The sequence below is a fragment of the Helianthus annuus genome, chromosome 13, assembly GCF_002127325.2.
Source record: "Helianthus annuus cultivar XRQ/B chromosome 13, HanXRQr2.0-SUNRISE, whole genome shotgun sequence".
Taxonomy (NCBI): Eukaryota; Viridiplantae; Streptophyta; class Magnoliopsida; order Asterales; family Asteraceae; genus Helianthus; species Helianthus annuus.
Window position 1 is genome coordinate 148,772,878 of NC_035445.2, and position 72,089 is coordinate 148,844,966.

Consider the following 72,089-nt stretch of genomic DNA (forward strand, 5'->3'; position numbering starts at 1 on the left):
TGGTCCGTGTTTGTGAAGTCTTTTCCATATCCACACGACCCGAACGAAAAAAAGTTCAAGAGGCAACACGAGGCCGCAAGAAAAGATGTGGAACGGGCGTTTGGTGTGTTAAAGTCGAAGTGGGGAATACTAAATCGTCCAATGCGTTCGAAAACGGTAAGAAAGATAAGGTCCATCGTGTATACGTGCCTTATTTTACACAACATGATTATAAAAGACGACGGAAGGGCGATAGCACCGGTTCATATTCAAGATCCTCCAGTGGAACCCGTCTTCGATGATACAGCCTATACGGAGCTCATTGACGAAGACACGCATTGGAGGCTAAAACACGATCTCGTTGAGCATCTCGGAAGTTTAGATTTGCCTCACCTTGAAGTTGATTCGGACGAGGAGTAGTTTGTTTTTATATTTTTCTAGGTTGAATGTATTTTTTTTTTCTAGTTCGAATGTTTTTTTTTAATTTAATGAAATGTCTTTTATTTAATTTTTATTTTTATTAATCTTTTTTTAATTTATAAAACATGCATTAGAAAAAAAAAAAAAAAAAAAAACAACTCCCCTAATAGGTGAGTGCCGCCATCAAAAAGGGGTATTAGGGGAGTGTATTAGGGGAGTTGACGTGGCACCATGTGATTGGTTACGTGTAAGATGGGGGACTCACCTATTAGGTGAGCACCCCTTACACCCTTAGTAGGTTTCCAAATGCTTGGAAAAGGCAATTGGCAGGCGTGGATTTGCAAAAAAATATGTGATTACACCAACACCAATTCAAGTTGCAACCGTGCTCAAAAGTATGTCATCAGGCAAAGCAATGTTTCTAGAACAAAGAGACAGTCCAACCTCTTTGATTTCATAGCCGTTGATGTAAGTACTACTTAACAAGGTTGATTTCGGGTTAAAGGGTCAAAAGTAGACTTGTAGTGATAATGAACATGTTACCCATTTAGCTATATCATTTTATTCCACCCATTTTAGATAGAACATAACGGATCGAATCGAGGTTATGTTCTATCTCAAAGAGGTCGAATCAAAGTACATAGTTAAATGGGTAACATGTTAAAGATCACCTCAATGAAACCGGGCTGTTTTGACCTGTTAACACAACACACCCAAAATCGACCTCGATAAGTTAACTGATGTTTACATCATCCGCTACGATATCAAAGAGGCTGAAACGTCTCTTTCTTCCTGAAACCTTGCTTTACCTAATGAAATACTTTTGGGCATCCCTTTTAACTTGAGTTGGTGTTCATGTAATCACATTATTTCTTGCAATTCCATGCTGGCTAATCACCTTTTTCAAGCGTTTGCAACCCTAATAAGAACATCCAGTGTTCTTACTCTTTCCATGGAACACCTGCAAACCAAATACCTGCGTCACGCTTAATATATAAAAATAATGATAGCATGTCTCCTTATCAATTCGTTATCAGAACCATCAGTTCTTGAAATTGCCATTTAAAAACATAGGATAGGATGGAAGAAAAAGTATTGGGTCTGATGTTACGGAGGGGATACGTGAAAATAAAATATGATATGGGTGGGTATACACTGAGTTTTTATAGTTATAATCTTAAATTTAAATAACTTTAATGATCAATAATTATTAAACGAGGGAAGTACGGTAGTTTAAATGTTTGATTTTTAATTTGTGAACAACTTGTTTTCAATCCTATGGCATTTGGGTTTTTAGCCCTTATACTTTAATTAAAGTTACAATTAAATCCTTGTGGTTTGAAGTGAAGTTTAATAAACCATTTTTTAACGGCAAACTAACATGCTCCTATAAACCACCTCTACTTGCACCTTGCTGTCTTGGATAGAAGTACGACATAATATCACTAGACCACTAGGTCATTAGTATGCGTTTGGAATGTGATGGGTGTATATTAGGGTTGGATACTTCGATGTAAGATACTGTTTACAAAATTCGGGTGGCCATCAAAATATTAATATTGTGATGATTGTTTATCGTTGCGAGTTGTGTTCGATTCACTTGGGTATAAGAATTGTGTTTGTACGTTGGTAGGTGTTCTCATGGTTGTATGGGTGTATTTTACATCGTTGTTTTGCTATATGACATAGACTTTGACGTTCCAAGTCATTTGCATGTTAAGAGTATGATTTGACAAACCTTAACTATAAAAATTATTGGGTAAGATGAAAATGAGAATAGGAATAACGGATTTTAATAATCTCAACTATTTGTCATTAGCCAATAACAGTCTCAACAACAAAAGTTACCACGGATGATCCCACCTTTTAACCTATTTTCCACCAACGGACCTTTTCTAACTCAGGTACAACCTAGTTAGTTTTTTTTTGGTGACGTGGACGCTGACGTGACACAAATATTTGTTATTTGATGAGGTACTGCTTATGTGGCACTCTCATCACCACCTCACCTCACATTAGCCACCATCACCCACCACGACCGCCATCAACCATCACTTGTTACCACCCGCCTCACCTCCACCACCATCTCCATCAACCACCACCCACTTCTACCTTACCTCCACCACCACCGTCAGCCACCACCACCTCACCTCCACCACCACCACCACCACCTCACCTCACCTCCACCTCCACCTCCACCACCACCATCAGCCACCACTACCACCACCTCACCTCCACCTCCACCACCACCATCAGCCACCACTACCACCTCACCTCCAATATCACCACCCACAACACCTGCAACTCGACACCATCACCCCCATCTTCAAATACCAAACACCACCATTAAAATATACCAACCGCCCACTTCTCTTGTCTCTTTCTCTATGTTATGGTATCCTGAGGTAGTCGCAGGTCGGTTCGGGTTGGTTTTGGGCTCAAACAAAAACAAAACCTTAAAATTTGGTTTTTCGGATTTTAAAAATCATTAGGTTTTGGTTTTTATAGTCATCGTTTTCACACGATTGGTTCGTTCTTTTTTTTTTTTTTTTTGTCATTGGGCTTGATTGTTTTGTGCGGAAAGATTGACTCTACATAATGCATTAATATTTATGTAAAAAATCATATAATATGGGAGGATTGGAAGAAGTTCGACATCTTTAGATAATCATATATTTGTAATCTGTTATGTCTGTTTTGGCGTGTTGATGTAAATTTGGCTTTAAGTTTCTTATAAATTTGGTGTCTAGCGTCTTACTAGTTCGAATAATACAATTTTTCTGTTGACCCTTTAAAAAAAATCATATAATAAAAAAAATGAGAAACATCATTAGTATCTTCAATTTCCAATATAATAAAAAAATGAAAAAAAAAAGTATCTTCAATCAACCAAGTGTTCTATACGTCTGTGATCACAATTTCCCATAATCAACACCGAACAGCTAAATTTGTTTTTTCTTTATTATTTAGGGGGTTGTGTTAAGGCTACACGGTATGGGGACGTCCCCACACCGTCGCGATCCGACGCCGCATCAAACACCGTGCCGCCCCCGGCACGTCGCGTCCTCTCCGTCCGATTATTGCCGTTGGCGACGTTCCAAAGTTGTGGGCCCTATCCGAATTTGAACGTTGAAAACAAACAAAATTATTTACTTTTTCAACGGCTATTTTATTAATTCCCCCCATTTCACTTCCATTTTTTATAAATACTCACCCCTTTTACTCATTTTTTCACAACTTTTCACCAATTACAATCTCACATCTCTCTCACACTTTATAACCCTCTTCCCTTTTTATAAAAACTCATCTATTTTTTTACCCGCTACCACCCCACCACTCGCTAAAAAATTATCATGGCTTCACCCATTTCTTCAATTTCTTCTATGTCTTCATCGTCTTCGTCTGCGTGGTATTCATCATCGTCCGAAGAGGACGCTATTATGCACAACATGATTATGAACGCGGCTCAGGTGTTCATGGCGTCTGATGAAGGGTCGTCCCAACGGCTAACTAGACGAGCAAAATATAACCGAGACCAAGAAGGTATTTTACTTTTTTTTTCCTTATGTTTTATATAGATTTGAAAATGTATTTTATAATTAATTTCATTTATGTTTCGTTTTAAATTTATAGCCGGCCACGATAAACTAGTAGCCGATTATTTTGCCGACGAACCCGTGTACCCAGCCGAGATTTTTCGACGTCGTTTCCGCATGAGTCGTCCACTGTTTTTACGTATTGCAGGCGACATGGCCCAATCTGATCCGTTTTTTACATTGCGAAACGACGCTAGGGGCAAAGGGGTTTCAGTAATTTACAAAAATGTACGTCGGCCATTCGCCAACCTGCGTACGGTTACGCACCCGATACATTAGACGAGTATATTAGGATGTCTGAAAGAACCGCACGCCGATGTTTGCACAAGTTTTGCCAATGGGTTGTCAAATTGTATAGCAAGCGATACCTGCGGAAACCGAACGCAAACGACGTTCAAAAATTATATCAAGCACACGAACAGAGACATGGTTTCCCAGGAATGCTCGGAGCATTGATTGCATGCACTGGCAGTGGCAGAACTGCCCGGTTGCATGGCAAGGTCAGTATACTAGGGGAGATCAGGGACATCCGACTATCATTCTAGAGGCTGTTGCGTCACATGATCTCTGGATATGGCATGCTTTTTTTGGTCTACCTGGTTCGCTCAATGACCTTAACATCATATACCAGTCACAGATATTTGAGGATGTAGTGGCGGGTACAGGTCCAGACACAAGCTTTACGGTTTCAGGGGTGGAGTACAGGCGAGGTTACTACCTAGCCGATGGGATTTACCCAACGTACTCGACAATCGTTAAAACTATCCCGCACCCGACCGACGACAAAAGAAAAAAGTTTGCGAAGTTTCAAGAGGGTGCAAGAAAAGATATTGAACTGGCTTTTGATGTTCTACAAAAAAAAGGCACATCATTTCACATCCAGCACGTTCGCAAACACCAAGGAGGTTACGACACATTATGTACGCTTGTATCATCCTTCATAACATGATCATTGAAGACGAAGGGAGAGCGATATGCGAGTACGACGAAAACGCGTCTACTGGAAATTCTGTTCCAGTTAGTGAGGAACAACAAGATTTGCACGCCTTCGCTCTACGTAACGAGTACACACATCACAACCTACAAGCGGACTTGGTGGAGTACATTTGGAACAACGCTCCAAACGAACCCGGCCACGACATGGAAGACGAAGACTAGTACCTTATTTTAATATATTAGAATATTTTTAATTTTTCTTTTAACTTTATTTTTTCTAAGTTTATGTTTTTTTTAATTTATTTTTTTTAAGTTTAATTTTTTTTTTAAGTTTATGTAATGTTTTTTAATATTAATAAAAATATTTTGTTACTTTATTTGTTAAATGTTAAAAAAAAGTTGAAGATTAAAAAAAATAAAAAAACATAAAAGTGGTGGAGGACTATGACTGAGACCATCCTCCCATGCCTTCTAGTTTTGGAGGGTGATCCATCCTTGGGAGGACTATGACGTGTCGCCTACGTGGCGGATCATCCTCCAAGGATGGACCATCACCATACCTTGTAGTCTAAATACACCCAAAAGTCAACCTTTAAAAGGGTGGGCATGAGAGAGAAATGTTATAGCAATCATTAATTATTACCTAATTATTTATTACTCAATTATTAGCCTCTATTATTAAATTTTTTTGCTACAAGTCTTATAAAAATTGAAATACAACTTTAAACATGTATTTCTTTTAAAAAGAATTGATTTGAGTTATATAAAGTATAAAACATAAAGTTAAAAAATTATTTTTTGAATATTAAAATACTTTTTTATTAAATCTACTCTGGGAAAAACAGTTAAAAAGTTATTTTAATAATCTGTCAAATTTATATACGGTAATTTGTGTATTTCCTTTCATTTACGTTTTTATATAAATAACAAAATACAGTATAATTTTATCAAACTAATCACATTAGTTATAAGATATCTTCAATACATTGAATGAAACATGTAAAAATATTTGAATAACAATTTTTTTATCGAAACAAAAATGATTATTTAATTGGTAAAAATAAATAAATACTTTCCTACTATAAGATTTTCTTTGTTTTTAATAAAAACAAAGTTGTTGATTTAACTACCACGAAAGAGTTCGTGAGTTCAAATTTAATCTTTATCTCAGGGGTTAATAAAATAAATATAATAACATATTTTTTTTTATCAAATACAACTATAATTATTAAAATCACATGTTATTTGAAGATTTTTAGAAGATTTGTGAACGAAGTGCCACGTTTACTGTTTTAATGTTTGCACGTTTACTTTTTTATTAGAGACTCTTTATTTATTTATTTATAATGAACTTTTTTACTTTCGTGTTTATAATAAAGTGACTTGATTATTTATTTATTAATATTGACATTAACACTAATAATAGTATAACAAAATATAAAAAGTAACAAAAGTATTATAAAATAAAATAACTTAAGAAAACATAATTATGACTTTTGACTTTAGAATAAAATAATGTATTAAAGTACTTAATCATTAGACTGAGGTGTATGAGGCTTGGGTTGGGGCGTGGGTTGGCTGAAAACGCCCAAGCCACCACCCTGATGGAGCTTGGGTTGGCTGAAAACGCCCAAGCGACCCAAACTGGGTGTATTTATCACACCCCTTATTTAGTTTTTTTTTTTTTTTTTTTGAAAAGTAAACTTCATTAACACCAGCCGACCCAAACTGGGCCAACCAAAAGACTACATCATTCAATTACATATTAACAAAAGAAGACCAATCTCCCCATTATATCCCTTTATATCTCGATCTATTCGAAAACCAAAGAAAACCTAAAGACTTAACCTCACTAAGGATCTTGTCAATCTTAATAGGAATGCTATAGAAAATCAAATTATTCCTCGCGCACAACAAACTCCAACACACAATAATGATAATACCGTCAATAGTTTACTTTTTCTTATCCGAAGCTGAGATTTCCTTGTGAATTCCAAGAAGATCTTTGATCGAGAAAGTAAATATATTAGGGATTTTGCACCAAGAGCTCACGTCGTTCCAAACGAAAGACGCGACTGAACAAGCAATGAACAAATGTTCAGTAGATTTCCCGGCTGAGTTGCGCACGTAGAATCACCATGAAGAACATTTCTCTTTCTTAAAGCTTCACCCGTAGGAATCCTATCCATCTCCATTCTCCAAGCGTGGATGTTGCATTTATCAGGAACCCATTTACAACAATCCATAATGAATCTATTACTATTCTCCCTGTCCGAATACAAAAGCTTCTTGACAATTTTAACTGTAAAAACACCGTCCGGATCTGAAGCCCAATTCCACTTATCTTCATCACTGGACATCTGAACCAAATCCAAAGACTGCCGAAGCTGCTGAAAGTTCGCAATGGCAGCCTGATCATTCAGCGGCTACTTCCAGTTCCAGACGAAAAACAAATCTGCATCTTGTCTTTTAATACGGTCCGCTACCTTACACTTTTTATTCGATTCCATCCGAAACAGGTCCGGATAAATCAGTTTAAGTGGCTCATTACTAACCCAAGTGTCAGGCCAAAAAGAAATATCGTTTCCATTACCGACTTCGCCTTTGAGCAATAACTATGTTTAGTGTTTTAACTAAACCACTACCACATCATCATCAAGTCATTGCCACGTAAGCTTTTGAGCAATAAATATGTGTAGTGTTTTAACTAAATAAACAAATGAAAAAAAATATAAATTATAAAAAATAAGAAAGACATGATTGGTCAAAAGGAGCGGACCCCATCTCTCAAGGGCTTGGCGCACGTTAATCCGCTATTAGGTTAGAGAAACCCTCTATTGGTGCACCTCATTAACCGAGTGTAATGGGTTAACGCTCTTAATGGTGAGCTGGCATGGTGGTGTGTAGTGGGGCGCCAACTTACTACACATTAACTAATCCTCCATCAGTCATTAGTGGAGGTTGGGAGGAGGTGAAATGTGGTATCCTGATCGGCGACACCTCGCTGTCGTCTGTACCTTTTGTCCCCTGCACAATGGCACATCGTGAGGATCTCCTGGTACAGTAGCTGGCGAACGCTGATTGGCTACATGTCAATTTCACTTTGTACTATATGTTTCCTTCGTGTTGGCGTAGTGTCGCGCCTGCTGGAATGACTCGTGGCGGAACGATGAGACCAACTAACTGTTTTTTGGACTAAGTGTAGGTATGGTCTTGGGCCTGTGGGCTTTTAGTAATATTAAATTCTTGAAATACTTATCATTAAATACTTTTAATTCGATGATATCATAGCGGATGATGTAAACATCACTTAACTTATCATTGTCGATTTTGGGTGTGTTGTTTTAACGGGTCAAAACAACCTGGTTGCATATGAGGTGATTTTTAACATGTTACCCATTTAACTATATCCTTTGATTCGATCCGTTTGAGATAGAACATAGCCTCGATTCGACCCGTTCTGTTATGTTTAAAACGGATCGAATCAAATGATATAGCTAAATGAGTAACATGTACAATATCACTACAAAGTCTACTTATGCATACAACCGGCCTATTTTGACCCGTTAACCTAAAATCAACCATGATAAGTTGAGTAATACTTACATCATCGGCTACCATATCGAAGAGATTGGACCATCTCTTTATTCTAGAAACATTGCTTTGCCTGGTGAGATACTTTTGGGCATGGCCTTGCAACTTGAGTTGGTGCTCGTGTAATCACATAATTTCTTGTAATTCTCCGCCAGCCAATCACCTTTTCCAAGCTTTTGCAAACCTAGTACGAACATCCTATGATTTTCCTCTATCCAAGGAACACCTGAAAACCAAACACCAGAGTCTAGTTTAAGAAAAAAAAATGATAACATAGTGTGTCTCCTCATCAATTAATCATCAAAACCATTAGTCATTAAGCTAGTTTCTTAGACAATTTCTAGATAAATGGTGCATGAGATTTAACAGTTTCATCATAGGAACCAACAGAAAAGCGAGAACCGCATGGTGGACATGTACCATTTGCTTTAGTGTGATATAGAAGGTGGTTACATCCCACTGTCTCATCAGGGGCGAAGTATAGAGGGGGGGACCCCCGAACTTTTTGCTCAGTAGGGTTATATATGTAGTTTTTGTATAGAAATTTTTTGGTATATACGTTTTAGACCCCCCGGTTTTACCGGGCAATTATAAAAAACAATAATAAATAAAGTAAAACAAATACTTAATAGATGTGTCCTCTTTCTTTTTCTTATCTTGAAATCGTTCCATCATATCGTCGTCTTTTACTTTATCAAAAGTTTATTTTTCGACCTCACAAACCATAGCATTTATTCAAATATTCCATGCCCATTCGATTGCGTAAATCCGTCTTGACATGCTTCAATTTAGAAAAAAAAAATACATTTCAACGGTTGCGATTGCGACCGCTAAAACCAAAGCTAGTTTCACTACCCGATAAACCAAATAACAAGAACTGTGTGTTCCGGTTTCCACCATAAGAGGAGCAATATCACTTATTCACCTATAATATCGTTCTGTGTATTGGGTTAACTTTATTAATTATATTTAGGGACTCCTTTCAATTTATATTATTGTTAATTTGGGCTTATTTTATCATTCGGGCATAATTATTCTACAAATTATCGGGTTGAAAATGTTTGAGCTTATTAAAAAAATGAGATTTTAGTAATATCAAATATCCTATTTTTTGGTTAGAGGTATCCTCATATTTTTTTAGAGGTATCCTTTATATATATATATATATATATATATATATATATATATATATATATATATATATATATATATATATATATAGGGTTAAGTTCATTTGTGAACCTTACCTTATTTGTGAACAAAATGAACACATCTTGGCCCTTAATCTAGTTTAATATTTATAAGGGTAGGATTGTCATTAGACATTTAAGAATTATTTATTAATTAAATTTAATATAGATTTCATTTTGAATAACTAATGGCAGTTACCAAATATATATAACTTCTCCTACAATCTTGCATTCTAAAATTTGAATTCATCTTTTCCAAAAAAAAAAAAAAAAAAAAAAAAAAAAAAAACCACGTAAATCTTTATTTTCAATTGCCTTTCATTGTCTTCTTCCATATTATATGATAAATTAATAAATAATACTATTAAAAAACATATCAATCTATTGCTACACATACATATATGTATATTTCAGTTTGCCTAACCATAGTACACATGTGTACTTTGTCACTTACACTTACACATGTGTATTATTACAATCGTCAAGTTCACAAATTACACCATTTTAAAATCGATAGAAATACACAACATATCACAATGTTTTATGATGAAGTTTGAACAAATACACCTCTCATCGGTTCGTTTTACCCAGCACACTTAACTGTAGAAAGCAACATATTGCATCACCTACATATATGCACAATTCAGTTTGTCCAACTTAAATACACATGTGTATTTCTTGAAAATATGGAGGCGGTTTTTTTTTCCATGATGAATTAAAATTGAATTACGAACTGAACATGATTGGGTGGTTATTTTTTCTGGTAACTGAACATAATTTTTAAGAACAAATAATTACAATACTGCCCTTGAGCAGTTATTTTAAATAAGGTTTTAGGTTTTTATTAATTAAAAAATCCTTTAAAATCTAAGATCATGGTCTCCTCATCCAACGGCTAGGATCTGTTCGTTTTTTTCACAAAATTAACAATGTTCACTCTTGATCCCCACCCTATATATATATATATATATATATATATATATATATATATATAAACCACTATGAATACGGGGTTGAGCCGTAGCCCGTGCTACGGCTCATAATACTATGGTTCCGCCCCTGATCGACTGGTCGTTAGTGTTAAAAAATGTGAGGTGATCCGAGACGAAAAAAGGTTTTTAAAAAGGTGAAGGAAGTTTTGAGAAAAATATGTTATTTAGTTAAAATGTATATAGATGGAAGACAGACTCGGGTAAGTAATGCTCAAAGAGTAACATGTAACAGTATTTTACTTCCCAGTCACCCACGACAACTTTATAAAGTCATTGCCGTTTGTTCAACTTATATATTTAGCCCATGGAAGAAGAAAAAAAACAAATGAACCCGAAAAGGAGAGTCGGAGAGAAGTTAAAAATGTGATAGAAGATGTACATTCGCATCAAGTTGAAATTATAGTATAAAGAATGAGGGGCTGTTTGTTTACCTCTTAACGAGGCTCTTAATGGTTCAGACCACTTACTGGTTCAGCACTTAATGGTTCAGACTGTTTGTTTCACGAGCAGATGTCTGAATGGTTCAGACATTTGCCTCTGAATGGTTAAGATTTATACAGAGTCTGAATGGTTAAGACCTCTAATCTGAATTGGTCAGAAATTTGCCTCTGAACGGTTAGCATTATACAGGCTCTTAATGGTTCAGACCTCTTACTGGTTCAGCACTTAACCATTCAGATGTTGCCAAACAGCCCCTTAATGGTTCAGACTGTTTGTTTTGAGAGCAAATATTTGAATGGTTCAGACATTTGCCTCTGAATGGTTAAGTTTTATACCGAGTCGGAATAGTTAAGACCTGTAATCTGAATTGGTCAAATATTTCTCTGAACGGTTAAACAATATACTGACTCTTAATGGTTCAGACCTCTTCATAGTTCAGCACTTAATGGTTCAGATCTCTTATTGATTCAGCACTTAACCATTCAGAAGTTGTCAAACAACCCTGAGTTTGTGATGATGATAATTATCAAATTCAAACAATATTTCTCAAATAAAGATAATAATGTTAAACATACTCACTTCAAAACTTAACAATTTTAATCATACCCATGACGCCATTAGTAAACTCACAAGTCACAACTATGGTTGTTTAATAGCTCGGTGACTCGAAACTCGCTCCTACCAACTCAAAACTCGCTCCAACATCAGCGCGCTCCTACCAACTCAAAACTCGCTCCAACATCAGCGGAACACGAGCAAAGGTTTGCTCACTCGGTCCTTTATAGGTTTAAGACTCTTGGAACAGGTCAACTTTAAAGGTAGTCCAAAGCAGACTAGTTCAACTTCAACTATTTCCAAACATAAAACTCCAAAAAGAACCCACACAACAGGCTGAAAATTATAGTCATGTATACAGATTAGTTAACCCTACAACATAAATAAAAAATTAAAAAAAAAAACTCCTTAAATTATGTTTTTTACCATCTAAACTGCATGAATAGGACTATGGTTTGAATCCAATCTAGAACTTCTTTGACCCGGATTACTCGCATGGAACGCAGACTGCCCGCTCAATCCTCCAACCACTTTAAGCGAACTCGGTGCACCGTCACCGATCGACTCCCCTAACGTCAACTTCGACATGCCAACAAGATCATCGACATTTATCGGGCTCTTCGAATGAACCGCTGTTGGCTTGATAACCTCGTGAGACTCTGTTTGAAGCGAAGAAGCTTGATCTTGACCGGACCCCGGTCCGGGCCAGTAGGGGATCGCGACCGGTATGAATGAAGACACGTATGCTGGAAACATGACGGGATACATGTATTGTGATGGTTCGAGATTTAGTGGTGCGGGTGTCGGTTCAACCGTGGTTGAGTTTGCGGAATCCATTGACTCGCCTTCTTCTTCTTCTTCTAGCGTTGGTATGGTCAATGGGTTGTTTATGGATGGCGTCTCTGGTTGCGACGGGTTCATATGAGTGTCTTGACCCTACACATATTTAAGAAACAAAAAAGAGACATGAATTAAATGATCAACTCGTGATGGATTTGATAAGCAATACATATATTTTTTTATAATTAGTTACGGGCCAAACACTGTATATACATGTGGCCAGTTCAAAGATTTGGGTTCAGTAATATCTCAAACGGGTTGAACCGAAAGACATAGTTCAAAGAGTAACGCATTTTTAAATCACTACAAGTTTATACACACAATCTTAATGTAACTGGGCCTGTTTTGAGCTGTTAACCCAACATGCCCATCATCGAACATGACCACTAAAGTGATACTTACATCATCAGCTACGATGTCAAAGAGGCTGGACCGTCTCTTTCTTCTAGAAACATTGCATTGTCTAATGAAATACTTTTGGGCATGGCTCGCAACTTGAGTTGGCGTTCTTGTGATGACATAATTTCTAGCAATTCCACGCCAATCGCCTTTTCCAAGCTTTTGCAAACCTAATAAGAACATCCTATGTTCTTCCTCTGTCCAAGGAACACCTGCAAACCAAACACAGACACACGTCCCCCTTAAAAAAAAAAGAATAACGCGTGTTTTCGTCAACTCATCATACAGTTGTAAATGGTGTGTGAGACTAATACTTTTATTACTAGGAACCGAGAATACGTTGTGAACTGCGAAAACCGCATAATACAGTTGTAACTTTTGCTTTTAAGTGTGATACACAAGGCCGTTACATAACTCTCTACCAGAATCTCATAAAATCAACAATGCACTACAAACAAGTGATTTATGCATACTTTAAGTTTCATGGATATGTTTCAAGAACAAAAGAAACAAATAAAATTTAAATGAAAAAAATGTTCCACAAATATATTCATCATCATCATACTCAGTAAATCCCACCAATAGCAAAGCTAAGGTAGGGTTTGAGGAGGGTAAAATGTACACAGCCTTACCTCTACCATGTAGGAATAGAGAGGCTGCTTCCAGTGAGACCCCTGGCTCGACAGTAGTCTTGCATCAAGCCTTGGACACAAGGCACATAACACTCAACAATCGGGACAAAGGCCTATTAGTACATGTACCATTTTGTCTTTCGGCTGTCAACACCACCACATGATGCATGATTAACCGTCCGCCTCTTTTAACGTTATTTTCACAAGATTAGTAAAATAACGTTAAAATTAGTGCAATTTCACTTTTGCTCCCAGGGTCCACACATAAATACATTATATGTGCACACCGCAGTTAAATTAAATGATTAAAATCAAATACAATCATGTTATCCTATAGACATATACTCACATAAAAGTTCATAATATTTTGGATCAGAAATTCAACATCAATTTAAAAACAGAAAATGTAATCAATTTAAATTCGGGAAAGATGATTGATTACATGCAAACAATAATACTAATTAACAATAATTTTGCAAAACAAAATGAATTACCTAAAAAATCATCATACCTCATATCTAGTTCTACAAATTTAATCAATTTGATTACTAAAAATTCTAAAATGTAATCAATTTAAACTCAATTACCCACAACCAATACTACAATTCAAGAAAAACTTTACAAAGATATATAATTTAATAAAACAAAACAAAACAAATTAAATTAACATGTCAAATAAAAATCCAACCTTTTTTCCTTTCACGGCTAGAAGACGACCCGGCAACAAAATCCTCCGACCCGTACCCATCACCGGCGGCGTTATGATCCGGAGTATCTCCCGGCGACTCACCGTCACCACCGCCGCCGCCGGAAAACCCATTTAACAAATTGCTGGTTCCGGATCCGGTGTAGTGGGTCAAGTTCCCCATACTTGCACTCTTACGGATCGACCCATCTGTAATCCGGACCCCGAATAACTTCACGCCCCGATTGGGGCAAGTTCTTGAATTGTGCCCGTTGTTGCTGCAATGAGAGCATCGTCTCATGGTTGGTTGATTAAGTGATTGTGTTAGTGAAATGTTATTGGGATTGATTGGATTGTTTGTTGCGGGTTGAAGATAAAATACCCAATAATTGGTTGTTGAATTGGGTAGTGAAGAATTGGGATTTTGGAAGATTGGATTGGAATGGATTAGGGTTTTGGATTGATGTTGGTGGGGAATTTATTAATAAGATTATATGATCAAATCAAGTGTTTTATAGAGAGAGAGAAATGAAGGAGGGTGGACTAAAGTATAAGTTTTTTTTTTTTTTTTGTTCTTGTATTTTTAGTGATTGACAAATGGAGTCCTTGTATTTACTTGAATGAGATGAATTTCTTCGTTGAAAACTATGACCTAATTTGTATTTATGTTTGCATGTTATGTAGTGTGTGATGTACAATGGGAGTGTATTGTATTTTTTAAGTTAGGGCATGTTTGGTTAAGACCATGGGGTATGGTGGGACTTGGGTTGGGCTTGGGTTGGGGCATTGGTTGACACGTGGAATGGGAGCCCCCCACCACTCAAACCCACGCCCATGGGGTATGGTGGGGCTTGAGTTGGGGGCTTGGGTTGGGGGACATGAGTTTGGTTTGGCCATTGAGAGCCTGCCATGTCACTTACTAGCCCGCCCCAAGCCCGACTTCAAACCCACGCCAATGGGGGCCACGCCCAACCCAAGCCCCCGGGGTGGTGGCTTGGACGTTTTCAGCCAACCCACGCCCCAACCCAAGCCTCATACCCCAGGGCCTAAGCTTTTTGAAACAACTTATTGACTTATTTTGAAAAAGTTAGTATAGAGTGACTTATTGACTTATTGTTTTTTTCCTCTTACATATACCCTCATTGCCAAACATCATTTTAGAACTTATGACTTTTCAAAAAGCCAATAAGTCAATAAGTTGTTTCAAAAAGCTTAGCCAAACATGCCCATAGTTTGAGAGTGTATTGTATTCTTTAAGTTAGTTTGATTCTTCATGTCAATACCAGCTAAGAGCTCTTAAGGTTGATTTGCACTGATGACATAAGGTTAAGAAGCGTGTATAAAACAACGTAAGGTTGAAAAGCATGTATAAAGTAAAAGATGTTCATGAACACATATATATAAAGAGTACGTACTACGTAGCATGATTCACTTTCTAAACACCAAAGCTTTCAAAGGTTGTTAAAGCTTCAAGACACAACTGATGCAATAAACTAGCATTGTGTTCTATAAACGATCATTATGATTATTCTTTTGATTATGTTGTAGGATGTTGGCATTCATGTTTGTGATGAATCTCACTACGACATCATACGCCTGGCTGTAGTGTTGATAATAATTAGGGTGGTGTAATGAAGTTAGCGAATTATTTATCTTTTCAAGTCTCGGATTGTTAAGCCACTTCTATCCCTCAAGATGCACTGTAGTAGGTTGTTTCTTTGAAAACAAAGTTTTTTACTAACTCAACTAAGAGCTCGGACTTTTTCTTTAATAAATAACGTACACTTTCAATGACGTATAAAAAAATATGAGTCCTACTATTTTATGTCACTAGTGCTACATAAAACCTCGCAATTGGCTTAATGATGGATCTCTTGTGGATGTGAGGTCTTGTTTAATGAATCGGAAAATTGTTCGGATTCTTGACAAATATGAAATAAGATAAACCATTTTCAAACTCCTTGAGATAACCTTAGGGGGATTGGGTGAGATGATCAAGTTTGGGATTGAGTTTGGAAATGGCTTATTAGTATTTTGTAAAAGCTAATAAGTCATTTCTAAAAACCAAGATTTAGAGCTTTTTCAAATGATTTATTGACTTATTAGCTCAAATAAGTTAATAAGTCATTCTCAAACTCAACCCTAAACATAATAGACTAGTGAATAAACCATATGGATGTATGTATACGATGGATTAGCACATATAAGCTCTAAGCAAAATGCCATTCCTTTCAAATGACTTGTTATGAAGTCACCTTTCACATCTAGCTTGTTATAAAGTAATCTGTCACATGCATTCTTACTTTTCCTATATGAATGACAATGACACATCATGTGCAATATTCCTCTTACATAACTTGTATTGTATTCGGATCATATTCCTCTATTTGAAGATCCATTTAGCTCACACGTTATCTAATATCCAAACTTCATACATGATACTTTCATTCCGAAGCAGGTTTTATTAGCATGGGCTTGACCTAATGCATAGGCACACTAGGGTCGAAGGACCATGAAGTTTTTTTATATGCAATTTATAATACCAAAAGTTGAATGACTAATGTATTACTTTATGTAAGTAATTACAGTTATATGGAAATTTTCACTAAGTTTATGTGAATTGAGTTTTGTTATCACAACTTTTTGCTTCCAAAGATTCACATGAGATGTAAATGTAATATATGGATTGATTTCTCTAGTTTTATGCGTATCGTATGGATCTTATTATTTTTTAACGGCCAATGAATTATTCAAATGGGCTACTGGCGAATTCACCACACCGGGATACATTCGCCTCTGGACCGGGAAAACCCTCACCTAGGGCCGAAACCCGTGAACACTTGCCCAAAGGCATGACAATGCGGTGAGGTAAAACCCACTCAGTTCAAGGATCAAACTCACGACTTCCACCTAGTTTCCCATCATCACCAGATGCCGCAGAAAATAATGTGGAGAGCGGGAATTAAACTTGTGTCGTTTAAAACATAAGGTCTCTCCCTTACCACTCCACCACCAGCTCATTGGCATATGGATCTTGTTATAATATTTAGGGCTGTTCACGAGCCGAGCCGAACCGAGCGGACCTTTGCTCGTGCTTAGCTCGTTTTCAAACCGAACCGAGCAGAGCGGCTCATTTCAAACCGAGCATCAAATCAAGCGAGCATTTTTCGAGCAGTAAAAATTCCGAGCGAGCGTCGAGCGAAGTTCGAGCGATGTGGACAACCATGTCGCCCGATTTAAACTTGCTGAGAAAGATAGTGACAATGTTGGGTCTCAAGTTTTTATGTCTTTAAAAACATGAACATTTCAGGGCATAATATTTTTCTTATAAATAACAATGTTGTGGCTGACGAGGCGATGATCATATTGCACGAACAATTACGTTGAGAGCAGGAGACGATCGACTTAGATGTATATGTATATATATACTAATTAAAATAATAATTCGAGCCGAACCGAGCCGAGCGGACCTTTGCTCATGCTTGGCTCGTTTACAAACCGAACCGAGCAGAGCGGCTCGTTTACAACCGAGCGTCAAATCGAACGAGCATTTTCCGAGCAATTTCCGAACGAGCGTCGAGCGAGCGACGAGCGATTTGAACGGCCCTAATAATATTCAATATTTGCTGACATAACCAACCTTTTATAACTGTTTGTCTTGGAAAACCACAAAAAGGAAAGCTATGGGGTTAAAATTGAACATAAGACAAAGTGAAAGCCCTAAAATGTCAACATTGCAATACTTGCGTCCACCTTGTGCGCATAAGTTGGCGGTGTATTTGCACGTGATTAACACGACACAAAATCAAATTTCCGTCAAAGTCTCAAAGATATTTTATAAACGTTTCATGGAATTAATTGGTCTTTTTCGGTTGAATAAAAGTTTAATTCTAGTGACACTTTAATATGACCATTTTAAAAAATAGCAGCCCATGGCTTTATAGCCTAGTGGCATCTTGGTGGTGGGATAAAGGCTTTGGGACCAATAGGTCCTGGGTTCGATTCTCACAAGGGGGTTTTCCCATGTTTATTGGGTTTCCTCCTGAATTGGTGTGGCATTATGCCTAGTGGAGATGGATATGATCGGGTGGTTCCTCTGGTAGCACGATGATACTCCAGTGGTCCGTCAGTGATCCAAATTTGCCGTTCAAAAAAAAAAAAAAAAAAAAAAAAAAAAAAAAAAAAAAAAAAAAAAAAAAAATAGCAGTATAATAGTTGTACAAATAGATGTATCATGATAAAAGAGTACCAGTTATGTTTGGCATAAAGCTTTTAGAAACTTCTACTTCAATCTTTGTTTGATTGAAGGAGCTTCATGGGCGAAGTATAGAAGGGGCGGGAGGGGGCGCCCGACCTCCCGAACTTTTCGCTCAGTAGTGTTATATATGTAGTTTTCGTATAGAATTTTTGGGTATATACGTTTTCGACCCCCCGGTTCTATAGAATTTTTTAGGTATATACGTTTTCGACCCCCCCGTAATTCGGGTCAAGCTTCGCCACTGAGGAGCTTGAAGCTTTTAGGTTAGAAGCTTGAATCTTTTGGTTAAACGCTCCTACTAGTAGCGTTTAGAAGGAGCTACAAGCTTTTACGGAAAAAAAATGACTATTTTAACCTCTAAAGTTAATATACTTTTTAATGCATAAACTTTTTAAATTTTTAGTTATGTTCATTTCAGTTATTTTATACATTTTATTAAAAGCTGCAACTACTCTTCCAAACATCAAATATATCTAAAAAGCTACAACTACTAGCTACGAGCTACAACTACCATCTACCAGCTTCCAGCCACCATATACCAGCTTCCAGCCACCAGCCATCAACTACTTTTGCCAAACATACCCCTAGTGGGAGGGACAAAAATTACGGAGTAAATTGCCAAAATCGTCCCTAAGGTTTGGGTATGTTTGTTATTTTCATCCAAAACAACTTTTTGTATCATATTGTCCTTCATTTTTGTGATTTTTGTCATTCAAACATCTGACTTTTTTGCCAAAATCGTCCCTGAGATTTGGGATTTTTTGTCATTTTCATCAAAAATGTTTGATAGAAAAAATAAATAAATTAAATGTTTAGATGAAAATGACAAAGAATTTTAAAAGTGAAGAACTATATTGTAAAAAAAAAAAGTTGTTTTGGATAAAATTGGCAAACATGCCCATAACTCAGGGACATTTTTGGCAATTTACTCAAAAATACGACTAAAACTGAGTTGTGTATCGAATTTAAACAAATACATATAAATGTTGATTCATTTCTCTACGTAAGTTTGATTAAGAATTTTCTAATTAGAATATCGATTTCAAACTTTATTACATTACTTTTACATTCATCCATACCAAAAGTGTAATTTATGAGTTACAAAAAGTATATTATTATTTATAAGTGAACTAGCTTACAACCCCGTCTATTACATGGGTTAAATGACGAAAAAATGTAAATTACCTCGTCTATTACACGGGTTAAATGACGAAAAAATGTAAATTATAAACTTGTATATAATCCTTATTAATGAAATGACTTATTTAGATAAAATAGTTAAATAAAAGAACAGTTATATTTTCGTTATTCAAATTAATTTTCTAAGTTTTCACTTCTCTTTTGAGATACTACAATCCATTTTATTTTATGTCTTAAAAAGAAGTAACACTAAAAAATTAAAAAAAATAATCATAAAATTATAAGTATTTTTAAAAATAATTATAAGTTATTAGGTTATGGTAAATGAATTGTAATTAAATTCTACTACGTATATTACTGATATAAAAAATTCTTTGATATAAATACTATTTTTAGATATATGGATCATGAGACAATATATGAATATCATCATTGTATAGAAAATATTACATTTAAAAAATCATACTAAAAATAAAGTACACGTTTAAAAAAATAGGACTAAAGTTTTTTAAACTATAAATTTGAGCGTCTACAATAACTTTTTAATTAGTAGTCGACATTTAAATATTCAAATTAAAAATTTTATAATATTATATAATGTCTTTATTTAGCATGATGATAATGTTTTTAGTTGTGTAATATGATTGAAACTAAGTTTAATATTCAAAACTCAATATTATTAGGAAGTTGGACCATTTTTTAAGATGAAACATATTGATATTAACATAAATTTAAAATTGGAATAAAATATTGAACACGTGTATTACACGGTTTAAGTAAATATAATATTATATACTTAATAACAAAAAAAATATGTCTTTTAAAAACCATTTAGTGTTCGCTTTAAAAATAATTTGGTACTTTATTTAGTTAACCCACTTGTAATTTTAGTCTTCTAAGTTATATACTATAAGTACTTGTACATGTGATTTGATACTTTAGTACATTTCTACGAGTTGTGAGAACTTAGAGAACTCGGTCTTACAAAAAGTTTTTTGAATTTTTTACAGGGGGTGTGAATGAGCGGTTAGAGACTCAGGGCGTTAAACTTTTTGATTTTAGATTCAAGTGGTTAAAACCACTAAAACATAGGGACTCAAAAAGTAATTTACTATTAATTAAATTTGAAATTATACGTTTGATCTCTAAATATATTAAATAATATTATACTTATTATATTATTTGATACATTTATATTTGTTATAGATAATTATTAATTAAATTTGAATTTATACGTTTATCTCTAACTATATTAATTAATATTATATTATATTTTGTGTATAATAATTAATATGTAATATTATTATTAAAAGGGAGGATACACCAGAGAGTGACACGTGTACAAAAAGATTTTTGTTTATTAGTATAGGAAGATGTTATTGAAAAATAAAAAACTCGTAATAGTTAGGGAGTAAATTATATTTTGAGTTAGTGGGAAAAGATCAAATAGGAAGGAAGTTTATTTTGGTTAGGAAGTGTAGGAAGCAATATGATTAGGACATGTGGCAACATTTAAAATAAAGAAAAAGGGTATTTTAGTCAATCCAACCCTTTCTTCTTCCTTTTCAAAACCGAGTAACTTCAAAACCCACCATTTTCAAAACCCACCATCTTCAACCATTTCTTCACTTTCTATCTCAATAATCACTACATTATAGTGCAATTTTCATCACCAATCAATGATTCAAACATCCGATCAACGTATTCTTCAGCTTTTTTGAAGAAAACCCAGTTTAATTTCATACAAAATCTCGTTTTCCCCGGTGATTTTGAAGATAATCACTCGACCCGTTCGATTCGAGGGCTAATAAGTGTTTCAATCATTCAAAAATCGTCAATTGTTGAAGAAATCACTTCGATCCATGTAAGAAATTCTTTAATTTCATTTTTACGATCTGGGTTGATTTAGTCATTGCGTTTTACGATCTTGGCGGGGGTCCGGGGGTAGCGCCCCTGGTAGCGGGGACCCATGGGCGGCAGCACCTGGTGGGGTCCAAGGGGTAGAGCCCCTGGCTGGGGTTGAATTGCTGTAATAAAAATGCATCAGAAAAATTAATTTTCTGTAAATTGCCTCTGGAAATTGCATTGGTCCAGACAGTTCACAGCACAGCACATACAACTATGTCATGGTTCAATTGCGTTTTAGAACTAAAACATTTCTATGTGTTTTCTGGCAATTGCATTTTGAAAAACACATTCTTGAAGTGTTTTTGGTGCATTGCGTTTTAGGTAAAACACTTTTTTAGGTGTTTTCAGTCCATTGCGTTTTACAGATAACACTTACTTTGGTTTTTTAGGCAATTGTGTTTTAGAATGAGTCATTTTTAAGTGTTTTCTAGTCATTGCGTTTTACAAATAAGACATTTCTTTGTGTTTTGTGCATTGCGTTTTAGGTTAAACACTTTTTTATGTATTTTCAGTCCATTGCGTTTTAGAAAGCAGACATTTTAAGTGTTTTATGGCCATTGCGTTTTACAAATAAGACATTTCTTTGTGTTTTTGGTGCATTGTGTTTTAGGTAAAACACCTTTTTATGTGTTTTCAGTCCATTGCGTTTTAGAAAACAGACATTTTAAGTGTTTTATGGCCATTGCGTTTTACAAATAAGACATTTCTTTGTGTTTTTGGTGCATTGCGTTTTATGTAAAACACATTTTTATGTGTTTTTAGTCCGTTGCGTTTTAGAAAGTACATTTTCTTTTGAGTTTTTAGGCTATTGCGTTTTAGAAATAAGACATTTCTTTGTGTTTTCTGGCCATTGCGTTTTACAATTAAGTCATTTCTATGTGTTTTTGGTGCATTGCGTTTTAGAAAAATGTCTTTTTTATGTTTTTTTCATTGCGTTTTACGTAACTGAGGGCTTTTCTATTGCGTTTTACGCAACTGGTTTTAATTTTTTTTTTTGAAAATATAGCAATAGTATACTCGTTTTAAAGATAAAAACGCTCGTTTTTTTGGTGCAATTTTTATAAAAGAATAATGTCGTATGAAAGAGTTATTAACGTTTAAAAAATGGGGGGAATTGGAGGAGATAGAAACTATTGACTTGGAATGACTAGAATACCCCTCAACAAACTCACGCGCCTCTTTTCTTCCCTTCAATTCTGATTTAATCTTAGCCCTTGATTAACTAAATGGATGGTCAAGATCACTTCCTAGCCAAATAAACTTTCTATTGTATCTCCAACCTTGAGTTAGTATAGTTTGGTTTAATTTTTTAGTTGAGTTTTTTTTTTTTTTTTTTTTTTTTTTTTTTTGAGATAATAAGTAGGGAAAATAGTCAAAATAAAATTCGTGAACAACAAATTAATAAAATAAATATTGACTTCAACATGTGTTAAAACAGGCATATATACAAAAGGGTCAACTGGGAGATGTGGTTAGGATCCGCCCTCTTAAGCAACTAGGCTTAAGCCGGCACAAAAACTCTTGGAAAAGTACATAGAGGTTCACATAAAAACTAGTCAGATTAAAACACATCGAATCGCCGGCTAATCAATAGCCAACGGATCCTAAACACTACCCGACAAACAATAACACCACTAGATGAGTTCCATGTGTGTAGGCCGACACAAACCTAGCTGGCCAAACATCTAACGACTACCAGTTACCGGACGATTCCCTCCTCCATTTAAAGTTTGTCACGTGTCGGAGTCGTATATTAGACTTAATCAAAGCCCATTTTATTCTTTTTAAAATGGTCCCTATTTGTCTTTTACTTTCACCGGTCGACATAACATTGGAAGGTTATATACAATTTTTTTAGTATATTAAATCTTGAAAAAATTTTATAAAACTAAAAGATAACAATATATTATTATACCAAACGTATACTATTTTATTTGTAAAAGGCGAATAATAATTGTACGAAAAGTTTTGCAAATTAAAAGAGTGTGTACACGTTTAAACAATTAAACATCGATAGGCATGAGCACCTCTTTTCTTTTGGCGTCTTTGAGGTGGTGTTTATCGACACGTGGAATATTTATATCCAATTAAGTCAATGGTGTGAATTGTTAAATGAGAACTTTCCTTTTCTTTATCAACGGATATTCGATTTTCATATTGATTAATATAATTTCAAGTCATTATCATATGCATTTTTTATAACAAGTTGTATGTTTTTAATACAAATAAAGAAACTTAATCAAAGACTTAATAATGATCTGTATATTAAAGCTATGGATAAGATATTGATATTGTCATGAGATGTTAGTTCCAGTAATTAAAAGGTTTGTCCTTCTTAGTAAAGATTCAGGTTCGATTCCCGTTTGAACCGGGGACATTTGGGTGAAAGGAGAATCGGGGCTTTAATCTCATGTTCAAACTTGATGGGTGCGAGGGTTTACATATTCCATCCGGTTTCCGTGCATCAGGGGGCACAGTCTCGTTGCGGTCGAAGAGTCGACTTTTGACGTAATCTCAAGCAGACTGGGTTTATATGTAAGATTCTTTACTGTTCAAGAAAAAACATAATGATATTTTTATATATAATACAAAAAGAAAAGATGCGTATCTATAAAAACTTGTAAGTTAAAATAACATTAATTGGGAAGAATTAAAAAGTGTGGGAATTATATTTATAGGTATGTACTTTAGCTTAACACAACACATGAGATCTTATCATTTACACTTTATCTTGAAACTTTATCCTCATATATATTACACTTGGCTTTCTTTTATATCATCTACCAAAAAAGGTATTTATATTCACCTTATCTCTTCATTCACACTAGGGGTGTTCATTGAAGCGTGTTGGTTTATATCTTCCACGTCCGGTGTTTAGTCATGGCCAGCTCTATGTTGTTATATCTAGAGTAAAAAGTAGGAAGGGGTTGAAAATTTTGATTTGTGATAAAGAGAGACGAGTCTGTACAACCACTACTAATGTGGTTTACAAAGAAGTTTTACAAAATCTATGATGACTCTAAACATCTGTCAACCTGGCAACGTCTGTTGGGTATAATGGAGAAACTGTTGTTAGGAAATGTTTGTTGGAAAGCAATACAACTTTTTCAAAGCATCTGATACTTGCTCTCCATTAAGCCTATCCTGAGAACACATGTTGTTAATATCATTATTCTCTTAACATCTGTTTACTAACCTTTGTAATTTCTGTTGACTGCCCTTTTTAACATGGGTTGACTAACATCTGATAGTTACTATCTATCCATCTGGCAAGCTCTGTTCGAGATAATGGATGCCAGTTCTTAGTAAAGTCTGTTGGAAAGTAACAGAAGTTTTTAACAGTTAATAGACAACAGTAGTTTGCTATCAACATAATGGAATTGCTGGTGAATAAACCTATTGATCATTAATTTATATCAATTTTGTAAGTCTGCACTAAATATTTTTTACTCTCTGTCAATATGTGCTATGCATGGTTTCTAAGAAACGACCCGTGTTTGCACACGAGTCTTACTGCTAGTACTATATAATAAAAGAAACTATTTTAGGGACACTTGTCATCATATTAGGTCATGTCTTATGGATAATTATTATTTTAATTCAATTTCTTCTAATTAATTATAGATAACCCTCATAGTAAATATTTTTTAGTTTAATTATTACTTTTATATTTATCTATTTACTTCAAATTTAAACTTAGTTATCTAATTTGATATTAGAGTAAATTATGATTTTGGCCCCTGTGGTTATATCATTTTACTCTTTTAGAATATTTTTTTAACATCTGAGCCCTCAACGTTTTTTTTTCTAACCCTTTTGGACCCCGACATCTTTTTTTCTAACCCTTTTGGCCCCTTAAAGTAAATGGATAGGTTTAGTGTTAGGGGCCAAAATGGTTAGAAAAAAAGACTTGGGGGCTCAGATGTTAAAAGATTCATTTTTAGGCTAAAAAGGTAAAAGTGATATAACCATAGGGGCCAAAATCGCAATTTAGTCTTGATATCAACTATATATTTGATCATTTTGTTTAGTTTGGTATCAAATAGATTTTACGAAACTTAAAATAAAATTAACTAATATTATTTATCATTTCTACATTTACAAGTTTTAAATAAAGGGTTAAATTTATTGACACTTCGATACATTTACAAGTTTTAAATAAAGGGTTAAATTTATTGAGACTTCGTTAACAAATTTTACTACAATAAAATAATCTATTTATATCAATCTAAATATACGCTATGTAATAAAAGAAGCGAGTAAATTACATTTTTAGCCCCTGTGGTTATATCACTTTGACTATATTAGACGAGGCTAAGAATTTTTAACATATCTGCCCCAATGATCTCTATAAATAACCATTTTGGCCCCCAAGTCTAGAGATCATGGGGGCCAAGATAGTTAGTTATAGAGACCATAAGGGCCAAAATGGTTAGACTTAGGGGCAAAAATGGTTAGTTATAGAGACTATGGGGGCATATATGTTAAAAATTGTTATTTTGAGCTAATATAGTAAAACTGATATAACCACAAGGGCCAAAAACGTAATTTACTCTAAAAGAAACCAACAGGAGGACACATGTCATTTATTGAAGCCATCTATTTTGATAGATAATTAATATCAATTGAAAGATAATTATAAAATAAAATTTAATATAAATTTAAACAATTCGTATAGAAAATAATCTAATATTTTAAAATATTTATCAGATTTCAAAATTATTTATCCTGAAATTAACAAAAGATATACGCTAAATATAAATTAACTAGGTTATAACCCCGTGTATTACACGAGGTTGAATAAATAAATTTTATATACTAAATAATAAAACAATATATCTTAAAAAACCTCATTTATTGTACGGGTTGAATAAATATAATTTTATATATTAAATAATAAAAAAATATATCTATAAGAACCATATTGTACGGGTTGAATAAATGTAATATTGTTTATCAAATAATAAAATAATACATCTTTAAAAAACCTCATTTATAACACGGGTTGAATAAATGTAATTTTATATACCAAATAAAAAAAATACATCTTTAAAAATATGCGCATTACACGGTTTGACTAAATGTAACTTTCTGTACTAAATAATAAAAAATATATATCCTTAAAAAAACCCCGTGTATTGTACAAATTAAATAAATCTAATTTTATATATCAAATAATAAAAAGTTATATCTTAAAAACCTCATGTATTACATGGGTCCAGTAAATGTAATTTTGTAAGTGAAAATAAAAATATACAATATATTAATAGAAAGTGTGGTTTTCGTGATAAAAATAGATTATTCTGTTGTTGCAAAATTTGTTAACGGGGTCTCAATAAATTTAACCCTTTATTTAAAACTCCAAATGATGAATAATATTAGTTAATTTTATTTTAAGTTTCATGAAATCTATTTGATATCAAAGTAAACAAAACGTTCAAATATAATTAATTCAAATAAATTATATTATAAATGAGAAGGAGATTAAACTAAATAATAATTATTCATAAGATATTAAACTAATAATATTTAGTAGGAGGATTATATATAATATAAGATATTAAACTAAATAATATTTAGTAGGAGGGTTATCTACAATTAATTAGAAGAGATTAAACTAAAATTATAATTATCTGTAAGAGATGGTCTAAAACGATGACAAGTGTCCCTAAATGGTTTCTTTTATTATATAGTATAGATATAATGTAAATGATTTATTTATTTTATTAAACTAAAGTAGTTAAGTTTAGAACCTATTATTTTTATATTATTTAATTAATATTTTTATATTATTTAGTATATAAAATTACATTTATTCAACCCGTGTAATACACGGAGTTCTAACCTAGTATATACATATACATAATTACACATATATAATTAAATAATATATATGAATCGACTGTTATATGATGTCTTTTTTTATGTAAAAAGAGATCACATGCGACACGTGGAATATAGAGAATTTAAAAAGAGGGGTTAGACTAATTGTTTTAATTAACAATTCTATGTTTTTATACGCAAAATTATAATCAACAATGAAAATGAACGTTTTATAAAAAAATATTGATATACATATATGTGTATATAGAGGCAAAGAGCAAGACTACTACAAAATTAGATAACGAAATTCTGGATTTTTTATGGTATAGTATAAAAAACTAATTAAGATATAGGGGTTAGTTAACGTACAATTGACCTTAACGTACGATACGTATGCGATGATAATATAACATGTGGATTTTGTTTACAACATGCAGATTTGGACTCATGTGGCTTTGGTTTATAACATGTTGGATTGGTTTATAAACATGTGGACTTAATTTATAATGTGCAGACTTAATTTACAACATGCAAATTTTGTGTGTAACATGCGGATTTAATTTTATAACATGCGGATTTAGAAATATAACATGCGAAAATCTTATCACGTACACATTGTACGTTAAGGAATATTGTGTAGTACATTTTCACTTAAGATATATTAAGTTATTTGATACTGAAAAAGATGGGTGAAAACAATATCACATGTCAATCTCCCCTTCAACCTCACTGTTTTACTTTTAATTTATTTAAAAATAATTTTGTTATCATTATCCTTATTATTATTATTATTATTATTATTATTATTATTATTATTATAAGACTATAAGTTATCTCAATTTTATACTGAAAAAGATGGGTGAAAACAATATCACATGTCAATCTCCCCTTCAACCTCACTGTTTTACTTTTAATTTATTTAAAAATAATTTTGTTATCATTATCCTTATTATTATTTTTATTATTATTATTATTATTATTATTATTATTATTATTATTATTTACTATAAGACTATAAGTTATCTCAATTTTAATTTTTATGATCTATCCATCTAACTTTAATTATATCAAAACTTCTTCCTAATATTATAAAATGATATTGGGAAATTATGGTTTATTTAACCTCTTATAAATAAAACTAATAAAACTTTGCACTAATTTATTGAAAGTCCTTTTGATAAATGGTGAATTTTGATTATGTATGCTTACTCATGGTCAAGTATGGTCATGTTTGACGAATTTCAATTGTGTCTAATTAATTGAGACTCTTACTGATCAAGTATCGTTATATGACCAACTAGTTTAAGAACCCGCAAATTTCGCGGGTTGATAAAAGAAAATTTCTTCATTAATACCGCTGACATTAAATATTATTATTTTATACACGTTAAAACACAAATGAATATATTAGATTACAACGACAAATTGAAATACATGAATATGCAACGATCACGATTCGTTGAAAATCTCTATATAAATCACATTAGTTGTTTTATCTGTAGGTTTTCCGTTGTCAATTATTAGTATTTTGACTCCATCTCATGTTTTTGCCCTTGATAAAGCAATATATAATTCAACATACAATTGTCATAATTTGAAAAGCTTTATAACCTTGATACATTAGTTTACTTGTCTATGTTTACAGAAAAATAATAAAAAGTACATAGGCTACCACTATATTTCTTCAAGTGAATTTCTTATAATTTTAAACTATGAACGTTTGTAAGTGTACTAAGTATCACAGGGTCGGTATACTATACCTTACTTGCATTTAGTAATCTCCGTTCGGGTTATAGCATAATACAAAGTTGAGCGGTAGCTGATTTTGGCAGCCATCATGGATCAATGATACTTGTCCGTCTTCTGGAACATAGGAAAACAAACACACACCGCCAAGGCCTTAACTTAATGTTATGCTAAAAACAAACACAATAAGAAAAAACTTTGTGTAGAAATTATACATAGTTAAGTGGTAAAGTATTAGTTCTCACTAAAACACATTCTGAATAACACGTATTCAACCTAAACAGGCGCGTTATCTCAATTCTGAAATGGGTCAAATTAAAAGTTTTAGCTAAAAAACAATGGGTCAACTACTGAAGAGATAACATCATCAATAACATATTACTTAAACATGTACTTTATCTCAATTCTCAAATGGGTAAAACTAAATTTTTAAGCTAAAAAGATATCGGGTCAAACATGTCAAAGGTTTCCCAAACAGTACCGAACCGGTACCGAAAATCCTAAGAAATGGGTACCGTTACCGGTAGCGAAAATATCCAGTACAGTACCAGTATTTAAAGGTAAAAACCGGTACCGAAAACGCAAAATGTCGGTACCGAAAATCGAGCCGGGTTGAGAAATTCAGTACCCGGTTCCGAACCGGTACCATTTGCTCATTCCTTGATTCGTTGTTCAATTTGATGATTTTTTGGTTGGTTGTCTCACCGGTACCAAGGTTGTGGGCTAGCCGCCACCAAAAGAAAATCCATGCCCCTTTACTAACCTGCAAATCAACAATACTTGTCAAGATTAGAATATGCCAAAGGAAATAACAACGTTTAAACTATATCCAAACAAATAGTCTATAGTGTATGAAAATTTTAAATTGAAACTCAAAAACAAAGCGTATATAATTGTAGTTGTTGCAATTCAACATAATCCTACAGATTTGAAACATATCATTCTTAATCTATATGTAGACCATAATTGACAGTAAAAAGTTAATGAACACATACCAACAGGTTCAAGTGGTGTTGGAGTAAGGAATGAAACTTTTGCACCATTAGACCCTTCAATTGCAACAATTAAACCATCATAATGAATAAGAATTAAAGGATCCAGTTTTGAGATCATTCAATCATGTGCCTTTGCCCATTCTTTGGCCTGTACAGAATCGATCAAAATTAGCATATAGATAGTTCTTTGCATCACTTATAGCTAGTAAAAAATAAGAATAAAAACCCTGCCACGAAAACAAACATCAATCTAATTCATCCAAAGCAACAATTTTGACTACATTTGACAAAAAATGTGAATACTACCTTAACAATGATTTTTAACCTTTACCTCAACTGATTAAAAATACGCAAATTAACATATATTCAAACGAATAACCGATAGTTCAACTTTCAGTTTTGGAAATAGTTCTGTTCAGTTTCGGCATATCTCAGTATCTAACCTCCACCCCAAAAAAACCCGAACCAAACTTAGCGCAAAAAAAACTAAATAAGCACAAAAAAATAAGAGACAATTATGAAGGAAAACATAACAATTGATTATTTTTTTCAAATTACTGATCTTTGTTTGACATTCATTTTCCATTATTAAGAACATTTTTTAATTGAGACATGTGAAGTGCATTTGTTTGCCCTTTAGAAAAGTCAACGTGAACAAATGGTCTGATTAATGAATATTTTATTGAAAGAACAATAAAACCGGTAGATATATAAGAGGCATGCTCACATAACTAAAACATGATGCATATTGAAAAAGCCTTTAGGTTTGCCGCATAAGAGTAGATAGCAAATATAAGAACAAAGAATAGTTTAATCATACTAATAACACTTATTCATCAACATATAAGAACAAAAATAAGAATGTAGGCACCCTACATTTAAATCCGACTACCTCAGCCTTCATTTACCGGCCCATCTTATCCCAAGATGTTTATTGGTTGACCCATTAACCAACCAGCCTAGCCAATCTATTTTACCACCTATAGAAAAGATTAACCGACCTCACACAATCAAGTTCCAAATACGCTGACTTAGTCAAAGCTTAAAACTTCATTTATACTGTTCAATTAGTGATTTTAAAACCATCATTCCTTAGAATCAAACAATATGATATATGAAGAAGAATGCTCAAACCTGAATAAACAAAGCCAAATGTGGATGCATCTTTTCAAGGGCTTAGATCCAGGAATTTGGAGCAAATGTGATGTAGCATAGTTGTAAAGACCGATCACCAGAATGAAGTGAAAAAAAAACTAAAGGACAACATGTTATAAGCAGCAAAATAATAGCAAAATCTTCATTATGTTATGTGTCCATCTCAAGTTCATTGACACCCAGCCTAAATGGGTCGCCTACATTAGCAACAAAAGAGTTTGTAAATTTTTTTAGAATCAAAGAAACCACGAGCATCCATAGTGCGAAGCTTTGAACTGAATGGGTTAGAAAACTATCTAAACAAACTATCGACGACACACACACACACACACACACATATATATATATATATATATATATATATATAAAGAGACGAAAGGTGCGTCTAAATGTCAACTGGTTTATAAGAATAGCATGCTGGAGCTAAATTACCTCAAAATTAGGAAACATAATTAGAGCAACATCTTCAAGCAATTTCACAATTTACAAACTCTAAAATCCAATCTACACATGGTGAATGTAACCAAAATTTACCCTAAAAAGTCACAATACAGTACATGTTTCAAACCATATCATATAAACCTAATTCCAATCAAATCAATAACATATACATATGAATAACAAAAAAATAAGCCAATAATAAACTATTAAATAATCCAAAAAACCAATAGAACATTTACCTGAGCAAAAACCATAACTTGAAAACTAACAGAGATCTGCTTCCATTAAAGAAAAATCTTAGAAAATTGAAATAATTGGAAGCCAAATGGTATATAGAATCCAATCAGTGGAATCATCAAGGGAATTCGGTTCATAACATGGTTTTGTAGAAGTTTGAAGGTCTAAAAATCGCACATATCATAATTAGGGTTTTGTAGAAACGTAAGATTATATGATTAAAACTTAACATACCAAGAGGGTAACGATTAGGATGAATCAGAGATACATGAGAATCGCTTCGCTGCGAATTAGGGTTCGTGAAATATAAATCAAGATTAAACAAATATGAAACATGAATCAATGAAAAAAACATAAGTGTATCAGATTAAGGATCGAAAATAACTTACTGTGTTGCCTTCAATCGATGATTTGAATCCTTGCTTTAGAGATCTAGGTTTGTGATTTGCAAAATAAGATATAAAGGAAAGGTTGAGGAGAGAGATGGTCGTGCGAAGAAACTTACGTGAGAAGGAAAATAGAGAAAAAGAGATTGCCGCCCAAAGATTAATTCTCTTGCTAAAGAGGATGTCCACATAATCAAAATGGTTGACTAAGAATATGCCATGTGGCTAAAGATGTATTCTTTTAGTATAGTAGATAGATTATAACTAATCAATAATATATAAAGATTAAGAAATAAGAAAGAGTAAACTGCCATTTTGGTCCCTGAGGTTTGGCCAGTTTTGCCACTTTAGTCCAAATTTCAAACCTTTTGCCATTTTGGTCCCTGTGGTTTCGTTTTTAGCCATTTTGGTCAGATTCCCCAACTAAAACCCTAATATTTTGTCTTTATCCTCAAGGGTATTTTGGTCATTTTAGATTTATTATAACTCAAAATTGATTAAAAATAATTAAACCCAAATACACCACAAATCAACAGTCCCTTCTCACCCAAATACACCACAAATTCACTTCAATTTCATTCTCAATTGTTACAAAAATGACATCTACATCATTCTACTGTGATCAATCAAAGAGATCGTCGAACAAACCTATGATTTCACCACAACGAGGTCAGAATCAAATCAAGCGGATTATGATGAAACAGATAATGAATTTTGGTTGCTTCGAAGACCACCAGCATGATGATGATGATGATGAAGAACACATAATCAAGCTCACCAGAATTGCTGAATTACGTTTTAACCACCACCTGCCTCTCCCTCTCTCTCTGTCTCTCTCTCTCTAGCACCCTTGTCTCTCTCTCTTCTCTATCTCTAAACAACCATCTGTCTCTCTCTCTCTAACACCCCCAAATCATCTACCGCCCCAAATTAGGGTTATTAACATACTTGTAGATCCTAACATTCAAAGCCATTTCCTTAAATACAACCCATAAAGCTCAACTCGTGTACGACGGAGATGAAGGACATAAGACCAGGCCGGAGTTTCAGAAACGGTGGTGGTGGTGCTTGTGGCGGCAGAAAGGAGAGAGTGAGAGAGAGAGTGGTGAAGGTGGCGGTGGTGATCTGAAAGGGGAGATGAAGATGAGAGTTTTGAAGATCTGAAAGGGGAGATGGAGATGAGGGTTTTGAAGAAGAGGGTTTATTGATTAATGTGTATTGTTTAATTAAAAATGTGTTATAATAATTCCAAAATGACTAAAATACCCCTGAGGGTAAAGACAAAATATCAGGTTTTAAGTTGGGGAATCTGGCCAAATTTGAAATTTGGACCAAAATGGCAAAAAAACGAAACCACAGGGACCAAGATGGCAAAAAGGTTTGAAATTTGGACTAAAGTGGCAAAACTGGCCAAACCTTAGGGACCAAAATGGCAGTTTACTCAACAAGAAATTTTTATAAATATGTTAAGTGAAATATACATAATATATAGAGATTATGTAACACCCTAAAAACGGAAACGGATCTAGTAATTAAACCATGTGAATATTGAAAAGCGGGTAAAATACCGTTAGAGGAAAAAACTAACCCGGTAAACATTAAGATTTAATTAAATAAACATAATATTAAATAAAGGATAGATGAATGCCTTTTGAACAAAGTTTATAAAACGAAGCTATCGGTATGTGATCTAAGTCGGGTTGTAGCATCCCTGAACTTAGTAGATTGGATTATCATGTTTATTGATAATTAGCGGGAAGTAAGCAACTAGGAATAATTAACCTAGCTGATTAATTATATTACGAGTGATAAATATTGGATGATATCCATCTATAATTGTAATCTCAAACATGATGGACCAAAGGGGATAAAGTTGAAAGTTGAATAATAAGAATAAAACAAAACACAACAAACACTAGGTGTGTGTGCGCGTGTAACGATCAGGAGAAATAACAAGGAGCAAAACCCTTATTCAATCTTAATCCATCAAACTGAAGATCAATTCGAGACCCAAATCAGTGCATGAACGCATAATAACGATCACCTAGACAAGGGGATCATATGTTATGTTTAAAAACCTAGATTGGTGAAAGTTATAATTTGAGAAAAGTAGAATACTTGCAATTAGATTGTTTGATTATGATCCAAAGATGAAATTAGGTGTAGATGTATGCTTAATTTCGTTAGACATAAGGAAAGTATGAAATATTTGATGTAAGGTTAATTGTAAGTGATTAACAAGTAGATTTTGAAGTGGGTTTTGTTAATATGATTGAGTTGTGTAACACCCCAAAAATGGGTTTGGTAATCAAACCACGTTAATAGTGATAACGGGTAAAACACCGTTAGTGGTAAAAATTAACGTGGTAAATATTAGAATTTAAATAAATAAACTTGATGTTAATTAAAAGAGGATAAATACTTTGAGAAAACAAAAGTATATATAAGGCCCGAGTTAAGGGGACTTAAAATAAAACGGGTTATGACTTCCCGAACCCATTAAGTTAACTAGGAATGGCTTACCTAGTTAATAAGGGGAATATTACTAGAAATAGTGGGTTATGGTCTACTTAATGACTAACTAAACTAGAGGGACCTAAGTTGCCAAAAAGGAGACTTGAATTATAAAAACTAAAAATTAAAACACAACACACATTTTGTGTGTGTGTGTGTGTGCGTACGCCCAGGAGCAAGAACAAGGGGCTCCAAACCCTAGTTCAACAAATTGATCAAATTGAAGCCTAAATCAAGAGCCAAATCAATGCATGAACACAAATTCGTGATCACCAAGTCAAGGGGATCGTAAGGTATGTCGAATTTCTAACATTCGTGAAGTTGTAAAAATTTGATAATCATCCTAATCGCGAATTAGGCATGAATTAGAGAAGCTATGGCTAGATTAGTGATGTATACTTGCTTAAGAACGAAACCCTAAGTGAAAATCATACATAACATGCTATGAATTGAATGATTGAATGAATTCCCACACTAGGCTAAGTGGGTATTAGTCATAAGATGGAATTGATGATATGATTATGATTAGAATCATCATGCATGTTAAGTAATCGGGAAATACTTAAACAATTTGCAAGTTTGGGTATTTGATCATAAGTGATAGTGGTGAATTTTGATGTTAATCTTGGTAAAAATGACTAGTTATGAACTAGTTAGCAAATGTGTAGAATTATGCCCATTAGGTGTTTGTTAAAATGCCTAAATGAGAAGTAAAGTGTTGAAATTCAAGTGAAACGCATAATTGGCAAGCTTGACTAATTACATGAGATATGGGATAAAACGGGTCCTAATCATAACATTGATTTTCCTTAATCATGCATATTATATGATTAAAGGTAGATGACTTTACAAAGTTAAACAAACCTATGATGAAGTCGAATAAAAGTTTGACATAAGATCCGTAAGATGAAATAGTCATAATAATGATGACTAATCTAACCATCTTATGAATTATGATGCTAGTTTGACTCTTGACAAGCTAGATGGAGGCTTGGGGAAAGAAGCGGGTCAAACGGATCGTATACGCGGAAAAGAGCATAATCCGGATACAAGGTAAGTAAAGCTTACACTCTAATTATTTAATACCTATTGGTTTGATAGGTCGTGAATAGTAAGTCTTGTTTTAATCTATGATGTTCCGACACGGAAAGTGCGGTCCGGAACAAAAGACAATGGTCATAAATCATGTTTAATAGATAAAAAGGAGCTAATGCGAATAATTAGTCATGAAATGACTAAAATATAACGAGTTTTTAAATGGTTACCTTATAAGGTAAACCATTGCAAATAATAAGGGTAAAATGGTACTTTGGTCACTTGTTGACAATAATCGTTAAATTGGGGAAAGACACGTTATAGAATGGGTTATAATGGGTCAAAGAAATCAATAGATGATTTATAGGTAATACGACTATACGGTGTAAACCGGGGCGAGTCATATAGATAAGATGGTAATAAAGATCATCTCATAAAGATTCATGGTCATTTAGACCAAACAGGTCAAAGGGTGAAAATATATCACCCTTTGATAATATTGACTAATTTTTTGTCGAGTTGTGTAATTTTAGGAATAAGTAGCACATGGATGTTTACATCGCTATTACCTAGCGGCCACTAAGGCAAGGTATCGTATCGGGCCAATACATTGATCCGAGCCAGGTTTGTGTAATGATTTAACTCATCATGTAGAACTTGAGGTTTTCTAAGAGTTAATTAAACAATGTCAAATTGGATATTTGGTTATCTTAAAGATAAACCGAGTAATTCAAGTTATAATTGTAGTGTTTTAGAAATATAATGGTTTCTAAACAAGGTTATAGTTAAGAGACCGGATTTTTGGGTCAAAGAAGTATCTGAAAGTCCATCGTCGTAAAAGAAGGACCAAAATTGACCAAAACGCCCTTGTAGGCTAATTTGAACAAACAACCCTTAAAGGTTGTTTGGAAACGAGTTTCATGATTAGATAAATACTTAGAATAAGTATTGAAGCTGAAAGATGTAATACGTTAGTCAAATGCCTCTATTTGAGTCTTGCCGTAAAGTAATAATCCGAGGGGTAAAACTCGGAACATATAGATATCCACATTAAATCCAACGCACATATAGTTGTGGTGGAAGATTACTTGATAAGAAATGTAGGAATAAGATGCTAGAAATGAATGAAAGCGATTTCAAGCTTTAAAGTGCTTAAATACCCTTAACGGGTCAAAATAAGCATACGAGCGAAAACGGGTTTAAACTGTGTAAGAAACATGTGATTAGAACCTAACATGGTAGATAACATTAATTTGAAGAAGTGCATGTGATATAAGGATCAAACAAATATGTTTGTTTGATAAAATGCATAAACGGGTTAATATTCGGTAAAAAGTTAATGAGTCGAAGGCTTAGAAGTCAAAAAAAAAATTATTATGTTGGATGTTGGATTTTAACTCCATATGATGGAGAATTAAATTACGGACGCGTAGGAAAAAGAATCGCGTAAAACAGATCAATAACGAAGAAGTTATGGCCGTTTCCGTAAATAGTTGGGCTGTACCTTCCTCAGGTGTAAAATGTGATGCTGTACCTGGTCATAATATGTTACAAAAAAAAAATTGGTTTCCCTGCGCTGATTCAGGAGCCTTCTTCTTTCTAAAAATAAAAAAAGAGAAGAAAGGTTTGGTTACGGGAACCAACGGGCATAACTATGAACTCGTAATGGCCCTGGTGAGTTAAACAGGTATTGTTGAAAAATGCAGGACCCAGCTCCAAAGCTGCTGGAAAACGGTTTCCCTCGCGCCACGCGAGAGAGCAACGTGGTGCCGACGTGTGGCGCGACAGGCACTGTTTTTGGCGAAATTTTTTTATTTTAATCAGTTTCGCTTCCCGGACTCGTTTACGCACGTTTTAAACTACGTATGACTCATGTTTTATGAGTTTCAGGTATAATTTTAGCACCGGAGGATGATCAAGCACAACGAAGAACCGAACACGATCAAGAAATAAGCTTCCGCACTATGTATCGTTGTTATGTTAAATGACGAACTCACACATGTTATGTTGTATATTTTTAATTCTGTAAAAAAAGTTTAATGAAACCCGTATTTTCAATGTATTTGAAATTCTAATTACCCGTTTATCTTCGTAAATTATACGAAAATCGATAAATAATAATAAGGGTGTTACAAGTTGATGATATATCTATGTTTATAATCATAATGAATGATAGTAATAGGAGGATATTTGAACAATCAATGAGTTTGAGTTCATGTTCATACTTACCATGGATAGGGTTTTGTATAACATGATGAAATTGATGTTATACTCATGTTAATAGATGCTTGAAATCATCATGTGTATGTGAATGTTTAAAGTCTTTGGCTAAAGTGATGTTGGGTAAAATTTTATACATATGATGCAACTGGTTGTTTCATGGTGATTAAATAATCCCAAGTTCTTATATAATAATTGCTAGATTAGCATACAATGATTATAAAGTATCTTAACTTGATGTTAACAATTACACAAACTAGGTCGAAGAAGGTAGTTAAAATGGTGGCCTAAAAATAGTGCCTACCGGGTAACTAACGAAATGCTTAAATGAGTTGTTGAACTTATTTGTGGGTTTGTATATGTTAATATGCAGTTGACTTTAAAAAGTCAAATTGATCTATAATAGGATTAAATGGTGATTTTGGGATAAAGTCCGTAAGGTGGGAGAATCGTGATAAATGATGACTAATCTAACCATCTTGCGAATGATAAATGTTAGTTTGACGCTTGACAAGCTAGGTGAAAGCTTGGGAAGAAGCGGGTCAAACAGATCAAATACGCGGGAAAAGCATAATCGGATGCAAGGTAAGTAAAGCTTACATCCTTTAAGTAGAACATTTACTTATGTATTGATTTAGAACAAGGTGATCTAGTATTTGAAATGAGTCTTTGAAATACGATGTTCCGACGTGAATCGATACGGGTCGGAACAAGTGAAAATGGTAAGAAACCATAATTGATGGTGAAAAGGTGTAAAATGGTAATTTGGTCAGGTGTTGACGAATAAGCAAGGAGTTTTTAAAAGTTACCCTGTGGTGTAAACCATAACGGGTAAAAAGGGTAAAATAGTAATTTTTTCATGTGTTAACGAATAAACAAGGAGTTTTGAAAAGTTACCCTATGGTGTAAACCATAATAGGTAAAAAGGGTAAAATGGTAATTTGGTCATGTGTTAACGAATAAACAAGGAGTTTTGAAAAGTTACCCTATGGTGTAAACCATAATGGGTAAAAAGAGTAAAATGGTAATATGGTCACGAGTTGACGAATAAATAATGAGTTTTGAAAAGACAACCTATGACGTAAGTCATAATGGGTCAAACGATTAAAGAAACAACTATTAAATAATATGATCATATGGTGCAAACCGAAACGGGCTAAATGGGTGAGATGGTAAATAAATACCATCTCACAATACATATTGTTTGGTCGTCCCAATGCAATAAGGGTAAGTTAAGAGGCAGGTAAAATAATCATTTAGGCCAAACGGGTCAAATGGTGATGTTATCACCATTTGACAATATTGACTAATGGTTGCTTGTTGAGTTTTGTGCTCACATTAATATTAGCGTATGGCTTGCATTGCTTTTAATTAGCAACTAATAATGTAAGGTATTAAAACGGATCAACGCTATGACCCGAGCCAGGTATGTGTAATGGGTTAAACTCTCAATGAGGACTTAGGGTCCGATGTGAGTTAAACGAGTCATGTGTAGACATTGGATTACCTAAAGTAAGGTATATCTAATAATTTAAATTGGAGTAAACCGCCATTTTGGTCCCCGAGGTTTGGTCACTTTTGCCACCTTAGTCCGAATCTCAAACCTTTTATATCTGGGTCCCTATAGTTTCACTTTTATTGCCATTTTGGTCCAAAAGTGAAATCAGCTGATATTTGTTTAATATAATCCTGTTATTTTGTCATTTCCTCAGGGGCAAAATGGTCAATATAATTTATTATAACACATTACTAATTAAATTAATTAAATTAAATAACCCTTAGACCTTCACCCTATAAAAGCAGATCTTCCCCAAACCCAAACCCAAACCTTAATCCATCTTCTTATCCAAAGTCAATGTAAAACGTCTCCTGAGTGGCTGAGCAGGTGTTTTCTACATCTAAATTATACCCATGATCTATCTATTTTTTGTCCTCGGGATTTTGCATCCCACTCATCCATGTATGGCTCATCCCACTTACGTAACCTAGATGATATTATATATGGGTAACCAATCCATATAGTACTAGAGGTCGATTCAGTATGTGAAACAGTCTTCCTAGGTCAAACTCAACTAGGATACACTTATGAGTATGTTGTTGTGAGTTAGGAGGTTTTGTAGTCCCCCCGGTCTATTCACTTATGAGAATGATGTTGTGTGTTAGGAGAGGTTTTGTAGTCCCCTCTGGGTCTATTCCTTTTGGGCTCATTCGTTTGTCTTGGACATTTAGGAACTTGTGGGGCTCGATCACCTCCCCACAAAGTCATTAACAGGAGACCCATGAATGTCCATGTACGTAGTTAGGTGCATGCGTGAGTTTCACATTCACATCCATCAATGATGTGTTTATAAAACCCAACAATTGGAGTAGCGTGGCGACTTCCATATTGATAAGATAGATGGATAGTGACTACATGAGAACCATGAGTACATGAGGTTTCTATATTGAAGAATCAGTGGGACATTATTAATCATTCACGCCCCATGCTCCAAGACAGTAAGGTAGCGTTTGGTATGAAGTAATTAAAGGCGGAAAGGAATGGATCATTATGATGAAATGAAAAAAAAATCATGTTTGGTTGCTATTGGTAATGAAATGGAGCATTCCACAAGAAATTGTCACTTCTTAATTGGAGAGAAATTCTTTAAGAGTCTCAGATCTTAATAAAAGGATTTGTAACTCCTTCCAAATATAAGAATTTTTATTCCTTAGTAAGGTGGTATTTTTTTTCATTCCTTCAAGGTATGAATTGATTTAATATTATTATTATTTTTTTTACCATTATTATTATTATTTTGGCAATTATATTTTTGTCGCTTTTAATAAATTGTATATCGTTACTTCGTCTTTTTTGGTGTATCAATTTGTACAAATTAATGATTCATTCTATTTACATATGAGTAACCAAACATGATATGGAATGAAATGATCCATATCATTTCATTGTCCATTCCATTACTTTGTTTATTCCATTCTCTAGTTTATTCCATTACCTCATACCAAATAGTCCCTAATTTTTATTTTTTTTTTGAATGGCAAGTTTCATTTCATTCACTAAATATGTACAAAAGCTTCTGTAGGGATTATCTAATGGGGTAATTGCCATTCCAGCTATAGCTGGGTAGTAGAGGCTCTTGCCTTTTGGAGAAAATATTAGGGTTTAAATCGTGGCATGGGGTGTAGTTTAGTATTTATTGGTGTAATTTAGAAGTAAGAGTAATGTAACCTTTGTTATTCAAAAAAAAATCTAATACGGTAATTAATCCGGTCAAAGTTAAATACCTTTTTTTAAAATGATTTGAGTTCTTACTTTTACTACAAATTACAAAATTCAAGATAAACCTTCATTTGTTATTGTTACTATTTTAATGATTAAAGTTAAATAAGGAGAATGTAACCTCTTATTGGCATATTGGTTTCTAACAGTTTATAGTTCTTTTTTAGTTTATACAAAACAAGGATGTGATCTCATAAGCAGCTGCATTATTTTATATTGTCCCAAAGATCTTCCAGCATATAAAAGAAATTTTATATTCAAGAATACTTAATAAAAGAGACTATGGTTTTTAATTGTGAAGTACCAAATCATGTGAATAATAAAAACAAAGGATCAAAACAATAATTGGGGCCCTATATGTTAATGTAAAGAATGACAACATCCAATAGATCTTTGAAGATTTCTCCCATTGTACGTGTAGTTCACTTTGATTTAAGAGTAAACTATATATTTAAAAAAGGTTTAAATATCAGTACAATAATTATATTATTATAAATATAAAATTGGAAGAAGAGACGAACAAAGAAAAAGATGATATAATAAACTAAAAATATTATTAGAATACTGTTTTTATTAACGATTATTATTTTCTTTGTCGTTTGTATAGGTAGTTGGGCCTTTGATGATAAAAACAAAAAATCTTGATTGTTGGACTAAAACATCATCAACCAATCCCCATAATTGTTGGACTTACGCATGAACTGGGTGAATAACCGAACCGTAATCAAAATAACCGATAAAACCGAACCGAAACAAAAACCGACGGTACGGTTTTCGGATTTTTAATAATCGAAAATTTCGGTGCGGTAAACTAAGCATTTCCTGCCATTCCAAGGTGGTTGCCTTGGTGAACGAACCTTTGTCGAAAATTCAAGAACTAAGTCAACAATCGATCGTAGGCGAGGGCTCGTAGACGTTATATCGTTCTTCTTATATTTTGTCTTGTATGTATATCGATACTATATATCGTACTGTTGCGTGTTTTGATGCTAATCGGTAAATTTTGGGATTGAACAAATTTGTTGAGTTTGACATAAATTTTTATGTTCGATGATTTTTTTTCTTTTATTTTTTTAACGAAAAGGGCCTTAATTTTGCTATCCGCTTTGTGCATAAAATGTTTTGAGCCGGCATGCATGTGACACTACACTTGGCTCAAGACAATACTATGTGTGACACTCCCTTCGTCCTACCAAAGGCCCCCCGCACACTTAAGAAGTGACGAGCTTTAATTACCCCTGATTTTTTTTTTTTTTTTAAACGGCCGAATTTCATAGACCTACTTCAAGCATCAACGAACTCATACTCAAATCTTGTTCTACCTTGGAACTTACTAACCTGAAGTCTGTACGAATCCATGAATTGAGTCTCCTCAACTGAAGTAAATTCAGTCCTGTTTTTGTGTTTAGCTTTACCGGCATCACCGGAGATTTCCTCGCTTTTGAGAGATAGCTGGTTTACACGTCGGCGCAGTGGCGGAGCAGACGCAATGGAACCACCGTCTCCACCCCCTTCTGTCACGCTCTCTCTCACTCTCTCTCTCTGTCTAACCTTATGACCACATTCTCTTCTTTTTAGGGTGACAGGCAACTGAAATTACGAAGATACCCCTTGTACTATTCAAAGCGTTCAAATTTTAATATAAAATATAATATAATATAATATAATATAATATAATATAATATAATATAATATAATATAATATAATATAATATAATATAATATAATATAATATAATATAATATAATATAATATAATATAATATAATATAATATAATATAATATAATATAATATAATATAATATAATATAATATAATATAATATAATATAATATAATATAATATAATATAATATAATATAATATAATATAATATAATATAATATAATATAATATAATATAATATAATATAATTAGTGCACGTGACCCAAAGGCCCAAAAGCTCCTCCCTACTTGTTAGACTTAAAAATGGGGTTTGGGTCTAAAGTCTCATGAGGCCCAGATTCACGGTAACAAGCCCAATATGGAAAAGGGCCCCACTCTTAAATGTATGCACAGCGTGTAAAAGTGCTACCTGTAACAAGTGCATAAGTTGTACACGTCGGTAATATGTATACTAATAAAGGCAGCTTGCAATATGTTAACTCTTCTGTAATCCTATAAAAAGCGTTTTTTTCTGCTTAATGGTTTAATGATTTTCTTATGAAATCGGAGTGTTTATGTTCTTTAACGATGGCCCGGATTTTGTTTGTTGTTCCAAGAAAACTATATTCAAAATTGCATTTAATATCATATATATATTGGATGTGAACCATGAACTCTTATAGGCTTAGGACATGGGGGTCATCACTCATCACTCACAACATCCAATCAAGTTCCGCTATGTCATGAACTATTATTCCATCACTCACCATCTTTTTTTTAGTGGAAATGGTCATCACTCACAACACCAACAATAAACTCTCATATTCCCTCACAATTTCCATTTTTCATGGCGTGATAATTTCTACGCGTTATAACTATCACTCGTGATAGAGTATGGTAGCAGTGGTGTGCGTGATAGTTTCACGAGGAGTGATCCATCACTCACCACCCCTCCTGCCCTTATACTGTTTGTTTTATAATTTTGTATTGGGCCTTATTGCTCCACTTATGGGTTATACATCACTCAAATAATCTTGATTGTATTTGTAAACCATAAGCCCCTTATATGATCTTGGTATTCAGGTGTCCCACCATGGTTTCAGTTGTTTGGACTATCTACCTTAATAAGGAATATAAGTTTATGTGTGATTTTCTAGTTAAGGCTTGACTTGTTGGTTATTGATGATGGTTTTCTAGTTCTGGTCGCCCCTATTGTTGCAGTTTCTTGTAGTGATTAGATACACTGAGAGCAATTTGATTCTTAAAGTAACAAAAACTATCAAGAGAACATGTTAATCCGATTATAGGATGTATTTGACGGAGCAGTAACTTGAATCAAGGTTTTCTTTTATTATGGTTATCGGTTATATCACAAGTGACCATTATTGATATTTGGAACGTTTGTCCATGTAACACCAAGTTTTATTAAAAACAATCTAGCTAGTAGAGCTTAGTTCATCTTGTTTGCTCCATAATGACAAGCCCTAAACCTTTCCTGCAAACCTGAAAGTAGTAAATCCGCATATGGCTCTGTTTTGTGTTCGGTTAGGATCACTTATCTAGGTTATTATCTTGATCTTGAAATGAATTATTGCCAAAATGAAGATTGTCTGATATTTCTTGAATACACGTATATGCAAGTCAAATTAATATTTGTTCCCTCTTTTTTTATATGATCTTATGCCACAAAAGTGACTATTCTCAGTCATTACATCCTTTACATTTTATTATTATTTTTATACCTTCTCTTCTTCATTATATTGTAGTTCTGAAGCACAACCACTGCCAAGGCCATAGCCAAAAGGTGCTGGCACATCCAACCAAAATGGATAACAATAACGGGGTTTACACCTCAAATGTCATGTACCAGAAGGTTTTACGCGACTAAAAGCAAAGGTAGATCACCACAAAACGATACTACTTTTGCTAACAAATAAAACATCTTTACTTTTTAGCACACTACATTTCTACAATTATGTTCTTTGTTTTTAGAAATAGTTATGGTCTCATTTACCGTTTCATAATTTGCATGGTATGCCAATGATCTCTGGATCAAGTGGTGGAGGGCTTGCATTTCTCTTGAAAGATGCAGGTTCGACTCCCACTTGGTGCAGAGTGAGGCATTGGTGGGCAATGATAGGAGACCCAGGGAAACCTGGGTTGGATCCTTGAGCCAAACGAGTTTTACTGGTAATTTCACCGTCGTGCCTACGGACGGGTGGGTTACCGGGTTTTTCCCCGGAATTGGTGGTGGACTCGGGTTACTCTCAAGGGCGGACCTAGTAAGGGTCCAGGGTGGGCGGGCGCACCCCCTGAAAAAAAAAATTTAGTGTATTTTATAAGGTAAAATTCTCCCCGCACCCCTTGAAAATTTGGTTAAACCCCTTATCCGCACCCCTTGAACCCTTGAAAAGTTGATTAAACCCCTTATCCGCACCCCTTGAAAATTTTTTCTGGGTCCGCCACTGGTTACTCTCGGAGTACTCCGTTTGTCCAGTGGGTGCCCTGAGAGTGCTCGGGATTAAGTTTGTTGGCCGTTCAAAAAAAAAAAAAAAATTGCATGGTATGTATTCCAAACTTAATGTCTTACTTTACTACAACGTGTACACCTATTTCCTACAAAAATTGTGCATCCGTACACCTTCAGACCATATATTACACGTTACACCCTCCGACCATATATTGCACATTATCAACAATACAAACAATCACTATACACCTCGGCACTTTTGAAATTTTAAATTAAAAAAAAATATAGCAAGACCATACTCAAATTAAAGAGAATAAAATGCTCGTTTGTATAATGTAATTGTTTTAAAATAAATATAACGTATGAAAAGGTTATGGTTATTTAAAAATTATAGGGGTAGTTTATTTAAATCATCAAGATGTAGCTGTCAGCAACAATACTCAACACAACAAAATATAATTTGCTACTACAATAGTGCAATTAAAAAAGTAAAGCATTATTAAGTTTCTCTTTATAATGAAAATTAAGTACCATGATTACAAGTGTAAGTTCAGTTACCCATGAAAATTTACCAAATATGTATTTATCAAGACTTCCATGTGGCAGTAACTCATGAATTAGAAGATGCTCGATGCCTTCAATACTATACCCAAAAAGTTGGACCAAGCTACACTGATTTAGTTTCGCGAGTAGCTAACATTAAGTTTTGCGAGTAGCTAACATTACAAGTTTCGCGATGCCTTCAATACTTTACCCTTTTTACATCTATCTCTTGTCCATTTTCGAGTGTGCCCTAATTTAAAAAATCAAATGATAGTACCGTTAAACTAACATTACAAGTTGTGACTTTATGTAAAAAGCAGCATTCTTTATATTCATACCTTGTAAACCTTTCCAAATCCACATTTTACCAAGATTTTGTCGTCGGAGAAATTGCTTGTTGCTATCTTCACTGAGTTGAAGGTGTATCGTAATGATTCAGGAACATCCAGCACAACTAGTGAAGAGGGAGAGTTAGGAGTAGTTTAAGAGATGGACCACTTGGCGATCACTAACACACCATAAAATGCAGCTTAATTGTTGTAATCGTGAAGTGTAAGCGGAAGAAGGGAAACTTACTCTTAATAGTGTTGGTTTGAGGTGTTTGTTCCTTCTTTCTCGTTCTTAAGAAGATAGAGACGGAAGCGGCGGTTATTATGAGGAATCCAACTATCCCAATAACAACTTGGTTGGGGCATGCCACTCTTACCCTGCCAATGGCATGATACACACAATTCATGCGGAGATCAGTGTGGACGTCTCCTCGACATACAACGTAGAGTAGACCTTATCGTTATCTCTGCCAGTGGACTTGTTGAAGTATCCCCTCCCCGAGTTGGTGGTGTGCAGGGTTGAGAGGGACTGCATAAGATTGTTATGGTAAGTGTTGTATCACGTGAAGTTACCATCAAGGTAACATTTTGAATATTCAGTCAGTGGGCTTGGATTGTTATTTGGCTTAAGATTAGAAAGAGCGGCAAGACGAAGATTTTGGGCATTTTTTTCATCGGCCGTGAAGAAACTAGATGGCGGCAGAAGTCTCAAAAAATATTGACTGGTTTTATAATCTTCTTCAATCACCTACCAAAACATTGCAAACAAATGTTGTTAGTAGCATGAAATCACATAACCCATGCCACGTTGTATAACTGTCACACCATCAATTTCCACATGCGGAGTTTTACCGCAAGGCGTGTGACTGACCAGGATCTAAGCACTAATCATGTTGAACCAAACATTTAAAATTATAAAAGCATCACTAACAACATGATTAGCGATAAAGTTTTAATTGTCCAAAACACAGTTTATGTTGCGGCGGAAAAATAAAGTTAAAACCCAACAAGAACTTAAAACCATAAGTTTAATAAATGTTTCAAAACATAAAGTTTTAACGAACCACACCACTGCAACAGTTTGCAACTCCGTCCAAAGTTGTACCTACTGACCTGCAAAACATACAACTACGCGTCAACAATAAATTTGACGAACTCACAGATTAGTCTTGAGAAGAAATCAAGAGAAGATTTCCAACCGAGACCGAACATATTAGGCAGTGCATGTTGTAAGTTTAAATGCAGAAACTATAATTAAAAGCTAAAAGTGTCTTTTAGTTCAAGCACCCTCTTTTCTACATACATACACTAATCCTACAAATACAGATAAAAATACATGGGACAATAGCCAAATAAATTTATCAACTAAAACATTTAAAAGCTAAAATTGAAACCAATCATAAGCTCACAAGTAAATACCGAAAGCGAAATAGAGAATATGAGCAGTAACAACAAACAAAGAACTAGAATCGTTGTCCTCTAATCTAAAAGAATAATAATTAATTAAATCATAGCTAATACTATTAAATGACACAACAAAATTGAAGAACTCACCTCTTAAACCGGTTCAAATCATCGAAGGATTTTCTTACACATATTGATCTACACAGAAACAAAAATAATATTTTTTAACACATTCAAAATTTATAAACCACAAAACCTAAAATTTTGATTATAATTTAGATACACACAGACACACACTAATTAGGCCGTTTTATTTTAAATGAGTGAGCAAACAAGAAGTTAGCTTGGCTGGACTAGTTTACAGACAAGCTATTTGAGAGAGCGAGTATTGGAGTTTTCATATTTACTAGAACTACCAGCAAAGCTTGAGTATAGTAACAAATTTTAAAGTTTTTTTAAAGTCTAAAAGTCAATTATTTGGATGGTTTAAAATACATGAAAAGAGATCATGACACAATTCAAAAAGAATGTTGATGGTAAATTGGAAGGAAAAAAACATAATACACAACCTAGTATAAACGAATTTTGTGAACCAAATGCCTCTCGTATAGACGTATAGTAATTACTGTTGATTATGTAGTGAAGAAGAAAACATTAATATGAGACAGGATGTTAAGATTACTCTATTTTATCCTTATAAATTAGTTTATGGAAGTAATAATTAGGAAGAAAAGGATACTTGAGAAGGAAGTGCAAAAGAGCTCTAACGACGACACGCTAAACCCCAAAATTTGTTGTCGGTAAAAATCTAATTCCTTGTTGTGAAGGTGTGGTTCTCAAGCTATAAAGTTGGATATAACAAGTTCATGGATGGTGCAAGATATCTCCTGTATGAGCTTATTAATGTATAGAAGTTTATCATATTTTTGGCTTCAACTAACATGAAGTGTTCTTGGATTGTAATTGAAGTTTTGAAACTTCCAACTTTTGTTTTTAAGGGTTTGTAAATACTTTGAAGACTTCCAATACATGGTTGATATATATGTTAAATTTGAGACTGATATATGACAAATGATAAATAAGATCATCCAAAAACCATCATCCATTGCTTTTGCCAAAACACATCAACCAACATCCAAATGTACAAAATCATGAAGTATCATCCAAAAACCATCAAATTGTTTATCAAAACATGCCAAACCCAAGTGAGTATCATCCAAAAACCATCAAACTGTTATCAAAATGTGCCAAACCCAAATGATATACTTACTATTTTTTCATGCCAAACACATACGTAACGGTGCACCGATTGCAAAACGTATTACGGGGAATGTCCCCGCAGCTTTCTTGTTGACGTAAAACGGATATTCACACAAGGGGAGCTTAACCTTCTTAATCGTTACTAGCCCGTGTTCTCTTGCGATTTTTTCAATATTTCAGAGATTATACGGCCAATTCGTTTTGATGGAGACGTGAATTTCTCCGGTGACCGGTGGGCAACTGTTAAAGAAGAAGTCATCGAGTAGCAGTTAATTTTCCCTAAAAATTATGAAACGAAATAAAAAAAAAAACAAAGAACAATGACAAATGAATTTAGTTGGTTAATAAATTTAAAATGCAATTAAGAAGACAGATGAATCAAAATCATAATTTGTAGTTTGACCAGTTGCATAGCCTTTACTTCTGTGAAAGAATACCCGAACTTGAATGACTTTATATCCAATGAATCAAGTATCATACTTTAATTTCTTCAAAACACATTCAAGTCTTGACTTTTCTTCATGCATTTAGTGACCTGGTGGAGCCGTATGCAAAGAAAAAGAAAATTGAACTTGATCCAACAATAATTACAGATCACATCTTCTGCCGTGGGATGTTTTTATGTCTTCTGGACATCGTCTTTTTTTGTTTCGCGTATACTATAATAATCATTACCGAACCATACCGTATCGGATATATTCGGTTCCGGTATTCTTTAAGAGGGTGTTTGGGATTCCTTTTTAAAAACCCTTTTTGAGTTATCTAAGAAGTTAATAAGTCTGAAATTGTGACTTATTAACTTAAGCAATCCCAAACACATTATAAGTCCTTTTTAAATTTTCAAGAAGTTAATAAGTTATAAGGTCGAGTGTAGTGAGGCGCGATGTGGGGCTTTTTTGGGCCATAGCGCCCCACAGCGCCCACCACACCACGACATGCGGCGCTATGGGGCAAAAAAATGGATGCAGCGTTACAGATATAGCGGCAATATGGAGGTTTGTTTTCAAAAATGGACCGATCAAAACTAGTTAAGTGTTTTTTTAATTAATTAATAAAAATGAAAATTAATAATTAGGTAATGACGGGTAGGGTACGCGCTCTAATGATGTAACGCCCCGTACGCCCACAAACACAAAGAGACTTTATGACTACACATGTCCGGACCCTTGAACTTCACAGCCCCTCGCATATTGATACTGAAATCTTTCGAGTCTAAAAGGTTACCAAGTTTATGGTTCTATTTCCAAGTTCCAACCGTACTATTTTTATCCTTATAAATTAGTTTATGGAAGTAATAACTAGGAAGAAAAACATACCGAAGTGTAAGAGATTAAAGCTTAGAATAACGTCGTAAGTTGGTAACCACTCAAATATAAAGAAATCAAAGGCCATGTTTGGCAAAAAAATGGTATCAGAAGTGCAGGATTTGTTGAGCAGATCTGTTCAGATCTGTTCTGGTGGTTTACGACAACCTACACCGGATCTGTTAGAAGAACACAAGATTATAACTTGAAGTTTGCGAGAAACGAAATTTCTACCTAAACTCCGACGATTTCGATTTGTTCTGTTCCAATGAAATTTACGAAAAGAAAATTGGAGTTGCAGGGGAGTAAATGAAGAGATTACAGAAGATTAATAGCAGAGATTTGTTGAGAGAATACTTGGAAAGCTTCAATTCAATTGAGAGAAAATGAGTTTTTTAATGAAGAAAAAGAGATTCGAGAAAATGAAAAGCAGACATTGGAGTAGATGAAAAAGTGAAAGGAAAGAAGGTTTCTGTATAGTATTAAAAGATTTATATGAACCTTTTTTTCACTAATTTTTTAGGCCCTCCTTCTTCCCACAAACTCTGTATCTTATTTTCACACCCTCTAGTGTATACGGGTCGTATATAATTATACGGTCCATATAAAATGTTTTTTAATAGGAAAATGCGAAGAGAATGTTTTTTTTTATTTTATTATATACGGCCTGTATATAGTTAAATGAGCCGTATACATCTGTATACGATTTGTAAAACGCATACGGCTCAATGGATTTATTTTGGGAGGTTTTTGATGTTACCACATTTATACGGGCCGTATATAATGGTGTTTTTTCAAGTATCACGTTTTTTTCAGTAAAAACACAATCATTCAAGGGTTTCTAAACTCTTCATCAACTTTAACAATGTCGATAAACGTTGATCGGAACACGCCGCTTAAATCGGAGCACATGTAGAGTAACGTTACCGATCAGTCCATTGATGGAAACCTTAGCGATCACAGAGATCTTCGTGTTGGTTATTTATCGATTCCGAGTAACTAGCAGAAGAACCCGACACAAACAACTTCTCCACAGTTTGTTGTTCAGATCTCTATTCGGTCATCTTTCCAAACTACAACACACGATAACTTTAAACTTTATATTGTGTGATTTGACCAGGAAATGATTGGAGGTGATTGCTACTTTTAATAAGATGTCATAGTTGTCAAATTCAATTTCAACAGATCTTTTCATTTTCCTTCAATTTTTAGAACATTCTCCGTAACATGAAGACGTGCCAGGTTCTTCTACTAGTGGTATTTTAATGAAGTATTGAAGATTGAATGTGCAAACCGCAACCGTTTTTTACTAAGGAAACGGTGGCTATGCGAAATACAAACCGCAACTGTTTTTTACTACGGAAACGGTGGCTATGCGAAATACAAACCCCAATCTTTTGTGACTATGGGAAACACAAGTTTTCTTTTTGTGCTTGATGGATGTCCGTTATCTCAGTTGAGGCGGGCATTGTTTAAATTTGAATATAACTAGATGTTACGTGTATCTTCATGAGCGTTGTGGATTCTCAAGGTTATTCGAATGTAAGTGAATCGAGTGATACGCTTATCTATTCTGGTCAAGGTGGGCGTGGTTTGTTCGGGAGTAAATCACCACCCAAATTCAACAACTTGTGAGTGGGGATATGGCTATGAAGAATAGTATGGATAAGAAATCACTGGTATGGGTGATAAGGAAAGTTGCCTAGTTCTAATAGATTAAAAGAAGGATCGTTCTAACAGATTAAAAGAAGGGATTTACGAGTGTTTTGGTAGGTTGAAAGAGGTGAACGGTCCTTGTTTTTCCATGTATGTGACAAAACAAGTATCGTTCTAATCATCACAGAAGACGTGTCGGGTTCTTCTGCTAGTTATTCGGAATGTTTCGAATCATCACAAAAGACGTGTTGGGTTTGTATTTCCCATAGCCACTGTTTCCGTATACAAAACGGATGCGGTTTGCATATTCAATCTTCATTGCTTCATTAAAATTAGAACACACGATAAAATGCTTGGAAAATTGCATCAACTCTCCTATATCAACACACGCTTCTCCAGACGCTTAGTTGTTATGAATGACAACTTGAGGGGTCTAGTTAACTTTCAGATTCAGGAAGCAGATGATTTTGTCAAAAACATGGTCAACGTAGTAAAATGTGAGCTTTAATGATTTGTTTCTTATTGGCCATTATTCGACAGAGTAATCAGTTGTATTAATAGATTTCGAAGCTGTTATTTCAGTTATTTCTGTTGATTCAGCACTTCAATGCATGAACCAACCGAAATCCACAAATTCCAACAAATTGTGTACGTTAAATACCGTTCACCGCTTTTTTAGTTGCTTCTTTTGTTAAGTTTCTAAACCAACCGAAATCCACAAATTCCAACAGTTTCTTCGTAGATTATGTCCGGTTTCAAAGCCGGTTGAGGATTACGAGTGTTCTAGACTCGTTCAAAGTCGGTTGATGAAACCGAAGCTGTTATTTCTGTTGTTCAGTACTTCCGAGAAACGAAGAACAAAGTCAAATGTGATCAAACTTGGACATCAGACGTAAATCTTGAAGCAAATATGTGGTTCCTAATTGGTTACAGAAACCACTAACAGACAACGCCTGATTCAGATCTCTATTCTGTCATCTTTCCAAACTACAACACACAATAAGTTTACACTTTATAATGTCTGATTTGACCGGTTGTATTCAGTTATTTCTGTTCAATTGAGAGGAAAGATGACAGAATAGAGATCTGAACCAACCGAAATCCACAAATGTACCATCCATATGGACACTTGCAATGATTCTCTTGTTAAGTTTCTGAACCAACCGAAATCCACAATTCCAACAGTTTCTTCGTATATTCCGTCCGGTTGAAAAAGCAGGTTGAGGATTACGAGTGTTATAGACTCGTTCAAGGCCGTTTAAGGAAACCAAAGCTGTTATTTATGTTGTTCAGTAATTGCGAGACGATTCAAGTGAGTCCTATGAAAACAAGGATCGTTCTAATAGATTAAAGAGAATAACCATTTTTTACCCATAGTATACGAGCCGTATAACAATATACGGCCCGTATACAGGCATCGTATACATTGTATACGATCGGTTAAATTTTTTTTCACTTGGTGTATACAGCCGTATAACAGTATAAGGGTCGTATTCTTAGGGTAAAAAATGGTAAAAATCTCTTTAATCTATTAGAACGATCCAAAAAATGAAGAACAAAGCCTATTTTCAAAACACAGGTAGATGAAGTCAAATGTGATCAAACTTAGACATCGGACGTAATCTTGAAGCAAATATGTGGTACCCAATTGGTTATAGAAACCACTAACAGACATGTCGTGCATTTTTATAACATCACCGAAGCTGCAGAATTCTCAGCATCCTTAACCTTCGACCTCTCATTTCCTTTCGCAAAAAAGTTGCGTCAGGAAGTTCAACTTGAACAGACGATATGTATCTTCTATCATGCGACGGACCCAATTCTTGCTCAACTCTTATGGGCCCGTATCAGTAGTTTTAGGTTTTGTTATTTTTAACAAACCATCCATGTATCTTGCAAGTTAAATCCACAATCAACGTATACAGGTGCAAGAGAATGGCGAGTTATTTCAGTTATTTTTGTTGATCCACAAATTCCAACAAATTGTGTCTAATGCAAGGATCTTTGTGCATTGTTTAAATCAGAATCAGGTTCACTGTGGTGGATGCAAGCATAAAGGTAGAAAAATACTCAAGAAGATTGAACGGACGATATGTATCAGGAAGATCAACTTGAATGGACGATATGTATCTTCTATCATGCGACGGACCCAATTCTTGCTCAACTCTTGTGGGCTCGTATCACTAGTTTTAGGTTTTGTGATTTTTAACAAAGCGGCCTCGGCTGAATGAAGCTTTGCATTCTCTTTGGTATCGGAAGAGCGAGATGCGATAAAAGTTGCATTTTGAACCAACCGAAATCCACAAATGTACCACATATGGACACTTGCAATGATTCTCTTGTTAAGTTTCTGAACCAACCGAAATCCATAAATTCCAACAGTTTCTTCGTATATTCCGTCCGGTTTCAAAGTCGGTTGAGGATTACGAAGAACAAAGCCTATTTTCAAAACACAGGTAGATGAAGTCAAATGTGATCAAACTTAGACATCAGACGTAAAGTTAATTCAGAATCAGGTTCTCAACAATTGTTGTCTGACTAGTGAAGTTAATTCAACTGAAATTATAACATCAGGAAGCTCAACTTGAACGGACGATATATATCTTCTATCATGCGACGGACCCAATTCTTGCTCAACTCTTGTGGGCCCGTATCATACAGTGCTGTAATAGGTTGTGGTTCAGCCAAAATGACGTCTAGCATTACTAACGGTTCAAGTAAGTGCTAAATCAGAATCAGGTTCTCAAGACAAGGATCGTTCTAATAGATTAAAGAGAATAAACCCTCGTTTCTTCATCTTCAAAAACAATGATGAACAGATGATGTTTTTTTTTCGCAGAACCGTGGTGGATTACGGTGGTTTGGGTCTAGGGTTGTCAGAGAGAGAAAAGGAGGGGGAGAGAGTCTGATACAATCATTTTTACCCATAGTATACGATCCGTATAATAGTATATGGCCCGTATACAATGATCGTATACAATGTATACGATCCGGTAATTTTTTTTAACTTTGTGTATACGGGACGTATAATTGTATACAGCCCGTATTCATATGGTAAAAATTGGTTTATTCTCTTTAATCTATTAGAACGATCCGAAAAACGAGGTAAAAAATGGTAAAAATTGGTTTATTCTCTTTAATCTATTAGAACGATCCAAAAAACGAAAGGGATTTCGAGCAGTTGGTATTAAACTAATCATTTGTTGATGTATATAACAGAGTAACCCTCACTACTAAAGACGATCTGGATCTGGAATTGAATCATAACTGAAACAGTCGGAATATAATTAAACCGAACCAACATAGTTGAAGGTGCAAGAGAATGGCGAGTTATTTTAGTTATTTCTGTTGATCCACAAATTCCAACAAATTGTATCCAATGCAAGGATCTTCAAATGCGGTGTGTACGTTAATTTTCAATATTGTTGGAAGGATTGTAGTTATAGAACTCGACAAACCAACAAAATCCGAGTACTTCAAACATTCTAAACCCTAACTGTGTATGTGCTTGTGCTGTAGAAACCGATGATGAATTTGTGTATCTGAATCAGGTTCTCAACAGTGAAATTAGCGAATCTGGAAGTGATAATGGTTTATTCTCTTTAATCTATTAGAACGATCCAAAAAACAAAAGGGATTTCGAGCAGTTGGTATTAAACCAATCATTTGTTGATCCACAAATTCAACCAATTGTGGGTTAATAGATTCCGAAACTGTTATTTCAGTTATTTCTATTGATCCACAAATACTTCAAACATTCTAAACCCTACCTGGAAACAAACCAACAAAATCCTGATAGTGAAATACATCAGCTGTAACACCCCGTGTTTTCGAATGTCAAAGTCAAAGTCAAAGTCCAAGTCAACTTTAACTTCTTTGACTGTTAATGTTTCTTTTTATTTTTGTATTATGTGGAGTAAGTGTTGTATAAATGAAATGATCGAATGTTTAATCAATGCGACCGATTTACGACTGTGAATAGTAGGAACTAACAATGCGATAAAGTTAATCAATCTATAATCAAGTAATCAATCAACCAATCTGTTGGGATTGAACCCTAACAGAGGAACAGATAATGTAAAGCCAAAACCGGATCCCATCAGTGGTCACTTAATAAGCAGCAGTTTGCTCTAATCTTTCCCCTTGACAGTGGTTATCCAACAACTGATGAATCTTAAAGTGCTGCTCAAATACAACAACTGATAAACCAAACTCTGATGATTATCTAACAACTGCTAAAGACAAACTCTGTTGCTCTATCTACTGCCGTCTCCTAAGTACTGCTGAAGATTCAAGCACTGCCCTCTCAAAGACTGATCACCTTTGAAGAAAGCACTGAAGACTCAACATCTGTGCTAAGGCTACAACAGTAGAACGTGAAGCAGTAGTTTCCTTATGTTTTGTACTTTAGGGATTATCAGATGTTACATAACAGTAGTTTGTATAGAACAGTATTTGTAGTTTGTTAGGTCGTTAGATGTCACTATCATGGTGACGTCAGCTGAAGCATATCAGTAGTTTGGTTTGCCTATAAGTATGACAGTACTCTATACTGTTACACTTGATCGTTTTGAGTGAGTTTTTCTCCTCAATTCATCCTTTCATCTTGTGCAACCAACTCTGGTGTATCAGGCTGAGAGGGAGTTTAGATTGTAAGCTTGCTGTAATCATTTGCTTTCTATTGTAAATCTTTTGACTCAATGAAATAGCAATTGTCTATCAATCTATACTTTCTTTTGATTATGTTTGCAAAGTTTGCTACTCATTTCCGCTGCACTTATTCGTTTTATGCAAACAAACACAATCACAGACAGCCTCAGATCCTAACAATTGGTATCAGAGCTTGGACAGTCAAATTCGATCTTACAATCAATTTGACATAACAGTTCAGCTCAAAATTTATTGATACTAAGGTTGGTTGTATTTTGTTTGGAAAACAGAGTAACGAGTGAATCATGGTCAAAATGGTTATTCAGATACTCTGTAAATCAACCAAGATGTCATATGACACACAAATCTCACACAACAAGTGTTATCATGCATATGTCAATCATAGTTTTCAGATCTATAAAACATCTGATGAATTATGGGATCGTTCGATGTTTTCAAAATTGATTTCAATTGTTGTGTTGATTTTTGTGATGTTTAATCAAAATTTCTCATGTGTTCTAAGGCAGGTTGAGAACCTTCAAAAGGACCAAATCAATTTTGTCCAAAACACATTGAGAAAATAAGGTGTCAAATCAGTCCTAATCATAAGTAATATGAGATTTGAAATAAAACATGATCAAACATGGTCAGATCTCTCAAAACATTGCTTCAAAACGATTATGGACAAAGTATGTTCAAAATATAATCTCCTAGTGAGTATTTCTGAACATATGAATAAACAGGGTAACAAGGGAAAAAGAAAATGAGCAAATCTCAAAGTGTAGCTATCTCAAAACTTTTGAAATCAAAAGAAAAGAGTATAAGCATAAAACACTCTTGAGGTTCAAATTAGATCATCAGTGGTCATTGTTCAACTGTGTGCATTCATCAATACAGGAATTGTTCTGGTAACAATAGCATCTTCAGTGATGGTGCTTAAAAGGAATTTACAATCAATTGACAAGAAATTGACCCAAACAATGGTCAAAATAACTTGAGAATGATATGATCATGATTTTACTGGAAAATTGTCGGATCCTTTTGATTATCTTCAAAACTTCCTTTGATTTTTGTTAAGGTGTTTTCCTCTAAAATAAAAACCAGATATATTTCATTCCTTTATGAAATATATTTTGTTCTTTTACTTTTTTTTAATAGTAAAAGCTCATCTCTGGTCAGGATGTAATTCCCTTATTTTTTTGTGTGAAATTACTATCCTTAAATCTGGTCAAAAGGAAATGACATACATACCAAGGTCAGGTTGAGCTCAAGTTAGGTTTTCACTGATCATAAATTGATTGTAAATTGACTTAGACTACTGAGATACTCATGCTCTAGTTCAGGTAATTAGACACAAAATGAGCAGCTCATGTAGAAATGTCTTCATCATCTAGGATGCTAAACCATTGTCTAAATAATAGACACTTGGCAAAACCTAGAACAAAAATTCCTGTAAACAACTGCTGGCAATTTAATCTTGATAATTTACATCTAAAATGTATTTTGTTAAGAATAGCATTTCAAATGCTCAAACAGATGTTAGATAAGATACTGTGCTTTCACAAAGCAAAATCAAGTTCTACATCTGAACAAGCAGATGCTAACATTTTTTTTTGTCAAGAGTTGAAACACTGCTGCACTATCAGTTGTTGACTCAAAAAAAAAATCTTCATTATTCTACCACTGTTGTATCTAAAATGCTGTTGTGCTTTAACATCTGCTCTCTAAAGTCTGTCCACTGCTAAAGTGTCAACCTCTGCTCTTCAAAAACACTGATGTTTAAAATCATTGTTTCATCCACTGATACATCCACTGTTTCATTTTATTACCGTTGTAACTACTGATACTTGCTCCATCAGTAGTTGTCAAAACAACTGTCCTCCATTATTTACCATTCCATCAGATGTTTAACACGTGGTCAGTTTTTAGCCTTCAGATCAAAAATAACCGCTGCCACATCAACAATCACTTTTTCCCTAAATAAAACCCTAATTAAATCCAAACAGGGTTTTACTATCGAATTGAATTCCAAAAGTTCTCTTCTCATAACAGTTTCCCTCTCATAACTCCAAAAACTTCTTCGATCTTCTTCATCCAAAATGACGAAACCAAAATCGAAGTCAAAATCAAAACCAGCATCTTCTTCCACAACAGCAGATGCCACTCAAATGGCTGCTGAAACACCGGAGATTCGCTACAAATCTCCACACAACTATGTAGGTATACTCACAAAACCTACCGATAACCACACCTTCGATTCCATCCTTGACATCCTTTCTGCATCAAAGTACAAAACTTTGATAACAGCAGACGCTCCTATTTACCTTGATACCCAGAGAGAGTTCTGAAAAATGCCACCCTTGAAAAACAAGGAGACATCATCGCCGCCATCAACTCCTCGATACAGGGTAAGAAGGTAAAAATCTCACCAAAATCCATCTCTGAAACCTTTAAACTCGATGATTTAAATGGAAAAACCTCTTTGACAAAAGACGAGTTGGTAAAGGATTTCATGAAAAGGGGCTATGCAGAACAACCAAACAGGGACACCCTACAAAAGGGTTACTTCCCTTCTGCACCCAGATTTTTATTCCACACACTGCTCATGTGTGTTTCAAATAAAACAACGTCCTTCAATGAGATACCAACAAAAATCCAATGCCTGGGGTATGTAATTTTGAATAATGAAAACTATAACTACTCCCAGGAAATATTTGATGATTTGGTAAAGAACGTTGATAATAAGGCATTTCTGCTCTTTCCTAGGTTTCTCAGTTACTATTTTGAACAAAAATTTGTCGGGAAAGAGGCAGAAGTGCCCAAACAAGGTGTCTCATTCAAAATAAACTGTTTAACAATAGAAACTTTTTCAAGAATGATGGCACCTATAAAATTAAAAACAAAAGAGGCAGAGCAGATGTTAGAAACTGCCACTGACCCTCAAGAAACCACTGCTGAGCCCACTGCTCCAGGTGATCAGAGTAGCAGACCCACTGCTCTGAAACCCACACCTGCCACCACCAAAAAGACCAAAAGAAAACCATCCAGAAAACCCACCAAACCCAAAACAAAGGCAACTCTGGAAGATGAGATCCCAGAGCAACTGCCAGTGACAACACAAAAGTCACCAGAAACCACTGTTGCTACTTCCTCACAGCAGTTGGTAGAAAGATCTCAACCCCAGCCTCAAACTCCTCTTGCATCCTCACAAAAGGATCAAGTTATAAGCACAGGGACACCACAATATGAAGCTCTAGGTCCACTCGGATCTATCTTCCACAGTCCTGATCCCAAGGACATGTCTCTTTCAACACCCATACCCTCACCAATAATAATGCCACAATCAATAATACCCCTGTTGCATGCAGTTGATATTGCACAGACAAAAAACAGTTTCTCTCAATCACCCATTACTGAGAGCATACCTCCACAAGTGACTGGGTCTGATGTTAATACCTCTGTTATCCAAGCAACAGTTGAGGAGGTTACACCCCCTGAGTTACAAGTAACTCTCGGTGGTAGTTCAAGTGGAGCAGCAACTACAACTGATGGATCAACATATCTTCAGTTGGACAGTTGTTACATTACTAAGACTCCCTTGAAGGCAATTTCTTCCATGGCAACATCGGTAACCACCAGCAAGTTATCTTTAGCTACTGGTAACATCAAAGGTTCATCGGTTGCTGAAGAAAGAAGTCCCCAGTACCAAGAAAAAGGGGCATCAATGGATGACTTTTGGGCTACAGCTCCTAAGTCACACATTGATACAACCACTGCTGATGGGGATGCAGATGATCCTGTTAATTCAGGTGATGATTCAAAATACAATGAATTGACGGCCAGAGTTGAAAATCTGGAATCTACAGTTGTAGAAATAAAAGATATGGTGCAGCAGCTGTTAGAAGCTCATATAGCCCAATCTTCTGCTCCTCCTGCTCAAGCACCTGCTCCACAAGCATTTGCTGCAAATGAGCTTTGGAATGTCTTCCAACCCATGCTTGAACAACAACAACAAATGGCTGATAAAAAGCATGCGCTTCAAGTAAAAATGTTGACCAACATGGTGGAATCAAGGTTCAAAGACACTCAAGCAGATATCAAAGCTATAAAGGCTAGTATCCAAAAGACTGCTCAGAGTGAAAAAGCTCCATCTACCATTTTCTTCATGGATACACCCTGGCAGATAATGCCAAAAAGGGGGAGAAAATCAGGTTGAAAAAGGAAGGTATAGATGATGGGATGCACATTGAACCTGAGAAACCCAAATCCTCAAAAACTTCAACAGCTGATACAACAGTAGTTACAAAAACTGCTGTCAGTAGCCAAACAGCTGCCATCTCATCAACACACACACTTCCAACACACACCACCACAATTACTGCTCCACCACCATCATCATCTGTGTCTATAACACAAAAACCACCACTATCATCATCTACAATCACATCACCACCACTGCCTCCTGCCATAAAGTAGAAGACAGCAGATGTCATAACATCTGTTGTAATGACAACGGTGGTTGAAACACCAGTTGTTTCAACTACTGTCTGTCAGTCACAGTCACAAACCACTGATCCACCCAAAACATCATCAGCCTCCCCTCCATTAAAAAGGAGAAGGGTTTTCATTCCTGATGATGAGTCACCACCACCATCACCACTATCACATCCTCCATCTCCTGCTCAAAAGCAGAAGACAACTACTGATACATCAGTAGTTGTAATGACAACAGTAGTTGAGACACCAGTTGTTTCAACCACTGTTAGTCAGACATCCACAACTGCCCTAATTCTTCCCATATCACAACCACAGCTCCTAAAAAGAAAAAGAAAGCCAATCACTGCTGATGAAGGTAGTCATGATCCTAATGCTGCTAAATATCCACTTGAACTTGAAGCCATCAAAAATGAGATGAGGCAGTTTTATACAGAAACAGATCCCTCAAAAAGAAAATTCTCCTCTCTCATTGGCTACATGTCTCCAGAAGATATAAATGACTATCTCAGAATCAAGGCAGGGCAGGCTAAAATAAAAGCTAAGGTTGATAGTGAAAATGAAAGCTTAAGTGAAGAAGCCACTGCTCAAAGACTGGAGTTCTACCTTACAAAGGTAAAGCAGATAGAAGAATTTACACAAGAACTAGAAAGGGAAAAGGCTGATCAAAAGAAGAAATTCAGAGAACAACTTATAGCCTTCATCATGAAAGAAAAATTCTATCCTGCTGAAGAACAACAGTTTGAAGAATGGCCTTTAGTAGCTTTAAAGCATGAGGCTGAAAGGATTCAAAAGATAAAAAATGATCCTACAAAGAAGAAAACTGCTCCAAACTGGAGTAAGTACAAAAGGCTCATTGCTGATCTCACTGCTGAGTATAAAAGAAAGAAAAGGGAGTTGGTGGATGCCAAGATAGACACTGCTGAAGCCATATCAAAATGGTCTAGGCAGCAAACAGATGAAGCCTATGAAAGGCTGAAGAATAGAAAAACTGCTGAGTCAAGGGCTGCACAGAAACGAGAACAAATGTTGAAACTTGAACAGCAGATAGACAACCTCAAAACAGTGCTGAAAACAGCAGACAACCTTACTCTTGATACAAACCAAGAAGAAGGTAAACAGCTGACTGAGGCAGAGGTTAAAGAAAAAGAAGCAGAGTACTTCAAAGACATCATCATGAAAATGGGTCTGAAAGAAGGCAACTCAACAAAGCTTCAGAGCCTGTTTGAAAAGGCATTAAACAAATCTGCATCACCAAACACTGCAACAGACACTTCAGAGATTGACAGGCAAGAACTCATTGAACAAGAAACTACAGATGACATAGCTGTAGCAAACAAAGTCATTGAAGAAGCCCTCAAAAGAATGTCTGATAGTTTACACGTGTTTTCAAGGCCATCATCTCTCAACTCATCCGGAAATAAATCCCTCCCAAGAAACCCATTAGGCTTTAAAATACTAAAGTGGATGTCTGATCAAAAGACCCACGTATTGACTTTGGTCAGAGCCAATGGTGAGGTGAAGCATATATCAAGGAAAGAAGCACTAGGCCTTAGTGTTCAGGATTTGCAGGATCTCCTTGAGCTCTCACTGTGCAGGGATGAAGATGACCAGAGTGCCAAAGAATTTGAAGCTGAATTCAAAGAACAAGCTAAGGCACTCTTGATGAGTAATAAAGGTCCTGAATAAGGAAGGGTTTTGTCATTATCTGTTCTAGGGGGAGATTGTTGGGATTGAACCCTAACAGAGGAACAGATAATGTAAAGCCAAAACCGGATCCCATCAGTGGTCGCTTAATAAGCAGCAGGTTGCTCTAATCTTTCCCCTTGACAGTGGTTATCCAACAACTGATGAATCTTAAAGTGCTGCTCAAATACAACAACTGATAAACCAAACTCTGATGATTATCTAACAACTGCTGAAGACAAACTCTGTTGCTCTATCTACTGCCGTCTCCTAAGTACTGCTGAAGATTCAAGCACTGCCCTCTCAAAGACTGATCACCTTTGAAGAAAGCACTGAAGACTCAACATCTGTGCTAAGGCTACAACAGTAGAACGTGAAGCAGTAGTTTCCTTATGTTTTGTACTTTAGGGATTATCAGATGTTACATAACAGTAGTTTGTATAGAACAGTATTTGTAGTTTGTTAGGTCGTTAGATGTCACTATCATGGTAACGTTAGCTGAAGCATATCAGTAGTTTGGTCGCCTATAAGTATGACAGTACTCTGTACTGTTACACTTGATCATTTTGAGTGAGTTTTTCTCCTCAATTCATCCTTTCATCTTGTGCAACCAACGCTGGTGTATCAGGCTGAGGGGGAGTTTAGATTGTAAGCTTGCTGTAATCATTTGCTTTCTATTGTAAATCTTTTGACTCAATGAAATAGCAATTGTCTATCAATCTATACTTTCTTTTGATTATGTTTGCAAAGTTTGCTACTCATTTCCGCTGCACTTATTCGTTTTATGCAAACAAACACAATCACAGACAGCCTCAGATCCTAACGCAATCAAACTCGAGACTCGAACTATGTGAACTCTGGTATTGTTATACATGTGTGTGTGTGTGTGCCTTGTGTGTTACTTTTGCGTATTTACTTATATGTTTGGTGTGGTATTCAAGTGAATCAATCGAAAATCAAATCGAAACTCGAAAAGAAATCGAACTCAATCGAAACCGACATCGAAACGTGAAATGTAGATGCTTGTATGTAGATATAGTGGTTGGGATTAAAAGTAATTTGACTAGGAACTCTATCGTATTCGTATCATCGTCCATCGAAATCGAAATATCGAAAATCGTCGCGAAATACTCAAAGTGTGTCGCGAATCGAACAGGAGGCATCCTGATCGAACAGGCCAGCCGATCGGCTAGCACCTTCCTAGCCGATCGAGCAGCCCATTCAATCGGAGCCCTGGCCGATCGGCTGCCACTTTCCCCTTTTGGAAGCCTATAAATAGGGCTGTCCTTGTCTTCATTTCCACTTTTGGAAAGTTCTGACCGGCCAGCTCCTATTCTTCACCATTTCTCAGATTTCTCTCAACTCCGGTAAGTTTCCACTCTAATTCTTGTACGTTTTTTATCATTGCATGATTCCACACCTTTCTATCTTTCAAATCTTGGATTTTAACCGTGAAATCACCAAGATCTAGGTGTTCTTGGGTGATGTCATCATGGTGTTCTTCAAAAACATCATGTTTTGGCATCATTCAACCATGAATGGCTTAGATCTAACCGATTTCCACACAAACAAACTAGGATTCGCAGGAATCTTAACATATCTCACGGTGAAAAGGATTGAAAGAAGGATTTTCCCCACTTTCTTTCAACTCTTTTACACTCAATGCCTTAAGATCGATAGAAACGAGGCTTGACCCATGACTAGCCATTCTAACAGTCAAGAGGTTCAAGATTCAGATTCTACCCACGAGGTTCATCGATTTCGGGTTAACGTTAAACCGACGTTCCGAACAGTTCACCGGCCGGACTTGGGTGATTCCTGTCCGAACCAGTGAAACTAGTAAGAACCCGTGTTCTATGGTTCAACTCGTTATCAACCTACCTCAAAATCATATCAAATCAAGCAGCCAAGTGTTAGACGAAAGGCCGACCAGGTCAGAGATGCTGGCCGAACGGCTAGGCTGTTCAAACAAACAGCCCAGCCGATCGAACATACCAGCTGATCGGCCGGGCCAGCCGATCGGCTAGCACATGGCTCCACACTTTCAAATTTCATAAAGTATATTATTGACGAAGTGATGTTCGATCGAATACGCTACTCGATTTGTAAACATTACTATTCGGATCATGAGATACTATACTTCAACACTTAACCAATTTTGCAACTCGTTCGTAGTATGGTGTGCCAGCCGATCGAACAGGCCGTTCGATCGGTTGACATCCCACAGGGAACTACTACTGAAGTCCTAACCGATCGGCTAAGCCGGCTGATCGAACAGACTGTTCGATCGACCGACTTGAAAGGTAGGAACACTTCAGTGTTCTCAAATGCTGCAACGAAAACTTCAAAAGTTCAAATCCTCAAACACAAACACACCAGAGGAAGAAACAATCCAATCGAATGGTCCAGCCGATCGAGCCTACCGGCCGATCGAACAGGACTGTCCAACCGGACATACCAGCCGACCGAACAGCCCGTTCGACCGAACCTGCTGTTCGATCGACCAGTCCATTCGATTCATTCACACTTGTCTTATTTTCCACGTTACTCATTGTTGTGCTATCGAACTATTCAGGCTAACCCTACTCTCAGCGCTCCCTTCAATCCATAACCAATCACTGTGAGTATACTTGATCCCCTTTTTGCTTTTAGCACTTTTGGGTGTTACATACGTTACCTATCAAATCACGATCAAACACGAACTATTTGAACGCTAACCATTTGCATGTGCTACTTGACTAAATGAATGCTGTTTATTATGTTTACACGTAGAGTGCTATCTACCTGCCTTAGCAACATAGTACTATAGTTTGGACTCAGCACCCGTTTACACGGGGGTTGTTAAGGACAATTACTTGCATGGATTACGGTGGTATTCATGTATTGCGAACTGTCTCAGACAGTCAACCCACAGTCGTTGGTACCGATGGTCCCATGTCGATAATTAACATGCATCGTTTTCCTCTGTGTACGTGCCTGGTTATGCGTAAACTATTCGAACTCTATATGCTATTATCAAACTTGTATGCTCACCTTTACATTTTATGTATTGACTTTATTTTAACGTATGTGACAGGTGCTTAAGTTGCTAGGATGCTTAGGTGCGTGGTGATGAAATCGAGGCTAGGGAGTCTACAAATAATAAACAATTGTCTGTAATAATAAATCTGAGTTGTCGGAACAGAACTTCTTGTTTGGATGGTTATCTGTAATAATATGTTTGTTTATTCGGGATACGGTATGGGACGTATCTTTAACTGAATTATACAAATAGTTGTTATGGAAACTTCTGAACAATCTGTTTCGCTCAGTGTCGCGCCCCGATGATTCCGCCATCGGTTGGGGTGTGACAGATTAGTATCAGAGCCATAACTATAGGGAATTAGGTTAGACACGACCTAGTCCGGGTCGCTGTCTTAGAGACCTAGACTATAGTTAGGAACCAACAGAGCCAGTTTATGTGCCTTATTCTGCAATTCTTCACTATCACTGCACTCGAGTTTTCAATTAAAGTCAGGCGATTCAGTCAGGAATAGGTGTGAAAACCGCAACTCCCGACTAAATCGACTGGCTTATGAGGATTTTACTCCTTTATCTCGACACTTTCGCCAATAAACGAGGAGAATTATACCAAAACAGGTGTGAAACCCCCATTTTGATGCAAATTCTCCTTAAAATTTTCTTAAAACAAGGAAAATTGCTAAGCCAAGGGGTGAAACCCTAACCTTGGCAGATTGTTCTGGACTTTATTTATCTCACCAAGGCATTCGACGGACTCCAACGACCTGAACTCACAAGTATGACCTAGGGAACGCGTGTGGAATGCCCAAGAATCGAGGCAGAAACACGACCTCTAGAGTCGAAAGTGATGACAAGTCTACTGTGAATAGTCGAGTTGCCTAGGGTAGTCGATGTCTAGTAGCCGCAGACAATCTATCTCTCGATTTTATGTGTTTCGATTCTAAGAACCGCAGTCGCGTACTTGGATAACTCGTTGATTTTATGTGCTTTTGTGTACCTTACTTGTTTACGTGTTTATATTTTGGGTATTATTCGATTTTGCTATCATTACAATCAACACACACGACTCGCATTTGTTGTACCATCTCAATTCGATCTCCAGTTGCTGCAATATAGACGATGTTATATTATGATATGCTAAACGACTAAGTTAGGCTATACTATATGATGCTATTCGATATACTGTACGAACGACACACGAACTTTGAAGGATAGGTTTCTGTTTTCTGACTACCTCTGTGCTTAAATGTGTGTGTGCCTTTCATGACTATGTGCTTCTGTGCTTTACTTGCTTATGTGCTTTTGTGACAATGTGAATTCTGTGCCTTTGTGTCTATGAGATTTCGCGATGTGTGTTTCGACGTGATTCTAAGCTTTAGATAATAATAGACGTGTGAGGCGAGATTCGATTTCGTTGTGTTGAGTCTCGTGACGATGTCTAATGCAGACCATGTCGTCATCCGGACAACGAACCCCACTTACTCGACAAGAAAGGAGAGATTGACGCCTCGCTGCTATCATCTCCAAGCAAGTGGCGAAAGCCGTGAGTGAGGTGTATGAAAATGCCAGCAAAACGTCGGAAGAATCCCGAGCTGAAAACCCTAAGGATTCAAGCAAGGCTGCTTTCAGCTTTAAGCAGTTCAAGCATGCGGACCAAAAGAGTTCACTGGCGAAGATGGTCCTACAGCCATGTTTCACTGGTTCGACTCAGTCGAGGTCACTCTGCGCCAGAGCGGATGTCCTAAGCATCTCTGCACTCTCAATGCTACAGGCGTCTTCCAGTCCCGTGCTCTAGACTGGTGGACGGCCGAACGAAACAAGCGCGGAAATGATGCAGCTTACGAGCTAACATGGGAGGAGTTGAAGGCAATTATGATCGACGAATTCTGCCCTCCTCATGAACGCCAAAAGCTGGAGGACGAATTCTGGGGAATCAAGTAGAAGGACGGAAACAACGCTGCTCTCACTGCTCGCTTCAAGCAGCTCAGTATCATATGTCCCGATCAAGTCAAGACCTCAGATCAAGCCATCAAGAAGTACATTCGAGCTCTGCCAGACTGTGTAGCAGATTTTGTTCATGCCTCCAAGCCATCAACGATCGAAGAAACCTACCTACTCGCCGCTGAGATAAATGACAAGCGGGTCAAGTCTGGTTTCTGGGATAAGCAAACCAAGTCCCTGCACCAAGCCACTGCAGCACCCACCGACTCATCTGCTCAACCCTCCAAGTCGTCAAGAAGAAAGAAGAAGAACAACAGCTCCAGTAACAGGAACTATGCTGCCGCAACTACTGCTGCTCCTCTTCAAGCTGTACCAGTTCAATAGCAGCAGCACCACCGCTCAGCTCCAGTGATCAATGCACCGCCCGCAAAGCGTGCATACACAAGCCCTCACCCACTCTGCCCGACATGCTCTTATCACCATCCAGTGGGTCTGGCTTGTCGTTTTTGCGCTCACTGCAACCTCTACGGTCATTTCACTGCGAACTGTCGCTATGGTCCTCGTCAAGCCCCAGTTCAAGCTACTGTCAACCAAGCTCTACTTCCCGCCCCTCAAGGCCAACAAGCAGCTCAAGCCCCTGCAGTCAATGCTCGAGTCTGCTTTGCATGTGGTGACCCTAACTACTTTGCAAACAGGTGCCCAAACAGGGTGGTCAAGCAAGAACCCCAGCAGCAACAACCACAACAGCAGCCTCAGCAACTGCAGCAAGCAGCTCATGCCCGAACCTTCAACATCAATGCCCGTCAGGCTCAGGCAGATAACAACGTGGTTAATGGTATGTTCCTTGTGAATGGTATTTATGCGTCATGTTTGTTTGATACTGGAGCCGATAACTGCTTTGTGTCGTTTGAATTCGAGAAGCTCCCTAGTCGTAAGCGCTCTTATCTGTCCTCGTCATTCAAAATCGAAGTCGCTACGGGAAGAACCATTGTTGTTAATTCAGTACTCCATGATTGTACTCTCGAACTCAACAATCACCTTTTTCCAATCGACCTTATCCCAATGCAACTCGGAAGCTTCGACGTCATAATAGGCATGGACTTTCTTCGTGAAAACCATGCCGAAGTTGTGTGCTTCGAAAAGATGATTCGATTCTCGCTCGCGAATGGTGATCTATTGTGTGTGTACGGTGAAACGACGTCGAAGGGTCTCAAGCTCATGTCTTGTGTTCAAGCCAGCAAGTATCTCCGCAAGGAATACCGAGCCTTCTTGGCCAACATTGTAGTAGCGGAGAAGGAAAAGAAAAAGAAAGTTGAAGTCAAAGACGTTCCAGTGGTTCGTGAATTTCCTCAGGTGTTCCCTGACGATCTTCCCGGGCGTCGTGATATCGACTTCCGCATCGACCTCATTCCTGGAGCTAACCCCATTGCTAAAGCCCCTTACCGACTCGCACCATCCGAAATGAGGGAACTTTCGAATCAACTCCAGGAATTACTCGAAAAAGGCTTTATTCGCCCAAGCACCTCTCCTTGGGGCGCGCCAGTCCTCTTCGTCAAAAAGAAGGATGGGTTGTTCCGGATGTGCATCGACTATCGGGAATTGAATAAGCTAACCATCAAGAACCGATACCCCTTGCCTCGAATCGACGATCTGTTTGATCAGCTACAAGGTGCCTCATGTTTCTCTAAAATCGATCTGCGTTCAGGATACCATCAATTGCGGATTCAAGAGGTAGACATCCCCAAAACCGCTTTTCGAACCCGTTATGGCCATTACGAATTTGTTGTTATGCCCTTTGGTCTAACCAACGCACCCGCGGTTTTTATGGACCTTATGAATCGCGTGTGTAAGCCTTATCTTGACCGTTTCGTCATCGTGTTCATCGACGATGTCTTGATTTATTCCAAAACGAAAGCCGAACACGCGCAACATCTACGTTTGGTTCTCGAGTTACTTCAGGGGAACCAACTCTATGCCAAGTTCTCCAAGTGCGAATTCTGGTTGGAGGAGGTTCAGTTTCTGGGTGACATCGTGAATAGTCAGGGTATACACGTCGATCCCGCGAAGATTGAAGCAGTCAAAAGCTGGATTACGCCGAAGAACCCGTCTGAAGTTCATTCTTTTCTCGGACTAGCGGGCTATTATCGACGATTTATCGAAGGATTCTCCAAAATTGCTGTGCCACTTAACGCTCTTACTCACAAAGATAAGCCTTTTGTGTGGGGAACTGCACAAGAGTCTGCCTTTCAAACCCTCAAGCATATGTTGTGCAACGCTCCGATTCTTACGCTGCCCGACGGAAGCGACAACTTCATTGTCTACTGTGATGCTTCTAACCTTGGTCTCGGCTGTGTTCTCATGCAGCGAGACAAGGTTATAGCCTACGCATCTCGTCAGCTCAAGATCCACGAGAAGAACTATACAACCCATGACCTCGAGCTAGGCGCGGTTGTCTTTGCATTGAAGATTTGGCGACACTACCTGTATGGCACTAGGTGTACAATCTACACCGACCACAGGAGTTTACAACACATCTTTAATTAGAGAGAGCTAAATATGCGTCAACACTGATGGGTAGAACTTCTCAACGATTACGACTGTGAGATTCGTTATCACCCAGGCAAAGCGAATGTGGTTGCTGACGCACTCAGCAGAAAGAGTTACGTGCTCAGTATCCGAAACACCCAAGCCCAGCACAACCTCGAAACCCTTATTTGTGAAGCTCAACATGCTTGCTTCAACGAGCGTACATTGAAGAAAGAGATAATCTATCACGATGGAGCTCAGTTGGTAAGCAAATCCGATGGGATATTCTATTATCTGGACCGAATATGGATCCCTAGACGGACCGATTTGCGAAAGATTATCATGAACGAAGCCCACAAATCCCGATACTCTATTCATCCCGGTGCTGACAAGATGTACCAGGATCTTCGTTATAAGTACTGGTAGCCGGGCATGAAACGGGATATCGCCCTATACGTTGGAAGTTGTTTAACTTATGCAAGAGTCAAGGCTGAACATCAAAGACCTTCCGGCTTACTCGAACAACCGCCGATACCCGTATGGAAGTGGGAGAATATAGCTATGGATTTCATAACAAAACTCCCGCCCACGCCATCAGGTCAAGACAGTATATGGGTTATAGTCGATCGTCTAAGGAAATCAGCCCACTTTTTGCCAATACGGGAAGACTACAAGGTGGAGCGACTAGCCCAAATCTACACCGACGAGATCATTTGTAATCATGGTACGCCTCGTGACATCATTTCAGATCGTGACGCTCGGTTCACTTCGCGATTGTGGGAAACGTTTCAAGTGGCCCTTGGTACGTCGCTTAATCTAAGTACTGCATTCCATCCTCAAACCGACGGACAGACTGAAAGAACGATCCGTACTCTTGAAGACATGCTCCGAGCGTGTGTCATAGATTTCGGTGGTAGTTGGAACAAACACCTGCCATTGGTGGAATTCTCGTACAATAACAGCTATCATGCCAGCATCCAAATGGCACCTTTTGAGGCTTTGTATGGTAGAAGATGTCGATCGCCTATTGTGTGGCACGAGATCGGTCACTCGCAACTAACCGGTCCCGAGATTCTACAAGAAACGACTGACAAAATCCACCAGATTCGAGACAACTTGGTGAAAGCCCGGAACAGACAGAAAAGCTACGCCGATAGAAGACGCAAGCCCCTTGAATTTGAAGTTGGTGACTACGTACTCCTTAAGGTATCACCTTGGAAGGGTGTAGTCCGATTCGGCAAGAAAGGGAAACTCGCGCGTCGATATGTTGGACCTTTTAGGATTCTGGAAAGGATCGGAAAAGTCGCCTACAGACTCGAGCTACCGGAGGAACTTAGTAACGTCCACCCGACTTTCCACGTCTCTAACCTCCGGAAATGCCTTGCTGATCATGATCTAATCGTACCGCTCGACGATCTTCAGGTCAACGAAACGTTACACTTCGTGGAAAAGCCTGTCGAAATCATGGATCGCCAGACCAAGCAACTCAGACGCTCTCGCATCCCGATCGTGAAGGTCCGATGGGAAGGCAAACGAGGCGCGGAGTTCACTTGGGAACTCGAAAGCGACATGAAGGCCAAGTACCCGCAGTTGTTTAAATAAATAGATCTGAAGCATCAAATTGGTAAATCACGGTGTTGTGTAGCCTTCGACCTAATTTCGGGACGAAATTCCCTAAACAAGGGGAGGCTGTAACACCCCGTGTTTTCGAATGTCAAAGTCAAAGTCAAAGTCCAAGTCAACTTTGAATTCTTTGACTGTTAATGTT

The 72,089-nt window shown here is 36.0% G+C and overlaps 1 protein-coding gene and 1 long non-coding RNA gene across 3 annotated transcripts; both read right to left on the reverse strand.

The window, feature by feature from the left end:
• Window positions 1-11,679: 11,679 nt before the first annotated feature.
• Window positions 11,680-14,758, reverse strand: LOC110899685 (transcription factor MYBS3). The gene is made up of 4 exons (XM_022146574.2): window positions 14,263-14,758; window positions 12,946-13,154; window positions 12,130-12,639; window positions 11,680-12,039 (listed from the first exon to the last, which is right to left on the reverse strand). Exons 1-3 carry the CDS (start codon window positions 14,558-14,560, stop codon window positions 12,133-12,135), a joined length of 1,014 nt encoding a protein of 337 aa, XP_022002266.1. The 5' UTR covers window positions 14,561-14,758; the 3' UTR covers window positions 11,680-12,039; window positions 12,130-12,132.
• Window positions 14,759-48,862: 34,104 nt separating this feature from the next.
• Window positions 48,863-50,809, reverse strand: LOC110899683. Of its 2 annotated transcripts, none has more exons than XR_002570438.2 (2): window positions 50,360-50,809; window positions 48,863-49,283 (listed from the first exon to the last, which is right to left on the reverse strand). It is a non-coding gene; the product is annotated as an uncharacterized LOC110899683 (long non-coding RNA). The 2 variants fall into 2 exon arrangements; XR_002570437.2 differs by having other exon boundaries at window positions 48,865-49,578.
• Between the last annotated feature and the right edge of the window lie 21,280 nt (window positions 50,810-72,089).

Bases quoted from the DNA above. Each gene is read 5' to 3' on its own strand.
- LOC110899685 (XM_022146574.2), bottom strand. From the start codon at position 14,560: ATGAGACGATGCTCTCATTGCAGCAACAACGGGCACAATTCAAGAACT. The intron at 13,155-14,262 runs GTTGGATTTTTA...TTTGGTTTGCAG, and splicing joins TAGCCGTGAAAGGAAAAAAG to GTGTTCCTTGGACAGAGGAA. The intron at 12,640-12,945 runs GTAAGTATCACT...AAATATGTGTAG, and splicing joins TTGACATCGTAGCTGATGAT to GGTCAAGACACTCATATGAA.